The sequence below is a fragment of the Phytophthora cinnamomi genome, assembly GCF_018691715.1.
Source record: "Phytophthora cinnamomi strain GKB4 chromosome Unknown Contig9, whole genome shotgun sequence".
NCBI classification, from domain to species: Eukaryota; Oomycota; class Peronosporomycetes; order Peronosporales; family Peronosporaceae; genus Phytophthora; species Phytophthora cinnamomi.
This window is the reverse complement of record NW_027150942.1, coordinates 789428-858518: the sequence shown is the minus strand read 5'-3', so window position 1 is coordinate 858518 and position 69091 is coordinate 789428. Positions and strand designations below refer to the sequence as shown.

The window sequence follows — 69091 nt, the reverse complement described above, 5'->3', positions numbered from 1 at the left end:
CACCTAACCCTACGGAGATAACCGGGGCCAATAGCCCCGTTCAGACAAAACTGAGATTTGTAACCTGAGAAAAAAGCCCCAGGTTCCAGGATTTGCCGCGTGTTCAGCAACGCGAGCGAGTCTAGCGCACAATCATTCCGACCATTGATTCTGACAGGGAGGGAGGGTAGGCTTTCTTCACAGAAGAGGACTCGTTATGCAAGAAGCAAGCACCACTGGACGACATTGGTCACCCCGGTAACGTTATACAGGTGCGGCTTGACTCGCTGCTTCTCCAATACTGACTCTATGTTACTATATGCACTGACTGCAGGTTGTGGCTGCTGTAAACGATGGACAAGCGGGCTCGGCTAACACTCGCACTGATGCTAGACAAAATGAGAGTTCCTGCCACCTCACCACTGCTGAGCACCTTTGTGTGGTTACAACACTGGCATGAGATTGAGATGCACGGCAGAACTATTAGCACAGCAAGACCGAGAATGGCTTGCAAAGATCCGGAGCAGCCATTGGTCTAAGATGGTGTTCTCATCGCGGCTCTACTTTGCCTGCAGCATGAAGGAGTTATTTCGCATGGACAGTGGGAGTATTGCCGCCCTTGCCAAGGCCGTCTGTCCGCATCTATCTCCGCTAAAAGACTCAGCGGATGTGGTCTTGCCGCCCAAGTGGCTAGCGGTTTTCCTATACTTGTGCGCCCAAGCATCAACTGTGCGAGCAACGGCAGACCGTTTTGCTATCGGCTCATCGACTGTGTCGGGGATTGTGAAAGAGGTTGCTCGAGTGGTTTGCTGCACGCTGCGGCACCTTATTGCTTTCCCCCCGTTTCGTTTGAGTGCATCGCAGTTTGCTGAAGCGTGCGGGATCCCTCAGATAGTTGGTTGTATTGATGGATGCCATATTCCTATTGTCAAACCCAGCAAAAATGGAGCCATGTATTTTAATAGGAAAAGCTGGTACAGTCTAGTACTGCAAGCGGTGGTGGACTGGAGGGGAAGGTTTTGCGACCTTGATTGCAAGTGGCCGGGACGGGTTGATGATAGTCGTGTGTTCCGTAATAGCGCATTGGCACAGGCATTCCCATCAATATCGGCGGCTTCGGAGAGGGTCACGGTCCCGACTGGTGCGAACACTTTTACCAGTATCCCCTACATTCTGCTGGGTGACTCCGGCTACCAGAACAACGAGTACATGGTGACTACTTTTGAAATTGCTGAGACTCAAGAAGTTGTATGTGCGTCGCTCAACAAAAGACTGAGTCATGCGCGCTACAGATTAGAATGTGCATTTGGGCAAACCAAATGTCGTTGGCATATTTTGCTGAAAGGGGTTGGTCAAGACATCAGCACAATTCCCGATATCGTATATGCGTTGTGCATTATTCAATACTTCTTGTTGGATCACAACGATACTCACACTATTAGCCCGGAAGAGCAGCGGCGAGTGTTAGCGCATTACGAGGTACTCTTTCCACCGCCGGACACGGTAGTTGAAGAATTCCCCAGCAGCAACCTACGCAATGAACTCAAAAAGTGGTACGAATTTAAAATGCAGCATAGGGACTAGCTACCACGGCTAATGCAAGACATATCCATTACATTTGTATTGCAATTACTGTTTCGTCATTGCGTCCAGAAATGTCTACATCATGACCATCTGTTCTGCGTGCTGGCGACGGCGCTCTCGCATTTCTTCACGTTGCATCAGCTCGAACGTAGCGAAGAATGCCTCAGACCGCTCTTCTAGTACCTCTCTGACCTTCTCGTACTTGTCGTTACGCTACCGCTTGTTGTTCCTCCTTCCCGTGTTATGTGGGTCTTGGCTCTCGCAAGTGGCGTGAGTATCCTCTTCAAACAGAGAACTAGCATTATCCGGAGACTCTGCTGGTGGGGCATTTTCTTCAGCGAAAGTAGCACGAGCAATATAAGTTGAACGTAGCAGAACAGTGTCCGCCTGGTCGCCGAGGAAGCTGTTAAGCCTATCAAAGACCTCTTTTGTCACATTTGGCTCTTCATTCGGTGCAGGTCTCTGTAATAAATACAAGAACACAGTTATTAGTTTACAGACTCTTCGAACGTGGTGAAAGCTAACGTACTTTAATTCTTTCCTCTCTTTCTTGGATAACTCAAACCAGTCGGGCTTCCCCGTGCTGCCCGAGATACGATTGGCGTTGACATATCTAATGAAGCGAAACATCTCATGCAGGGCTTGTAGTTTGTCTTCGACAGCCTTTTTCGAGCCGGTAGAGCTAGGACGTGCCGCTTTGAACGCGTCAAATATGCGCGTGGTCGTCATGGTTGTCTTTTCGTCCTTAGGAACACCAGCCTTATATACATCACACCATGCCCAAGCAAGGGCCAGCGTGTCTAGCTCAGACCTTTGCGCTTGGGATAATGCACTGCGACTGTCGGCTCCGGCGCGGGAGGTACCGCGGGCGAGCCGCTCCCATGAAGCACCCCGTTGCTTGCGTCCATCGCTTCGGTGAGGGGGGGGGATTCGGCGAGTTTTTGATCTCTGGCTGTGAGGGAGACTATTCGATTGTAGAAGTCCCAGATCCCAGGAGCTTTTGAGGCCCCTGGGAAAAGGGCACTGAAGCGGGGTTATTCCTGGTGTTTTTAGTGGCCTTTCTCAGGTTACAGGGCAAAACGTGGTGACGCTGAACACGTTTTCTCTGGAACATGGCAAAATGTCACTAATTTTTGTCAGGTTCCAGGTTCCTAGCGTTGTCTGAACAGCGCCATTATCCGCTGATTGACGCGTTGGGGCAGTGCTATCACAAAATAGTGATGAATCATCACTATAGCTGTTGAAGCGGCAATTGAGTTTCAGCCGGAAAAGCTGATAAAGTCGGATTGATCTGATCGTCAAAGCGGATTAATCCGCTAAATAAAACGGTGTCTAATCTACTGCTAATTAGTGTTAATCGCGTTGGATTATCGACAGCATTCACTCTTCATCCGACACCCAAAGCGCACTAGCTCTCCGTGCCGTCGTCGTCACTGCGCGGACATCGTCCTTCCCCCTGGAAGTGCACAAGCTCTCGAGCGGACATCTTCACTGCGCGGGCACCGTCCTTCCCCAGCCCCAAGGATAGTCTGGATCTGGTTTGCGAGAAGTATAAGGTCGCCAATACCGGGATGCGAGGAAACTAATCCGTCGCTACGAAACAGCTGCAATGGCAGGTGGTAGACAGCGGTTCATTGTGAGGCAGTATTTCGATGCAGTTGATGGAACCAAGGATGTAACGTGCGAGAAATGCAACCAATTGATCCCCAACGCCAAAGTGGAGAAGCTGGATCGTCATATTTTGAATTATTGTGGGCAGTGGTCACAGAATGGGAAGAAAGCGTTCACCAAGGCCGCAGCCCACGAACGCCAGCCGGCGAGATGTCGTACGAGTGTCGAAGAAGGCACCTCCATCAGTGGTGAAAATAGGGAGATTGTCACCAGTTCGTCCTCCATGACACAAGACGCGTTTAACAAACTGGTTGCCAACTACGTTTACAGTTCTGGAGCTCGGTTTCGCACGGTGGAACGGCCGGATTTTGTCGCAGCGATGTTGGAGGGGCGCCCAGGATTGGCCATGCCTTCTGGTTTCTGGCCGCCATCTGGATAAGGCTTTTGGGGCGGTAAGGCCCTGGTTTCTCCGTCTGGGTCTGGGTCTGGGGATAAATGAAGATGCAATTCCCAGACGCTGTCCCCAGATTGCTGCTGCTGGGAATTATGTTGCTGCTACAAATACCCTGTCAAAATCGTTTTTCTAGCTTGAGTCTCCTCGCACCATTCCGATCTCATACACAACCCCAGGGAGGATGCCTCCTCGCAGTTGGAAAGTTGGACATTTGCGTCGCGCCGGCACGCAAACAAGCGTCATGGATATGCTGTTGTCGCCCGCCCCGCATGCGACGCTCCGCCTGATGACTTCCCCACCCCCTGCGCAACCCGCCACCGTGAGTGCTGCTGGCGGCGGAGAAGATCCCGCCCGCGAAGTAGCTCCGGCTGAGACGAAGCGCGCTCCCCCCGGGGACCCGAGTACGCTCCACAAGCGCTGCAGCGTCGTTACCTTTGTCTTCCATGGCAACCACGCGATAGTCTGCCTCTCCGAATTGATGCCTATCTCGGAATAAAATCCTTAAACAATTCCCACCCCCAAGGGGGTGGGAATTAATGGCTTGTCTGGGGATAAACAGCCAGCCAATCAGAATCGTTGAATTTATTCCGAGACCCAGACACAGACGGAGAAACCAGGGCCTAATGTTGTTGTTGTTGTTGTTGTTGTTGTACTACGTCTTCGCGTCAATCTGTCTTACCGGCAGCTAGGTGTAAAGTAGCTAGTCTCCGGCATAGGGTGATATCCGCATACGTCAAGTCGTCCTCACGTGGCATCCATGCGATTATGTCTCCCACGAGTTTCTTCAACTCGGTCGTGTTTTGTGCTTGGGTACGAAGTGTGAGAAGGTCAGTTTTGGTGCGGAGCCGGCGTCCTCGCTTGGTATTGCGAAGGTCTTGATCCAAGATCGTTGGTAGCGTGGTGCGGGGGCGTCCTCGCCAGCCAACTTCAGTAGAGCTGTCGAAGTAGCGAGCCAATTGCATGAACGCTGGGTTGCGAACCGAGCCGCGAAGAACCTGTCCTAAGAGTACCCATCGTGCCTTGGTGATGCGGTAGCGCAGAGGTCGAGTGTTACAGCGTTGTAGAGCGCTGCGTTGGAGATCCGCCGAGGGTAGCGGACGCCGAGTACTTGGCGAAGTTGTCGGCGATGAAAGCTCTCAAGGCCGAGCACGTCCCCCTTCGTAAGCGCCCACGTACCGCAGTTGTATAGCAAAATCGGCAAAACGTAGCTGTTGTACAGGCGAACTCTGGTGCGCTCGGAAGTCTGCGAGGTTCGCAGCCACAATGTCCACATTCGGTTGAGGGCGGCACGGGCGAGCTGTTTACGGCGCGAGACGTCTTCGGCATCACTCAGAAGCCAACCAAGTTTCTTGGTGTTGCGCCATGCTTCCTCTTGGGCGCGGACGTGACGAGTAGGAGTACTGGTTGATGCGCGAGCAACCGTCGTCAGCTCGGTCTTCGACGAGTTCGTGGCCAGCGACCAGCGAGCCAAGATCGCTGGGGCTTGGTCTTGGATGAAGGCGGTGGCGTCGACGGTGCGGCACACGAAGTCGGCGTCGTCTGTGTAGACGATCATATCGTCGAGGAATGCACGGCCAACGTCGAGGGAGTCGGCGAGATCGCGTAGAGCAGCTTCTAGTTAGACAATGAACAGAACAGGAGAAAGTGAGTCGCCCTGGGGCGTGTCGAGGTTGCTTGTGAACGGGTTCAGCGTGGTCGATCCAGATCGGAGCGACAGCGTTGTGTCCGCGAGCAGGAGCTGGATTAGGCGCACTTCGTCGTCGTCGAGGAAACTGCGGAGCACGTCCATGAGCTTGGCCCGGTCGATGGTGTCGAAGGCCCGCGACAGGTAAATGCCGAGGATATGATATACCTCGCGATAGCGTTGGACACGTGCAGCGATCCAGCGGTGGGCCCAGACGGCATCGGCGGTGCTGCGACCGGGGCGGAAGCCGCTCTGATGTGGCGAGAGATACCCTGCAACGTTGCCGGCAATCCGGCGAAGCACCACGACCGATAGTGCTTTTCGAATGCAATTGAGCAGTACGATTGGGCGGAAGCTGGAGCACTCGCCGCGAGGCTTGTTCGGCTTAGGCAGGCCGATCAGTAGGCCGGCACCAAGCCGGATATGTTGACCTGTGGCGAATCCTTGATTGATGAGCTCAGCGAGCAGTTGGGCGAGAGCATCAGCGCCATACTTGAGTAGTTCTGCTGATACGGCGTCTGGGCCGGCGGCGCGGCCGTTCTTGAGCCGACGGAAGGCGCGTTCGAGTTCGGCTGGGTCAATCGGTAGCTGCAGCGGTCGGTGCTCCGAGTCGGGGATGATTACTTCTCGGGATGGGTCAACAAAGAGAGAGCGAAAGTGCTCTCGCACTAGGTGGTTAGCTTGGTTAGTAGATAGAACTAGTTTACCTTGTTTGTCTCGGATGTGTTGGCGGGGGCTCGGCTTGCGAAAAAGTGCACGTGTAGCTTCGTAGACGCGACTCGATGTGCTGAGTGACTCGATCACTTCTGCTTGGTGGTCGAGGGCTTGGTTCGCTAGTTCGAGGCAGCGGGTTCTGATGGCATGGATGATTTCGTTCCGGGTCTTGCGCAGCTGACGAACGTCGGCACTAGTGTTGTTGTAGATTTCAAGGCGTTGCTGCTGCTGGAGGTAGGAGAGTGTTTTTAACTGCGGGTCGTCGAAGCGGCCTTTGCTGATAGCAGGCTGGTAGCCGACGGAATCTTCGGCGGACGTGTAGGCGTGGCGGAGAATGCGGTCCCAGCGGTCTTGGGGCGAAGCGGTGCTCAGGGTCTCGGCGTCGTCTTGGAGTGCAGCGGCGAGGCGGCGTTGGTAATCGGTGCGGGCGTCTTCATCGTAGTAGAGTCGGCTGCGTGCGAGGCGTGTTTCCTCGTCGCGGGCGACGTGGGTCTGGAAGCGGCGTCGGGGGACGTCGCGAAGATTGAAGTCAGCAGTCACTAGCTTTTGGTCGGAGTTAGTGAGGGTACCGCCCGATGCGTGGGCATTCGTGCAGAGCTTGAGGATGGACGCCGGACTGAGCACGTAGTCGATTTGATTGTAGATGCATTGTCCGACGAGTCGTTGCGTCCACGTTGTAAGATTCTTGGCACGCTTGCGGAAGAAAGTGTTAGTTGCAGTTAGTCCATGTAATTCACAGAAAGCAGCGAGTAAGTGCCCATTGCGGTTGCGATATCCGCGGGCCCAGTTCCCTACGAAGTGCTCGCCGTCGCGAGGTTGGCCCAGTTTGGCGTTGAAGTCGCCGAGAACAAAAGTGAGGTCGCGCCGGGGGAGCTTGTTGTGTGTCGTAGCGAGATCAGCGTAGAAGCGGTCGGCTTCCTCGATGCTGCGGCCCATGTGTGAGGCGTATGCGTTGATGATGTCCATGCGTCCGCTTCGGAGCCGTAGCTGGAGGACACCGATGCGGTCGGAGACGGCCCACGCGCTGGTGACGTAGCGGCGCAGGTGAGGCGCCACCAAAAAGCCGACGCTGTAGTGGGGATTAGTGCATTTCAGGGTGATCAGAGAGTAGTTAGCGATGGACTGCGTGGATTCTGTCGTGAAGGAACACGCGCTAAATTATATATATGGCACACTTTCCCCACCAACAACACCCACCGAGTCACCGAAGACTCAATGGGCTTGTTAGGGTTAGAACCTGAAGGCCCAGGAACTTTCCCTTGCACCGGGTTGATGTTTCCCCTGTGTACCGAGCTTCCGCTAGTCGACCGACGGAAGACTCAGCGTCACTAGCCACGAGCAAAGGCTAGCACGCTCTCACACACAAAATATACCTCGCAGGCCCTCAGAAGGAAGGGTCCCGGCCTTTTACGGCGTGATACGAGGGTGCCGGAGCTATACTCCGGCGGGAAGAAATAAATGGAGTGCGCTCTCGCTCCTCCAGTTCCTGGCGACGACTCGTCGCTACCAATACACCGGCCACTAACTCTTGGCCCTGCCAGGGATGAACACACGCTACACTAGTAGATGTGCCCACCGACAGTCATAATTCTACCTACCAGGTTTACCTTGAGCTGCAGGTCGTTCACTGCAGGCACCGGTGTCGCCCTTGCGTGGTTGGGAGGAAAAGCTGTTCTGTTATTGTTGCCCGAAGGCTTATCTTGTCTTCTCTTAAGTTTCCTATCGATCAATACAAATATCGAGTATAAACGCGTCCGTTTTTGGACCGCCAGTTGTAACTCACGACTCTTCGGCGCTTTCTCTGCGACGTGGCGGCGTTACCGACGACTCAAACGGCCGCTGAAACGCCACCGACGACTGGGGACAGGCGCCGACGACTCATAAGTTCGGATCTTGCCAGTAGGTTCGCACCGTACTTAGCGAGCTGCAACCGCCCGCGCTTGACTTGGAACCGTCGACGAGTCATCGTCACCGGCCTATTTAGGCCAATCAACGATCGGGGAGTTTGGTCCAATGACTGGCGATGGGTTGTGACTTGCCAGTTGGCGCCGGCGCCTCGAGTCTTCTGCGTACCTTGTCTCGGCTGCATTTCTCGACACCACACTTCGGTGCATATCTTCGTCTCTTGGAGGGCAGCAATATCGACGCGGTACGCCGCGAGGTCTGCAGGAAGCGTGTCGAGCTTCTTGCGCTCTGAACCAATGGAGTTCACATTGAACGTACCTAAGCGAAGGAGGCGGGGGGAGAGAGATCTCGGGGAGGGTGTTGTGGGAGTAGATGTGAGGGATAGACTTGTTAGAGACTGGCAAATGCTCGAAAGCACTGCCTTAAAGCCACCGGCGAGCATCAAGCCCGTCAGCGCTCCGGGAGCGCGTCACCCCAACCCACCAAAAACAGGGCCTAATGGAAATATTGATCGAACTGCTTAAGGACCAACCATTCGTTGCTATGGCTCTTGATGGCTGTACGACCGTGCGCCACCAGAAGAAGCTCAATGTTATTCTAGTCGCGCCTAATCTGACGCCAAGACTATGGTCGATTGTAGTGACGGATCCGACACACAGTCAGGAGAATACATCGCGGAGCTTAATCTGGATATTGCGCACGAAGTTGACTGCAGTCGGAAAACCTGGTTTTGTTACGGGTGCTTCGACCGAAACGCGAAGGCAATGGTAGCTGCATGGAAGATCCTGGAGAAGAATGGGATAAGTTGTACAGGATGTAGAGCGCATACACTGAACCTACTGCTTGAAGACGTTGCAAAACTGCTCCCAGTGAAAACCCTCGTGCATAAGGTTACACGCATCGCAGTGTTTTTCCTGACCCGTCCAAAGCTTTTAGCTAGATTCGAGGAAGAACGTGCTGTCATCGTTCAGCGTCACAGCGATAGCGCCTTCAACAACACACTCTCGCTTCCTACCGCGACAAGATGGTATTCAACATGTAACGCCATCGCAAGCGTGATCAAAAATAAAGAAGCGCCATTGGCTGCTTTCCAGAACAGTGCATGCATGGACGAGTAGAAACCAAAACCTAAAAAAGCTTCTCGAGGTAGCACCAAAAAAGACTACGAAGTTGTTGAAGGATTTCTGCTTGATGATGACTTCTGGAAGAACGGGAGGTTCGTTTTGAAACTGTTGGGCCCCAAAATCAAGAAAATAGGTCTTTTGGAAGCGAACAGTTCTTCTGCGGGGATGGTATACTGGTGTTTTGCGGATCTGTTAAAGAAGCCAGTGTACTGCCAACCTTCTTTCATGAGCGACACGGCCGCGACTATCATGAAGTTAATTGTGGAGCGCTGGAACTTTGTCCACACCGACGCCATGGCAGTGGCATTTTTTGATCCGACAAAAGACCCAAATGATTTTGTGGATGATGCTAAAGCGATAGCGCTAGAGCACATCAAAGACATTGGAGCTCGAATGGGATACGACAAAGCCAAACAAGTTCTTGCATACCAAGAAGCATCCAGGTTTGTGAACCAGAAGTTGGATCGGAGGCTGGAAGGGAGACAAATGGAAGGTCACGACATGGCGTCATTAGATTGGTGGGGGTATTACCGCGACAAGTACCCCAAGCTGTTTGATATCGCACGCAGAGTATTTACGATGCCGACGTCATCAGCTGCCGCGGAACGAAGTTAGAGCATGTACAAGTACATACACTCCGAACTCCGGAATGCTTTTTTGACTGAGACTATACAGAAGCTTGTTTCGAGTACTCCGGTTTGCCAATAATGGCCCGAACAGGAACTGCCAGGCCTCTCAACGGCTGCGACTCGGTTCTAGAGAGCAATTCAATTTTCGCCAATACCTCCTGGAACACATCGCTGGTATATTGTTTGTCTGGTTGACAGCATAACGATACTAGATCTTCATTCACCTACAAAAAATCCTTGCTTAGGTCGTTGGACAGCTTTCGGTTAACTTCGAGCTCAATGAACAGAGGCAGCTCGGCCATCTTGACCACGTCATTCCGCACATCTTCTTGAACTCGGCATACATATTTTGTCTTCAAAAGAGACCAGAGCGTCAACGTCGATCCACGCCACTACAGTTGTTCTACTCGTTTAACGGAAGTTACCTTCTTGTCCTCGGGCTGCAATGGTGAACTGGAGAACTGGGTTGTAGTTTGGTCTCCACCTGCCATACCGCCGCGGAGCTTTCCGTAACAGCAAAAGCGCATCGCTCCGCACCATTCGTCCAGGAACTCGTACGTCATTGTTCCGTTGCTGCTTAATTACATCGCGAATGGCTCAGAAACTATCGTTTTCGGTGATATTTTCTCGGACGTTGATACTGTAGATGGGAAACGACAAAAACTCTGGAGTGCCAATTGTATTGTATTTCCCAACTTCATTTTGTTAACTCGCCGTGTTCAAAGGCATTTTGCGCTGCCTATTCTAAAGCTTGCGATTCTCTACACCATCAGGGGGTCAGGGGCGTGACTTCCACGTCCAGAGGGCCCTTGACCGGGATCGTAAGCGAAAACTCGTACGTGAGCTTCCACGGGTCCTCCACCGTCTTGATGTCGAACTTGCTGTACAAAGTGGCCAGCGTCAGCTTCATCTGCATCATGGCGAACTTCTGGCCCATGCACGCGTGCTGGCCCGAGCCGAACGGGCTGAACACGAAGGGCGACAGCACGCGCAGCTTGCCCGTCTCCGGATCAATCATGCGCTCCGGCTTGAACTCGCTCGCGTCTTGTCCCCACGTGTCCGTGTTGCGCGCGTTGCAGTAGGACGAGACCATGATGGTTTGGCCCTTGCCGACGAATGTGCCGTCCACCAATGTCGTGTCCCTCATGGCCTCACGAGCGATGAAGCCCGTAGACGGGATCAACCGGATGTTCTCCTTCAAGACAGCCTCCAGGTACACGAGCTCGCGGACCTGCTCCTGCGTCGGCACCTTGATCTCACCCGTGAGCAGTCCCGGCAGCTTCTCCTTCATCTCGTCACGGATCTTCTTCAAGATCTCCGGGTAGCGGTTCATGTTGACGATGAACCAGCACATGCTGTGCGCAGTCGAGTCTCGGCCGGCAAATGTCATGGTCATGACCATGTCGCGCATGATGGTGGCGTCGTCGTCCTCGATATGCATGTCCTGGCTCTCACGAAGCGTGCCCTCCATGAAGAGCGTGATGAGGTCGCGGGCCACCATCTTCTCGCCCTTGGCGGCGAGCTCCGCCTTCTTCTTCATGGACTTCATGATCACTTCGTCGATGAAGTCGTGCAGAATCTTGGTGTTGTCGCGGAAGACCTTCTCCCAGCCGATGCTGAAGTATCTCTTGAGCTCCCAGAGCCACAGCGGCGACTGCACACGGACAGCGTACGCGATGGCGGTCTGGTCGAAAGCCTTCTGGAATTCGTGCTCCTCTTCACGGTGAGGACCGTCCTTGAGCGTGTCCAGCTCCAGTCCGAAGCCGATCTTGGCGATGACGTCCATAGTGAAGTGGCAGAGTTCCTGCTTGGCACTGAACGATACGCCGCGTTTGTGGTAGATATCCAAGACGTCCAGGAAAACCTCCAGCTTCTCACGCACGGTGGCCTCCATGACGTCCTTCATCATCTGCATGGAGAAGAGGTGGCTCGACGTCTTGCGGTGGTAATACCACGGGTCACCATCCGCGATGATCATGCCGTTGCCGAAGATGTCTTCGCTCATGTACTGGCCCACGGGTCCGCGTAGGAACACGTCGCCTTGGGTTGCAAGGGCGTCCTCAATGGTATCAGGAGACGTAAGCACGATCGTCACGGGGCGTCCAGGGATCGCGTACATCCACGGTCGGTGATCGAACTCGATGGACTGCTCGTTGAGCCAGTCGTGGAAGCGCGCGACGTTACCGCCAGCGTCGAACAAACTCTTGAGAATGGGGAGCGTGGTCTTGGGCATCGGTGGCAGCCTCACCCCTTCAAACTTCTTGTTCTTCTTGGTGCTGTGCAGCAGCAACGAAAGCCCCAAACTCACGGCCACCGCAGCCGCAGCGGTGACTGCAACGTCATTCCTGTCGCCGAAGAGCTCCGAAACGGATTTCATGCCGAGTTACTTGGCGATGCGATTCCGGCGGGCTGGAGTGCGATCGGTGGTTGGGAAGCTCGAATGAGTGTCGTGGAGACGAACCGACAAGACGAGAGGCTGTGAGGCGATGAGAGGAGCAGCTCCTTGCATTTAGGAACGCCACGTACGTGAGCCCGTTGCATGAAGAAAAAGTCCACTACCAATCTCAAATGCAGCCATTCCCTCCACTGGTCTACCGATCGTCTTTTTTCTCGCCGTCCACTTCACGTTCGTGGGTCGATGACCACGGCTGCTTTGTTTGTGCCTAGTATTTACTGTAAAAGAGGTTACGCTAGTAAAAATGCCGGCACTACAGTCTGGTAGCGGCGATGCGTCGCGCGAAGAAACCAATGAAGGAAGTACACGCTGTGTTGGCTTGAATTCGCTGAGCAATTTGAATAAACAACTAGGAGATTCTGAAGCTATGAAATCATACTTCCAAAAAAGACATAGCAGCCAAGGTGGAAAGCGAACTACATTGTGCGGAACGACGTTGTGTATTTGTCTGCAATCGTAACCCGACCTTCTACTCGGCAATTTACCGTCTTTGAAGTACTTGAAGTACTTTACGCATTTGGTGCTTCCTCTCAGATGAATAGTGCTTACGTTCGTTTCACAGCTACCGATGCGAGTTGATCCCCTTTCCAACCACCAGCGTAGCCACGCGTTGGCGCTTCCCGGTGGGCAATTGCCGACGTGAAACTCGGTACGATAAGAATTGGAAGCGTGATATTGTCGAGACAACAATTCCAGCGATGCAGGGTACGTTTGCCAGGATATATGCAGCCAGATTCAAGTGTTGACGAAAAATGCAATGGTGACAAGGAACTTGACAACATTTTGAACCTCGTCCTGGAAATTAACTTGAAAAGTTGATCTCCACCATTGGGAGCCCTCCGTTTGGGCCAGCGCCACAGGATTTGAGATATTAGATGCAGATACTGTCGAGCTTATTTTTCGCACCGTAGGCCTGGGAAGGCAGAGTATCGAGTACCTAATCTAATATCCTAACTCGTCAACCACGACACAAGCAACTCTTATGTTTGTTCCGAGCACGTAAGACCTGATGGTCGTTGCAGCATTCTCTTCGCGCTGCGTACCAGCTACATTCATCCAACCAACAGTATGGTTACGAAACCTGAAAGGGACTCGAGTCAAGCAATTAGTGAACACGACACGTACTCATTAGCAGTCGCCGTGCTTACCACGGTTAGCTGCATTTACCGCGGCTCCGGCTCGTCATGCTGGTAGCTTGGATAGATGGCCATAACTTTGCACGTAATACTAAGATGAAAGCTGCCGCGAAGTCAGAAATATTGTACTTTAAGCTTAGTAGCGATCACACATGGTTCTACTACTTGTACAACGGTACCCAGGCCCGGCAACGATATTTTTTCGTAGCGCTGCCAAAACTCCTCAAATGAAGAGGAATGGTTTCTTATCGATGGGCTTACGAAAGCATTGCCGAGGTCACGAGGAACGCAGAAGCTTGCAATCCTACCGGTGGCACCACAACAAGCCCGTTTGACATCCAGATTCGTGTGTGTACGGTACAGGTATGAACTTTGCAGCTTGCCGCCAGCCTGTACAGTCGCTCTCCAGCAGCAACGCCCCGCACACTAGGGCTCACTCGCCGCTTAACGTTTCCATCTAGGAAAAGTTGTCCTGGACAAGTCATCCCAGCATGAGACAACGAACTTGCTTTCGGTCAAAACTTTCGGCCATCCACCTCGAGCGTTCGCCGCCGCCGCGCCGACCGATCAGGCAGCGACCAAGGCCCCGCGGCAGATCACTCAATCGGACGACTCCCAGCTGGGGAGAGGAGTCGGACAGGTGAATCCCGGAGCTGGTGGAGGGCAAGGGCACCGCTGCCAAGGCGCGGCAGCAACCGCGCAATGTATGGAGAGCAAACTCAGCTCACCTCGCACGTGCGACGGTGTCAGCACCTTCGCAGTGGCGACTGCAGCGCCGCCGTTTCCGCTTCCACTTCTAGCGTCCACGCCACCGAAACCATCCAGCGCTGCACCGAGCCGCTCTCTCTCTTGGGAGGTGGAGACCTCTCTGCCTCTGCCAGCAGCGCCGTCCGACACCAGCGCGGACAAATCGGGCAGGAGCGCCGCAGAAACAATCCAGACCTTGACTTGGCTCATATGGCGCTCAGCTCAGCCCGTCGAGCTCCAGCTCCAGCTCCTGCTCCTGCTCCTGCAACAGCGCCGGCACTCAAAAAAGCCCCGTTGTCGGAGTGTCTCGACCTGGAATCAAGTCGCACACAGCGTCTCTTTGCGCGAAACGACCAGGCAAAGCGACGCCAAAACCAAAGCGGAGCCCCCAGCCCCACGGCCGAAAGCCCCAAGCCCGAAGCACCGCATGTATCTCCCCTCGCCTCACTTCCAAAGCCACTCTACCACCCCCAACGTGTCCGACATGGCGCTCCGACCCCGCACCTCCAAGCGCGCGCGCCCGCAGACGTCGCCCACCGCCGCCAAGTTCGCGAGCGGCGACGAGAACCTGCAGCTGCTGTACTTCCGGCAGCCCTCGGCCGCCACTGCCACTGGCAATGCAACGCCAATGCCAATGCGGCCGGCGGGTGTGACAACCAGCGCGACGACCAGCCGCGCCGCAAACGCGCCATGGTGTCCGCCAACCTGCGCTTCCTGGAGAAGATGCCGCCTCTGCGCGACTACCAGCGCGGGCGCTTCGGGCGCCGCGGGGGCGTGGACGGCGGCGACGGCGGCGCCAGCAACAGCGCGCTCTGGATGCGCGCACTCGAGGAGTCGATGGAGGAGACGAGCTTCGTCACGCGCGAGGCGCCCACCTGCGCCGCGCTGGTGGCGCCCGTGCCCGTGCCCGTCGTGGTCGACAGCAGGAGGAGCGCGCAGTTCGTCCCCGTGCCCGTCGCGGTGCTGGGAGCCGGGCGCGTGGGAGGAATCCACGCACATGCACACGCACCGGCGGCTGCGTCGCTGGCCAGAGGCGCAGACGAGGACGCGGCCCGGAGGCGACGGATCTTCGCGCTGCAGGCGGCGCGCGGCGGCGGCAAGGACGACGAGGCCCGGCCGGCTACGGAGGGGCTGGCGCTGTAGCGGCCAGAGCAACGAGGAGCAGGGGGTTGAGCGCTAGGAATGGACGGTCCTGTCTCCGTTGTTTGACGTTGCGTCGGTCTTCTGGTCTGGTGTCTGGCTAGCTACGAGCTGGCGCTGTCGAGAGGCGCGAGAGGCGCGCGCTGGTGACTGCTACTGGAGGATTCATCCTCGTGCTCGTCGACCTGGCTGCTGCTGGTGTCGAGCTCGTCGCGCAGGATGCGGTCCCATTTCTCCTCGGCCGACACGGCGAACGCCGCCTTGGAAGGCGCCTGCTGGAGGGGGCGACGCTGCTGCTGCGAGCGGCGAGGCGACAGCTTCCACTTCAAGGCGGCGCTGCTGGACGTCGGGCTGGGCGGCTGGCGCGGGCCGCAGCCGAAAGGTGTCGGGCGCACGAGCAGCTTCTGGCTGCTGGCCTCGGACACTCGCGACGACGGGCAGGAAGGCGGCGACGACGGACACCCGAGCAGACGAGGGCGCTTTGCTTGCGGCGGCGGGGCGTTCTCTTCGTCCGTGAGCCGATCGACGTCGCTGCTCGCAGCTGCAACGCCAGTGCCGGTGAGGCTGGACGAGTCGACCTTGCACAGCACCTCGCCTTCAAAGCCGCTGCCTTTACCATCGCGTCGTCGGTTGGCGGGGTTCCGGACACGCTGGACGTGACTGCGAACTGGGCGGCTCTCGAAGTCCTTGAGATCGTGCGCGGTGATGCTGGAGCTACCGATCGATACTGGAGGCTCATGCAACGCCGCTAAAGGCTTGAAATTCTCACTCACTTTCGGGCTTCGGAAGTTCACGATGTGGTCGGAGGAGCCCAAGACGCTGTCGAGGTGCGTCCAGGACGAGTGCGACGACGGCCGAGGCTTTTCGTACTGGACTCGCGACGTCGAAGCTTGCGCTCTTCTCGAACTAGCGATGGGGTCCTCCTGTGACGACTCCGCTTGGCGTTGGTGAGGCAACACCATGCCGCTGCTTTCCGAAGAAGTCGAGGATCGCGTTCTACTCGACTTCGGCCTTGGCTTTGAGGATGCCTGGCGTTCTTCTTCCAGCAAGACAGCGGCGGCAGTATCCTTCCACACGTAGCTTTCGTGTGTGACTGGATTAATCTGGCCCGATGCGATGAACGCAACGACGTCGTCGCGGAGCTCCACGTTGCCTAGGAAGTGGAGACCCTTGTCCACTCGCGGAAGGATGTCTTTCGAAGCGTCGAGAGGGCTCAGCATTTTCAGCTTCTGTTAGATTGTATACATGCAAAACCAAACATTAGAAAACAATAAAAACTATACACTATTCAACCGCACAAAGTTTTGAGAACATACCGCATCACGGGGATCAAACACGAGTTGGTGACGGTATGTGAGGATGGCGGAGCAGTAGTGCTCCGCGAAATTGTCGGGGAGCACTGACCCCTTCTGCTTCTGCAGTGCTGCCAACACCTACACAAACCCGTTGCGTTAGCGAGTTAACCCTCAGCGTTCAACGCAGCAGCTTCTCCTACCTCGGTTGGCGTCTTGTATTGGCTCACGAGCTTGTAGGCAGTGATAATGCCCACACCGCTGACGGACGGGCAGTAGTCGCACCCAGCGAGAACGCAGAGCTGAATAAACTGTTCAAAACACAATCACAAATACAGCAACCAAAGTCAACAATCCCTTCCAGAGCACCTCAATCAACCTCCAACCTCAATGTACCATTTCCTCCGTCCATCCGACGAACGACAGCTCTTCGTTCGCGCCCAGACTCCGCCTCTTGAGCTCGCTACCCCACCCATCCGGACTCAACTTGAAGAGCGCCGTCTTGACGCCGTACGGAACACAGTCCGAGTCGTCTGAGATGACCACGTCCACAATCTTCTGCCTCGACATGAAGGCCAGCTGCGCATCCGCCTCGTAGGGTGCGACGTAGAACGTGATGTTCATGCGTCGCAGCACTGCGATGAGCTTCATGACCATATCATTTGTCACCGACACAGCCCTGGTGCAGGCCGTGAAGATGGCTCGTCCGTCCCTATCCTCGCCCTTGTCCTTCAGCAGCTTCTCGGCCTTGAGCTTCCATTCCTTACGAGACCTATATGGCCCCAAAACCACCACCTAATCTTTAGTACTCTGAAGCTAAATTTTAGTCCCTGCATCGCCTCCCCAACCTGGCGCGAGCAGCGTTCTCCTGGGCTTTGGAGGGCAGTGGAGCTCCGTCGAACACTAAGATGGGCGTGATGTCGTGCTCTTGCAGCAGCTTGATCTGCTGGATGCCGAAGTTCAGATACCTGTTACAGGTGCAGTTGCAGTTTTTAGTGCTAATTATAGGGTTGTGTTGATAAAACGTAGATTAATTCGCTGCGCACGCGTCGGTGGGCCGACCCAGCACCAGGTCCACGGGGCAGCTGTACGCGCCCTTGTACAGCCAGCCAGAGGCGTCCACCCCCACGGTCTTGCCCGCGTACTTGGACACGTGCACCTGGTCCGTGACGCTCTTGAGCACCGGCAGCAGCCCCGTCACGCCCATCACTAACTCGTAGCTTGGCGTCTTGCACTCCGAGTTTGAATCTGGCGCCAACAAGACGACTGATCACTGGTCAAAAAGATGGATTATTTCAGCCAACAGCAATAGTCTGCGACGTGTGACGAATGAGTGTGGATTTCAACCAATTATGAGCGTCTGCGACGTGTGACGAGGTGCTGCTTGGACTTTGCAGCCGGGCATGCGTGTCATTGCAGCAACGTTGCCGTTTTGCCCCCGCGCCCGCCCACTTCTTGTTCGGCCGGACAACGTTTTCTCCTGCTACAGTGTTACATTGCATTGCAGTCATGCCGCTTACGCTCGCTCAAGCTCAGTGCCATTCGCGCAGCCTGTATCGGCGCATTCTGCGCGAGAGCCGCCAGCTGGAGCCCAACACGCGCGAGTTCTACCGCCGTTTTGCGCGATCCGTGCAGGTTGTTGGCAAGAAGATGCACTTATCTTCGGCTTATTGACAGCAACTAGCTTATTTACAGTTGTTTCACTGTGTTATCGGTGCAAGGGATTCCCGAGCCACGCAGGCGACACGGACCCGGATGCTATCGAGGACCACATTCGCCGCGTTGAGCAGGACATCCACTGCGTGCTGCTGGACCACGGACTCCACTCGTCGTAGACGTCTGAGCGAGAGGAGCTAGTCCACTTCATTGTATAAAGCTCAGATTCATACATACTTCTCAATCGCTCATGCTAACTTGATGCATTCGCTGTTGGCTGACCTGCGTCAGTACTGCTTGCAGTCGTAGGAGCAGCAACAGTTACGGCCTTGGGTCGCGAGTGTTTCTTGCTCGGCTTGCCCTTGCCCGAGCGTTCGGGCCACTTCTCCTCACAGAATGAGCGCGCGGCGTCTAAATAGGCCTTCCACGTCTCTCGCCCTTGGGCGTCATAGATGCGAGGAGGCAATTCGTCCCGACGCAGCGCGTTCTTGATGACGATGATGTTGGCGTTGAACTCCCTGTCCAGTATCACTGTATCCTTCTCCAGTAGCGGCATCTCCGAGGGGTAAGTGATTGCACCGACGAAGAACAAGGTCACCATCGGAAGCTCTGCGTTCTCCACTAACAAGCTGCTGTCATCCATGATATGGGAGAGTCGCTGCTGAGCATTCGAGACTTCCAAATAGTACGAGTAAGTTTTGGCTAGCTGCTTGAGCAGCGCGTCAACTGGCCGATCCTCTCCTGCTAGCTGCGTCTGGGTCATCATGTCCAGGGTATCGACGCCTGATTTCCCAGTGGACGCACCCTCGATTGTGTTAAAAAATGCTTGGAGTCGGCTGCGAAGCACTTTGCCTCGCGCGTGAAGCACCATGCCGAGCATAATATCAATCACGTCGTGCTCTTCCTTGCAGGCGAGCACCCAGGAGCCCACCTCCTTCAACCTTGCGTAGGCCTCGTTCTCCTGAAGCAGTGCGATGTAAAATCGCCAGTATTTGAGGCGGTAGTAATCGTACTTCATCTGGCGCTGGTTTAGCTCTTCAAACTTCTTCGCCGACGGAATGTACTCCGAGAACCAGATTGCAACAATTTGAGGACGCCTCTTGTCAAAGATCGGAGCCATCTCCTTCAGCGCCCGTGCAGCCGCGTCAGAAGGACCCTCCACCTTTTCCTCGTTCCGGCGAGCTTGAATAGCACCCAGCAGTGCGCTGACAGTGTCGTCCGTGTATCCGCTCTGCCCGAGGACCGAGTAGAAGGTTGATAGCCAGTATACCAGACGCGCTAGCACGTACCGAGACGGGTGAAAGTATCGATCCTCGTCAGGAATCGACTCAAGCGCCTCGATAATATTCAGCGCAAGCCAACCCCGAGCAAGAGTGACGTTTAGCTCTCGGATGTCATCGTCACTGCCGGTATCGGATAGGAGAGCAAGAATCTCATCTTTTTTGGTGGAGCTTGCGCTTTTGATATCGCTTGTTGTCTTTGAGCTAGCCTTTGTCGCTGAGACTTCAGAGGCGGGTGAAGCAACGTTCTCTTCGCTGCTGCTCTTCTCGTCTGTCGCTTTGGTCAAATCAGAATCGGCACTTTCGTCATCGCCTTCCTCGTCATCGTCTTTTTCCTCCTCTTCCTCTTCGTAGAAGTGGTTGCAGACCAACCGCAGCGCAGCCACTGATGGCGACTCGCTAATTGTCAGATCTATTCGCAAAGCTTGAAGAGAATAAAATGCATGAACGAGAGCGTGCTCCCTGTCACCTTCATCGCGGGCCGCTTCCGCCTTGGCAAAGCAGCTCGCCATTTCTGTTGCAGTTGATAACGCATCTGGGTCGGATAGATCTTGTCGTCGAAGCTCGCACCAGCGTTTCTTCTTTAGAGTTTTGCCGATCATGTATTGCAAGCGGAAGTGATCTTCGTGTGCGTCATCGTTGGACTCGCAAATCGCCAGTCCTTCTCGGAAATACACGAGAGTTTTCTCAAGTAAACGCGAGTAGACCGTGAGAGGAAACAGCGCAGCATTCAACTCCTTCATCAAAGAAAATTCCTGCAAAACATTGTAGAGCAGCAATCCACACTCCTCGTTGCACTCGATAGATTTGCTATGAAGCTCATCTAGTTTCTCATCAAAGTCATCTCCTTCGCCCTCAGCATCTTCACCAGCACTGTCGCTCTGGCTTTGCAGTTTCATCTTGTGAGTTTTAGTAGCCTCCTCAGCCAATCGCGCAGCCATGTCGAAGCATCGTCGAGCGAACTCAATTACTTGCGCAATGTATGTCGTTGCGAACACTTCGATGGGGATACGGCCCGTAGCAGGTTGGCTTTGGTCGGTGTATTTCTTGGTCTCTTCCTTAAAGTCCTTGGAAGTGGAAACCTTACCCGGCTTGTGTCCATCGGTACCTTTGCTTTCCCACCCTTTCATTTTCTTGAATAAGCTCCAATCCAAAACGACATTATCGAACGACAGCTCTTGTTGGCTTGAGTCCTCAACGAATATTTTCGCTGTATACCACCGTAACGCTTGAATCCTGAGCTTTTGTCCCAGTACAGCTGCGAACGCATCAGTAGCCGCATGGTACAGTTCTTTCATCGTTTTCCCCAAACGAATCCATGAGTCAATGCGGTCAGGATGGTAGTACAGCACGTCTTTCATCAAGAACTCCACGCGTTCTCGAACCTGTTGTTCCATGTCCATGAGCTCGCCGAGATTTCCTCGTCGCTTTACTCGCCCGAGAATGAAATTTGCACCCATCAAATACCACAGGTGACCCAAGCAGGCCTCATCTGCCGATGTTGCTGTTGTGCCAGCGTCAAGCGGGAATGGAGGCGGAATTTCTTCCTGCAAAAGACCCTTTGGGGCTAGATACGCTTCCAACGGTGGCGACACGGACGCCGGCTGCGCAGATAGCGCAGCGAAATTAGAATCGGCGAGAGCGTCACGTACGGCATAGAGCAATTTGAGGCGCTCTTTCTTCTGACCGTTGTTTTTTGGTTTTGTCGCCAGAAGAATCGGCACGGCGAAACGAGTGAGCCGCAGTGCATCCTGGTGCCTGACATATTGTTCTGCGTTCTGGAGCGAAGCAAATGTGGCCCCTGTTTTGTGGTCATCGGTTCCAGATAAAATTTGCACATCGTACAAACAACGATAGCATTGACACATCTCCTTCTGGAAACAATATTCAGCTTCTTCCTCATCTTCATCTTCATCCTCGTCATCGTCTTCGGCACTACCATCATCCGAGATTTTGGCAGATTTTTCATCTTCTCGAACGCTCGCTTTTTGATTCACGAATTTGCTCAATAACAACGTACAAGACTCGAGAAAGCACGACGTTTTGCCGGAATCCGGTGAAGACCGCAACTCAGAAAAGTATGCCAAGCCACAAATCCCGTGCTGACCAAGTCGTTCATGCAAAAGATGAATCAATTCGACCAATTGAGGTAGCGAGGCGGTCAGGTCCGGTTGACGGAAACTCTCGAACAGCAACACGAACAAGATGGCACCATTGCCAAAGAGTTGTCTTGGGGTCTTGCCATCGCTGCCAGCCACGGTCTCTTCTTCCTCCTTCATTAATGTGCAACATAGTGTCATTAATGCAGATCTCTTCGGGAGTGGAAGCGACAGAGCGAGTTTTTCATTGCCGTGGAAAGATCGGTTCAGGAAGCGAAGAAGCTCTACGAGGAACACTCGGATACGATCACGGCGTGGCTGCTTTCGTTTAACCGGATGAGGCACCAGCGTGAACAAATTTCTGAAGTTTTCACTGGAGAGCGATCGAATAACGTACAGTAGTCGAGCCATAGCATCCACCCCAATCATTTGAGGATCGTTGTCGCCGTCGCTAGAGGCTTCATTAACTTCTAGCGTAACACGTACCATTGAAAGCACGTCGCTAGGAGAGTCAAAGCGTAGTAATATTGACGGTTTCAGGCACCTTACAGATAATGCACGTAGCAAAATCCAATGGTTGTTGGTAGCTATCCGTCCACAGTGATTTTGCGTAAGTTCTGTCAGCAAGAAGTCCAATGCTGTGAGAGCGTTTGTGCATGCCTCATCTGGCGAGTCGTCAAGGGTGGTTGGCTCTTTCGTTACAGCCAACCCATCCAAAAAATCAATTACATAATAAAGTGCCGTCAACAGGAACAATATGGAGTCTTCATCTGTATACGTTGAGCTCTGTCCCAGCGACTCGAGCACCATTTTAAAACGCTTTTTGTTGTTATCACCGCGAACTGCTGAATCGTCTTCATCAACTTCGAATTCGTTCAGAAAATCCATCATACGGGGCGCTTGATTCGCTGGGAAGAAGTGCCCTAACAAAACAGATACAACCTGATCGTGATATCCAGCTTCAAACAAGCGCTGAGCTTCTGAACATACATCTGAAAAACGCAGACCAGATATCTTCTCATCCAAGATTTCTACTGTGATTTCGTTGTCAGCTTTCTGATTCGGCAGCTCAACTCTGAAATCATCAATTTCACCATCATCTTCATGACTGCTACCCCTTTCACTCAGCTCAAGGAGCTTCTCTCTGCACTTGCTGAAATATTGCTGTGCCATCTGAGGGTTTCCACAACGCTCGTACATACGTGCGATAAGCCAAAGCAAACGTAGAAAATCACTTCCAGTTGGACAGTCTGTCGCCTCCTCCGAGTCTTCGAGCCAACCAAACTCGAAAAGAAGCTTTTGAGCCTGAGCCAGCTGGTTTTCCACTGCCTTTTTCAATTTCCGCCGTCTTTTCCCGCGAACAGGTTGCTGAAGAAGCATATCAAAGTGGAGCTCCAGTAGAAATAGTTGAGCAGCAAGTGTTAGTCCATTTCCTTCGAAGCGACTGCCTTGGACGAGCGAGTGATCAGCAACATTAATGACGCTAGACTGCGTTATCCCTCTTGGCGTTCTCGCGACGTCCAGCTCCCCCTTTAGTACTTTTTCCAGCCAAGTGCAAACTATATGAATATTTTCATCCTCCGTTCCAAGTTTCAAGTGTGCCCATCGGCCACATTGGTTCAGGTAGTGCCGCACCCAGTCCATTACGCCGCGAGATGGTGCGTCTCCACCATCACAGTCGCTTACAAATTCTGAAATCCGCTTCCCGGTTACCAATTCTGCATGGGAAGGTGCTTCCCTCGATGCTGTTCTATCTCTTGACGATTTCTGAGAAGACTGCGAATCCATAGCAATCGCAGATCCTTCAGTTGACGACGGGAACGCAAAAGGCGGTATTTGCGCGATAATCTCCTTGCTGGCGTTCGAAACCCGAAATTTCGCGTCGACGAGCTTAATATCCAACGGCGGCAGCCACTCGATCGAGACGGATTCTGGGGTCGATTCCCTCTCCTCGTCTCCAACAGCATCCGGAAGAAAAGCCCCCAAGCGGTACGCCAAGTCCTTCTCGCGAGCTTTCTTGACTGCAGCCGCGTGCTCTTCCCGCAACCGTTCCTCGTTACGCCGCGACTTCCGCCTCCTGGGTGGGAACTCCAACAAGTCGCTCAGTTGAATCCCGCTGTCTTGCGTGTCGTTATCCGACACACCAGTCGACAGCGACGTCTCCAACGCCGCAGACACTTTCGCCACCTCCTTGTGCTTTGGACGCTTTGCCGGCGGTGGTGGAAGATCCTCCTCAACATGCTTCTCTTCATCAAGCACCTCCTCCTTATCACCAGTCTCCTCCTTCTCTCCTTCTTCTTCTTCTTCCTCTTTCTCCTCCTTCTCCTCCACGCTCTCCTTCTCCACCTGCTCATAGCTGACCTGAATCTGCACCGCCGCGCGCAGCACGTCCACTTCTTCGTCCCTGTTGCCGTCCTCAAAGGCCTCCAGCAGCACCTTCCCCAGCGCGCTCCAGGACGGCTGCGTCAGCTCGTATTTCCTGCTCTGCATGCTCTGCTCCAGCTGCTGGCTGCGGCGCTGCTGCAGCACCTTCCTCCTCTTCTTCTGCCCCTCTGCGATGTCATGCAGGTGGTCCAGCCGCTTGCGCGCGCGGCGCAGCAGCTTGTCGTCCCTGTTTGTGCCCATTTTGCCCATCTTGCCCATAAATTTGGGCTCCTCGTCGAGGACCCGCACCGAGGCGCACAGCGGGTCGTGCGCCCGGATGTGCGCCGCCACGCGCGCGTACGCGTGGGCGTCGCCGAGCTCGTGCAGCACCTCGGCCAGCGCGCGCGCCAGCGGCCAGTACGTGGCGTCCACTCGCAGCCCCTCCTCGAGCGCGCGCCGCGCCAGCCAGAGCTTGCCCGTCTCCACGGCCGCCTGACCCATTTGGCACCAGACCACCACGTCCGTGGCGTCCAGCGCCAGCGCGCGCGCGAAACAGGTCAGCGCCGCCTCGAAGGCGCGCGCCTCCACCTCCATGGACGCCAGGTTCTTGTGGCACAGGTACTCCAGGCGCGCGCTCACGGCCACGGCGCCGCTCAGCAGCTGCTCGTAGAGCTGCCGGGCGCGCGCCGTCTCGCGCCGCTGCTGGCAGCGCAGCGCCTGCTCGTACAGCGCCGCGTTGTCCGCGTCCTGCGCCTCCTCGGTGGCGCGCGCCTGCGCCGCGCTCGCGCGGGCGTCGCCCGCCGACACGTTCAGCGCCGCCCAGGACGCCATTAGTGCTGCTCAGCGGGATTATGGGGCAAAACTGACTAATTGGTACCGGTAATTGGGTATTAACCTGCGGATTTGGGCAACTATTACCCTTTATTAGACAAATAGTAAGCCCAAGTAATTGTTATGAGATGCGGCTACTGCACACGAAACGCAAGTACATCATGTACTCCCTAACACTAGCATGTTAGTTACTGTATATGTTAGCTAACTGTTAGTTAGTGTCTAGTATTTTGAGCTAACATGTCAGTAGAAGTTAGAGGGATAAGCGTGAACTCGACGATTAGAAAACTTGAAAGTGAGCTTGTAGTCTCCTTTGCTGCATCTAATAGCGTATAATATCCTTCTCTGATGTCATTTTAGTAACACGCTAGCTAGTGAACTGTTAGCCAAATTGTCGCTGAAGTATCAATTACAATTGCTTCAACGAATTTTGGTTGGAGTGTTCTCCTATAATGAACCAACTAAGGCTATCTTCACTCGTAGTTGCTATCAGAGTAGCTATCGGTCGTGTGTGATTGGCTGTTGCTATCGTCTTGATGCTTAGCAATAGCAACTCGTCGCCAACTCCAGCCGTCAGAGCGCTATGAAAGACATTGCATACGCAAATATGGCTCACGATGAAGTTGAATCATAGGACGCTCGCAATTTGCCTGCACAGATGTTCGGGAGTACTGTAGAGTATTGGTTCAGACGATTGCGACGACAGCGGCGATGGTGATGGCGCCGACGACACAGCTCTGTCGCCGACACCGACAGCTGGACCGACATAGCAACCGCCACAGCAACCGCCACCTGAGGACCACGTCAACGTTGCCACTGCATAAACTATTGCGTGGGTGCCGCATCAACAGCGACACTGCATAATCAAGCCCCATTGGTTGGAGCTGCAGAACTGGAGGGTGCTGCCATACAGGGCCCTCCCTCCCTTGCTGGGCAGGCAGGAGTAGGAGAGAATCGATAAATGCTTGCCTAAATGAACTCACTTCGCAATCTACTTTGCAGCGCGCAAACGTCATAAGTACACTAAATGCAAGTCATCGGCATTTGGCGTCCAAACACTTTCGCATGCAAGGAACTGCCTCCCTAACCTCAATTTCCTCTCTTCAAAGCGCTCCTAACAGCCACAACACCGCACACTCTTAACATGAAACTTGTTGCATGTTCATACGCACGTATGCTGTGGGGCCACCGCCCAAGCGCGCCTCCGGCACCCGCCACCAAGCCTGCAATTTGGAAAATGAAAGTGAGGACCGGGAGGACCAGAATCAAGAAGATCTAATCCGTCACTTACTTCGGTACCTTCTCGTGAAATTGTTTATGACTGTAACCACTCCGCACATCTAACGGATTTCACCGAATAGTACCCGGGTCACTATTTACTACTTACTGGTAGGTATAATAAGCCTTCTCCGTGCATTAGGAGAAGCTCTGGATTTTATCATGAAGTAAGTTCTGTTTCTTAGCTACACAGCCTCTCTGTTTCTGCCAGTGCCTCTTGAAGTATTGTAGGGAATCCAGTTAGTCGTTCCATTAGATAGAGTTCTTTCATCGTCTTAACTGGGGTCATCGCGATATAAAATGACGTAGTATTGTGTGGGTTAGGATGCGTTGGATGGCGCAAAGGACCAAGAATCATTCGATCAACCGTGGGTCCTCGACATTTATCGTTTGCTGATTGAGTGCTTCGATTGCGAGTAGTGCTGTGACAATAGATTATCTATTTGTAGTGTGGCTTTCTGGTATGTAAATTGAGCCCCCCCCCATCACACACACTACACCACCCCAACGTTACAGCTGACCCGTCTCGTTCAGGAGCACCTGGAATTACTCGTTCGACAGCGTGAGCGAGTCGTTGCTGTACGAGCCGCTGTAGCCCAACGCCTTCTGGCCCGTGCCGTTCGCGTTGTTGGGGTCCGTGCGGCCGCACAATCAGGTCGGCCGTCGACAGCATCGGGATCTATTTGTAGCGCGTCTGTTTTAACGGGGCGGATATCTACTGCCTGGCCTCGTAACTTGACCCCTCCCCATGTTATGCGAAAGTTAGCGCTAAATGACTACAAGCAACATCCAGATTATCTTGTCACGCGAATGTCGCCCCTAAAAGACTCAAACAACACGCAACTGTATATTATAATAATAATATATAAGGTAAAATGCCAAACCTGGCACGGTGCCAATTCGTGGCACGACTTATACTTTTTGCCAATGACATACCCCTATTTCGTCAATCTCGTTGCCTATTGGCTACTCTCTTTTTGGATCAGTTGCTGGCACGCTTTTGAGGGCTGTGATCATTTTTAAGAGGGCTAATTAAAACATAGAGGACATTTGGATTCAGTGCCCACACGCCACACACTTCACGAGCGCCAAGATGGGGGGAGGAGAAGGAGAGCTACAACCAAGAAGACGTGGATCTGGCGCTGGCACATGTCGCCGCCGGGGAGAAGAAGGCTGCGGTGGTGAGGAAATCACCGGTGCCTTTGCGCACACTCTTCCGGCTCGTCAAGAGGGCTGCTGACGGTGGCCGCACTGTACCATCGCGGCCAGGCCCAAAGCCTGTTATGCCGGCGGAGCTGGAGCGCGATTTGGCTGAGTGGATCGCTGCCATGCAGTGGTGCGGCATGCCTGTCGGCCGGCGGGACATCATTGCAAAGGCGAGCGCTATGCTCGCTGTTGCCACTGGGCGGGTCATGCCCACCCGCGCTACACCTACAAGGATACTGACTGGCGGTTGGTAACGCCGTTTTCTCCAGCGCCACCCCTTCCTCAGCAACCGGATTGCGCAGTGTATTGCGCGCGTGCGCAACGCAGTGGACGAGGACGGCGTGGCCACGCTGTTCTACACCTTGGCGAAGCTGTTCATCGAGCTGAAGATCGACGCCGCGCATATCTTTAACATGGACGAGACGTCGTTCATGCTAAAGACCGCGCGGCGGAAATTCGTCGCTGTGCGCGGCTCAGCCAACGTCTGGCGCAAGGAGACGAAGCCAAGCTTCCACGTGACTGTGGTGGGTGCGGTAAGTGCTAATGGCGCTACGGTACCCCCTCTCGTTGTCGTGCCAGGCGTGCGGGTTTTCAAGGAAGACATAGCGGCACTGAATATAAAGGGGGCGACGATTACGGGGGCCCCAAAAGGCTTTAGTAACACGAAGGTCTTTGTGCAATGGCTAGCCTTTTTCGGAGACAGCACCGCCCACCTCCCGAAGCCAGTGGTGTTGATCGTGGACATCAGTGCGACGCATATTGCTCCAGGTAAGCGGCGGTGGTGTATACCTTTGTAATCACCAGCTTCTAGCCATATCGCTTTTAATGGGATATTGTGATACAGAGGCGGCTGAGATCTGTGTCGAGTACGGCAACATGCTCGTTGCGTTGCCAGCAAATGCGACGCACCTCCTCCAGCCCCTGGACGTCGCATTGTTCAAGTCATACAAGGACTGTGTCCATAACCTTATGCTAGAGCGGCTTGCGCCATCAGCAATCCTGTGATCAGGAAGACGACAGCAATTGGGATGGCGTTCACCGCTTACCGGCGTGCCCTCATGGACAAGCCTTCAAGCGCCGTTAATGGCTTTATATAGTGCGGCATATGGCCGCTGTCTATGGTGCAGCTCAAGGCACGCTCGGCCCTATATAAGGGCGGCGGGGTCAAGGGCGAGATTGGCACCGCGGACTGGTTGAAGCACCGAGAGGCTGTCATCGATGAAGTCCGTACTGAGATTCTTTTGCTTCCACCTGTCCCTGTTACAGGAAAGAAGAGGAAGTTCTCGAATGTGGACGTTGCCGGGCGGCTTGCTACGAAAGAGCGGTTGCTAGTGCCTACAACTGAGTAGTCGAAATCGTGCCACTAATTGGTCCGGCCAAAAGTGGTAACAAATAGATGCTTGAGTTGAATACGGCATAATTTCGTTGTCAGCAGTGATAATGAACAGCGAAAATACGCATCATAAAGCTTTTGCATTATAGTTCGCTGTAGTATGAAGCCGGGCGTTATCTTTTGCGGTCTACTGTGCGTTTTCGAGTGATTTCTGGGGTGTATCGAAACCGTGCCACGATTGGCATTTTACCTTACGTATAATATTATTATACAAGCCATCCTTGTATAGACCTAACAGGTTCGTCCCGACATTATTTTTTTGCCATCTTATAAGTGATTCAGGGATCTGCGGCTATGCCTGCACTCGTATCGCCACCAACTACTCTGGATACAATCCAGAGAACTTTTGCCCGCAAAAAGCAATCACATTTGGGAGAGGGGCTTCTAAATTGTGTTGGGTTATTAAAAATGCGGTAAAAGCCTTGATGAGAGGCACTCGTAGACAATTACTCTAACTCGACAAAGAATATTTTTTTCGGATTCACTCAAAATTGTAGGTTCTACTCGAAATTTCCATGGACAATTGGTTCAATGAACCGCCGCGAAATCGCCGCGGTACACTTGCATCGCAGTTACGTGTTTGGTGTATATCCAAACACGTAACTGCGTACAATTGCACACTGGGAAAACAGACGGAGCTGGTGCTTGCACTTGAGGATTACTACAGTACACAGTACTGGTCCATGTGCTGTACTGTTTGGCAGTACCGAGTTGCACTACTGTACCTATCAGCCGAGCTCACTTCAGTTTTTGACACATTCAAGTCCAAGGGATACACAGGAACCGCGGGTTGTCTTCAATTCTCGACTATGAAGCTTACACACTTAGGCGCTTTCGCCGCGATGGTCTTCAACGTGGTGCACGGCTACTCATTTTCCGACGTCACTAAAGCGGCTGCACCGTCGCCGGCTTCCCTCTCTGACAACGACATGACAGCTGACGAAGAAAATCGCATTTTCGGCGGCAAGAACGCGAAGGTGGACAAGTATCCGTACATGGTGGGGCTGCGACCTAACGGTTCGGACGACGTCAGCTACTGCGGTGGAGTGCTGGTCGCGCCCCAATATGTTGCCACGGCTGCACACTGCCTCGGTGGTTTGACCGACACTGTAGTGGGCCTACTTTGGCTCACTACTTTAGCTTACACGTCGCGCTACGTGTATGAGGAAGCGCAAGTACTTATTAATGACTTGAATTCATTATACTTGAGTCCACAAGTATAATATAAATCAAATAAAACACCAAGTAGCCAGTTTAAGGTAAAAATGAGAGCTGTATTGCTTGTAAATTGATCTTCCTCCTAAATCTGCTAAATCTGTTTATCATCTAAAAAAGGGGTTGACAGCGGCTGGCTGTCAGAGCCCCGCCAATATGCACGTCTCTAATTGGTAGAAAGATGCTGCTTTCTACCAATAGGATCTTTGAGTAGGTGTGGACCACTCATTGTGGTGGCCCACTTCAATGTATCCATTGGTGTGACTTACACCAAGGTGAGGAAGTATCTAAAACTTTTAACAGATATCTTATCTGTTAAAATCACAAGTGGCTTGTAGCCACTTGTGCGTGTAACCCCGTTACACACTTGGCTCGTGCTGGAGGTATGGCTTTAACCGCCCGACATAAAATGTCGGGTGGAGCCGCATGCTAGACGGTATATCTAGCGTGTATGCGTTACCGTGGCGTGCCATCACCGTGAATGGCCCGATGAAGCGCGGAGCAAGCTTACTCGCTCCGAAATCCGAAACTGCATGTTTAGGCAGGTTTTGAGTAGATAACAAAACCAATGAATCCACTTTGAATTAATTTGTGTTGCCCCTGCCAAATTTATCGGCATTCAGACAAACCGAATTACGGCTTGTCTGCGATGGATGAAGTCAATCGCATCCGAGCTGAACTCGTTCAGCTCGCTCTCTGCAAGAGGCTCGGCCACGGCGTGGTCCTTGTTCCTTGTGTAGTCTGTGCCCTGCACAGACTCGTTTTCCTTGTTCTGGGGGTCGGCGCCCTGCGCTGACCCTTGATTCTTCCTGCCAAGGTCTGCGCGGGGCGCAGACCTGGTTGTCTTGTTCCTTGTTGTCGCGGCTGACACTGTGCAGGTGTCAGCGGCTTTCTGCGGCTGCTGTATTGCAGTCGTAGATCCTCCCCCACTTAAAGTGGGAGCCATCACTCCGAGTAAACTCGGCAGACGGGGATGCCGCATGGCATTCACATAAAACGGCGTATGCCCGTCGAGGCATGCACCGAGTTGTTGATGGCAAACTCTGCCATCGATAAGCACTCGCTCCAGTATTGGAACGAGTGAGCGTAGCTCTTCAACATATCGACGAGCACGCGATTCACGCGCTCGGTTTGACCGTCCGTCTGCGGATGATCCGCAGTCGACATTGAAAGCTGGCTCCCAAGAAGTGTAAACACTTCTTGTCACAGATTCGCTGTGAAGCGCGTGTCTCTGTCCGACACGATGTCGGTCAGCATGCCATGGTGTTTGAACACCATGTCGACGAACAGACGGGCCGTCTGCTTCGCGGTCACCTGTGCCGGCACCGCAGCAAGATGGTACATCTTGCTGAAGCGGTCGACGTAGACCACAACACCGGTATTCCCTCCGCTGTCCGGGGGAAGACCAAAGATGAAGTCCAATGACATGGACTTCCAACACTCCGACGGAGTCGGTAGTGATTGCAATGGAGCCTGCGCAAACGGCGCAGGCTTTACGCGTTGGCATACCTCGCAAGCACGGATGTACTTGCGCATCCACTTATACTGGTGGTGCCAGTAGAAGTCGCGCGTGAGAAGGACGTATGTCTTCTCATGTCCGAGATATCCCGCAGACGGGGCATCATGATATTCGTGCATGATCCTGAGTCGCAGGTCATGGTCATTCGGCACGACAACGCGATCCGCGTTGTCGCCGACTGCATTACAAAGCAGTATTCCGTCGTGCACTCGAAAGCGGTGTGCACGCGCACGAAGGTGCTTGGACAGCTTCTGACGGGACTTGTCAGAAGGCGCTGTGCCATAGGCCAGCAGGAGTTTCGTGTCCGCGTCGTGCGCGTACGCGGCCTTCACATCATCCAACAGAGATGATGTGGGTTTGCTCGATCGCATGGCGTCAATGGCATTGACGTCAACAGCTTCTGCATAGTCCGGCCGACGTGATAACGCGTCGGCCACCACATTCAATCTTCCGGGTTTGTATTCGACCCGGAAGTTATACTCCGCAAAGAATGAGAGCCATCTCGCCATTCTTTGTGATATGTGTGGCGACTTCACTGCGGTGCGCAGTGATGCATGGTCGGTGTAGACCACAAATGGTCTACTCCCAAGCAAATACACTCGGAACTTTGCGAGTGCATACTTCATGGCAAGGAGTTCCTTGTCATGTACCGGATAGTTGCGCTCAGCTGGCTTCAGCTGACGCGATTGGTAGTAGACGACACGACCACGGCCCTCGTGATCGTGCTGCATCAACGCGCATCCGATCGCGAAGTCGGATGCGTCACATACGACGTGGAATGGACGCTCTTGGTCAGCCACTGCCAAGATCGGCGCCTCAGTCAAGCCCCGCTTGACTGCATCGAATGCCTTTAGGCAATCGGTTGTCCAATTCCACACAGCTTCCTTCTTAAGAAGCTGTGACAGCGGGCGGATCTTGCCCGCGTAATCCTCCACGTACTTGCACAAGTATGTGGCCAAGCCAAGGAACTGTCTCAGTTCCTTGACACTTGAAGGCGTTGGCCATTCATTAATCACTCAGACCTTTTCCGGGTCAGGGCGAACGCCATTTTTCCTACGAGACACCCGAGGACGGGTAGCTAGCTCTTCCCGAAGATAAACTTCTTCAGGTTCGCGTAGAGTTTATGCTTCCGCATAAGCTCAAGTAGCTTCCGGAGATGCACCCTGTGCATCTCTACGTCGGTTTTTCCGTCCACAGCCCGGCTGTGGATGAATACATCATCGAAGTAGCTCGGTGCGAAGTCGCGCACCGAGCGCAACAAGTGCGTCACGCACCTGTTGAAGGTCGCAGGGGCGTTCTTAAGCCCCTGCGGCATTACTAGCCATTCCCAGAGTATGCCGCTTGGCGTGCTCACTGCCGTGAGAGGGATATCGCTCTCACGCATTAGGGTATGATAGAATCCATCTCGCAAGTCGAGAGCACTGTAAACGGTGCTCCCGGCCATCGAATCGATGATAACATCTTTTCGTGGTATCGGCGTCTGCGCCGGTACCGTCGCATCGTTCAGCTTGTTGTAGGCATGAACGATGCGCCATCCGCCCTGTGGCTTCTTGACACAGAACGTCGGAGCAGTGCGCGGGGACTTCGATTCCCGCACTTGTCCTGCTTTGCGACGACTTTCGAAGAAGTCGTCGATTGCTTTTACCTGCTCTCGCGGCAGTGGCCACTGCCGCGTGACACAGTACTTCGTGCCCGGCACGAGATCAATCTCGTGCTGAATGCCCTTATCCTGCGGAAGCTCCGCAGGAATCTCTTCCTGGAGTACGTCTTTGTACTCCCTCAACAATTCGTAATAGGGACTCGACTTCAGCGAGTCCCAACCTTGTTCCTCGAAGCGCTCTCGCTTCGTCTTCGCACTGAGAGTGTCTTCACTCTCAGTGGTACTTCCCATGAAGAGCTGCCTCAGCTCTTCGCTCTCGCTCTTCGTTCTTTCGCTGTCCGAAAGAACGCAGACTTGCTCGATGCGTCCATCATGCAAGTCGCGCGTGAAGCGCTTCCAGTTCATGGCTGGAAGCGAAGTCAACTCCGACGCCCTCGTCGGAGGATTAGCGAGCTCCATTTCCTGATACTGGAATCCAGTATCGGTACGCGTCAAGACGTTCAGCGTCTCAACGCCCGGCGTCACCGCCTCTGTCTGCCCGGCAGACAGTTCTTGTAGCGTCTCGGTCCCGGACCGAGACTTGCGCAGCGTTCTTCGCATGCGCCGTCTTATTGTTGTGCGGAGCCCGGCTCCGCACGGTGGTTCTTCTGGTCCAGGCCCGGCCGTGGACAGTTGTTCGCCGGCGGACCCTGTCCGCGGGCGCGCGGTATCAAGCCCGACTTGACCGCATGTTCCTTCATGCAGCCCGGCTGCACGGTAATGTGTCTCTTCGCCGGCAGACCCTGTCTGCGGGCGCGCGATATCAAGCCCGGCTTGATCGCATGGCGCTTCGTCGTGCAGCCCGGCTGCACGACAGCATGCAAATTGCGTCAGTGCGGTACGTTTGCAACCATCCGTACTGTTTGCAGCGTCAACTCCCGGAGTTGGCACGCCTTTGTCACCTCGACGCCAGTTATTGGCGGAGCCCCTCATGACCGGGGGTGCGTCGGCTCCCGGAGCCGACGCATCGTCGTTGACCTGACCTCTTCGGGTCAGGGACTGTCCCTTACACGCTTGAACGTGGGTGTTGGTTCCCGGAACCAACACATCTTTTTCTTCCGACGCCGGCAGCATTACCGACGTTGGTCTCACTTGTGTGCGCCCTCGCGCACTTCTTGGGCACTCCGGGACAGCAGCATTGAGCGCTGTCTCGACTGGTGAGCCGCGCGCACCAGCAGGTGCGCGCGCTGCGGTAACAGGGCCATCGCTCTCTGTTCCGCTATCGCGTCCGAAGCGCACGAGCGTGCGTTTCTTCCAGTCTATCACCGGATCATGCCGTGCAAGCCACGGCATGCCCATTACTACGTCGAATTTATCGTCCAGGTCCAGGACGATAAAGTGTTCGACAAACACTCGTTGTTTGTACGAGAAGCGCACGTTCACGACGCGCTTCTCGGGCTTCACGATGGCACCTGTTGCCAATCGAACGTCCAGAAGACTTCGGGGTACCTTTACCTCCTCGAAGTCAAGACTTGGTAAACTCCGTAGTCGAACAAAGTTGTTCGACGCGCCGAATATACCAGACCGCGAAGAGAGTCGCTCGCTCTCTTCGACGTTACCTTCAAGATGACCAGATTCGGCCTGTCATCTTGCTTCTTGCAGCGAGAGCTAGTCTCACTGGGGGCTGCAGTCCTCAGTGTCGCGTGCCCGATGTCGGCACGCGTGACTGCATTACCAGTAGGGCGCCCCGCGCCTACTGGATGTTCACGTTTTTTGTTTGTTCACGGCGATGCCCGGCATCGCCACGACGACCACCATTGTAGTGCACGGGAGCCGTGCACTCTCTGGCAAAGTGACCGATCCTTCCGCAACGGAAGCATCGCACATTACTTCCGTGCTGCCGGTGACCAGCAGCCGTTGCATTCGAGAGGTCCATTGGTTCCGGACCTCCCGTGCTCACTACCGGACGCGGTTGCGACCTCGGCACGTTCGCATGCGGTTTAGCCTGCCGCAGGCTAAACTCTTCTTGCATGACAAGGGTAATTGCAGCTTCGAGAGTACTCGGGTACTCTCGGAAGAGATAGGTCTTCACAGGCCCATCTCTCAGTCCCTTCATGAACGTGACGACCTTAGTCGCCACGTCTATCGGGTTGGTCACGATGTTCGAGACCAAGTACCGTGCACGCTGCGCGTAAGCATGGACGTCATGCTTACCCTGCTGCAGGTCGAGGAATTCCGCCCTCGACCGGAACTCATTTTTTTTTTTTTGGGGGGGGGGCTCAAACGCTTGTCTGAGCTCCTCTTTGAATATCTCGTACGTGCTAAAGCACGTAGGATCGGAGAGCCGGCGTCCATACGCCCAACTCCTCGCTCGTCCGCCAAGACATGACATGGCGAACGCAACCGTTGACAACGGGTCGACGATACGTCGAGCCGCAATGGCTGTGTCGAGTTCGACAAGCCATCGGAATAGAGGCTCACCCTCTCTTCCTACGTAATTGCTTCCGCTCAATTTTAGTGATTGAGCACGCGGTGTCGTCCCCGACGACGCCGTCACTGAGGAAGCAGCATCACGCTGCTCCTTCATGATGAATCCTAGAGCAACACCATGTTGCTCTGCCGGCGATAGCGTACGCAGCATTGTAGCTATCGCCGCTTCTCCAATGCCTGTTGACAGTCGTTGAAGGGCTTCCCACTCTGGATCCGACAGGTGGAGGCAGTCAGCGCTTGCAACATGCGTTGCAGGCGTGTTGGAGCTCTCCATGGGCACCTCCGTGCTCATGTGGTTCTCGGCTCCGCGTTCGTACACCCTGTACGAAAGTCACGTAGTCGGTCGTTGGGCGGACTACAAAGTGCTACCAGGTGTAGTGGGTCTACTTTGGCTCACTTCTTTAGCTTACACGTCGCGCTACGTGTATGAGGAAGCGTAGGGGTTTATTAATGACTTGAATTCATTATACTTGAGTCCACAAGTATAATACAAATCAAATAAAACACCAAGTAGCCAGTTTAAGGTAAAATGAGAACTGTATTGCTTGTAAATTGATCTTCCTCTAAAATCTGCTAAAAACTGTTTATCATCTATAAAAGGGTTGACAGCGGCTGGCTGTCAGAGCCCCGCCAATATGCACGTCTCGAATTGGTAGAAAGATGCAGCTTTCTACCAATAGGATCTTTGGGTATGTGTGGACCACTCCATGTGGTGGCCCACTTCAATGTATCCATTGGTGTTACTTACACCAAGGAGAGGAAGTATCTAAAACTTTTAACAGATATCTTATCTGTTAAAATCACAAGTGGCTTGTAGCCACTTGTGCGTGTAACCCCGTTACACACACCACCATCTTGCTGCATTCGCAGCAGGCGACCAGCTCTGAGCTGCAAGTATCTTCCGTCACACGCCGTTGACCATGATTTTTCCACATCCACATGTTGCCATGCAGACGCAATATGTAGCCTGTCACCGAGCGGCTTGTGTCCGGACACGATTGGTGATCAGCGTCACAGAATGCGTCCATTGCTGGGAACCCAGGCGTAAATCGGTACACCAATCCCATCTTCTTCGTCGCCAGTGCATAGCGCACTACTCGCTGTGCGGCACGGTAGTTCTCTACGGTATACGCGCTCGTATAACGTCCAAGGGTTCTCACAGCATTTGCCAAGTCTGGACGAGTGCACACTACCAGGTACTGGAGGGAGCCAACAATCTCCCTGTAGGGCAGCTTCGAATCGTTAATCTTGGCTTCATCCGTCTCAAGTTTGCTCATCCTTTCATGGTGAAACTGCGGCGAACGAACAGGCTTCGCCGATCCCAGGCCAAACTTTTCAGCAATACGTTCAATATACGCTGTCTGTGATAAGCATACATTTCCCCAGGTTTGTAGTTTACTTCCATGCCAAGCAGGTGTCGCACTCGACCGAGGTCCTTCAGCTTGAACTGAGCTACGAGCTCTGCAACAACCTTGTCGATGTCGCTGGTCACTCCAGCGAGCACAATGTCATCAACATATACAGTGAGAAACACTACACGTCCTGCACGGCGTCTCCAGTATACACCTGCATCATAGGTACACTGCACGAAGCCGGGTTTGATCAACACCTTATGCAAGGTGTCGTTCCAGATCTTCGAGGCTTGTTTCAGGCCGCAAAGCCCTCTGCGAAGTCGGCAGACTCGATCGGTTCCGTCTTCATACCCCTCGGGTTACTCCATGTAAACCACGACGTTGACCCGCTCTCCGTTGAGAAACGCCGTCACAAAGTCAACGTGGCGGCACTCAAACATCGAGAACATAGCTATCAGCAATATGAGCCGCACGGACTCAATTCGCGTTACAGAAGAGTAGGTCGCCAAGTAGTCAATGCCAAACTTTTGCAAAAATCCTCGGATAGCAAGTCTCGCCTTCAGTCTTTCCACTTCTCCTTTCTCATTCCGATTAGCTACTAACACCCACACTGAAGTCAATATGTTAGGCTTACGTCGGCCTTTTCTGCATGGAGGGCAAGGCACAAGTTCCCAGGTTTCGTTCATTATCAGTGCTTCATATTCAGCGTCCATAGCCTGTTGCCAGCCTTCGCTCCGACTTCAAAGCTTCCTCCCGTGTCGTTGGATTCAAAATGTCATTGACGACACCGATCAACATGCACTGCATCAACGTCACCGCCATCACCCAAGTGTTTGGGTTGTACCAACTGTTTGCTCGGCGTTGGCGTCCAGATCGGCGTGGGCCAGTCGTTGGAGGTGCAGTAGAGTTTCTACTTGTGCGGTTGGATCCTCCACTTGTCGTGGCACGCACACTAGGACTTGCCCGACGACCCGCACTAGCAATGTTCGCTGCGCTGGGGGCGCTTGGAGCCGCGCTCCCACTGGTTGCAACACTTCGCCCTTGTCCGGAGACTGGTACTGAATTCGAGCCAGCAACTTGTGGCACACTTGTGGTTGTACTCCCACTGCACTTGGCACCTCGCTGGGCTTCCACATTCAAACCTGCTCCAGAAGAAAATTTACACGTTGCTCAGTAGCACCACATGCTCCACCATGACTCTCATCAGCTTCTGACAGTTCAACGACATCCCAGTCACTTTCGTCACTGCTACTTACGCTCTCATCGTCCTCAATGTCACGGATTTCAGATCCCAGGCTTTCAGCTTCCGCTTCGATGTTCGCTTTCAGCATCGTGCTTTCTTCCGTCGGACAATCTGAGATTGCTACACGAGTGACCGGCATGAGCACATACGGGATCTCGCTGGGCACCGTAGTGACTTTCCCGTAATACTGCTTCGCCAACAATCGCTCCACATAATCTCCGCCCACGGCTACATCTTCACGGAAGGTGACCGATCTACGTTGAAGAATCTCCCCAGTTTCAAGATCTAACAAGCGATAACCCAGTGTTGACTCTGCCATACCCAGAAACAAGGCGGGCTTGGCTCGCATTTCCAATTTGATGACTTGTTTTTGCTTCGGCACATGGTATTATGCCACACAGCCACAGACTTTCAAGTCCTTTATGTCAGGCTTCTTGTTCCACAACTTCTCAAATGGCGTCGAGTTCTTCAAGGCCTTCGTCACGCTCATATTATCTACGTGCACGACGTAATGGAGGATCTCACCTGTAACGGGGTTACACGTACAAGTGGCTGCAAGCCACTTGTGAATTTAACAGATAGGTTATCTGTTAAACGTTATGGATACTTCCTCACATTGGTGTAAGACACACCGATGGATACATTGAAGTGGACCACCACAGTGAGTGGTCCACACATACCCAAAAGATCCTATTGGTAGAAAGCAGCATCTTTCTACCAATCAGAGACATGCATATTAGCGGGGCTCTGACAGCCAGCCGCTGCCAACCCTTTTATAGATGATAAACAGTTTTTAGCAGATTTTAGAGGAAGATCAATTTACAAACAATACAGTTCTCATTTTACCTCAAACTAGCTACTTGGAGTCTTGTCTAAAGTTAACTTATATTTGTGTATTCAAATATAATTAACCTAAGTAATTACTAAGTACTTACGCTTCCTCATACACGTTGCGCAACGTGTAAGCTAAAGAAGTGAGCCAAAGTAGACCCACTACACCTGGTAGCACGTTGTAGTCCGTCCAACGACCGACTGCTTGACGTTCGTACGCGGTGTACGAACGCGGAGCCGAGAACCACATGAGCACGGAGGTGCCCATGGAGAGCTCCAACACGCCTGCAACGCATGTTGCACGCGCTGACTGCCCCCACCTGTCTGACCCAGAGTGGGAGGCCCTCCAACGACTGTCAACAGTCATTGGAGAAGCGGCGATAGCTACAATGCTGCGTACGCTATCGCCGACGGAGCAACATGGTGTTGCTCTGGGATTCATCATGAAGGAGCAGCGTGACGCTGCTTCTAGTGACGGCGTCGTCAGGGACGACACCGCGTGCTCAACCATTAAAGTTGAGCGTAAGCAATTACGTGGGAAGAGAGGGCGAGCCTCTCCTCCGATGGCTTGTCGAACTCGACACAGCCATAGCGGCTCGACGCATCGTCGACCCGCTGTCGAAGGTCGCGTTCGCCATGTCCTGCCTTGGCGGACGCGCAAGGAGTTGGGCGTATGGACGCCGACTCTCCGATCCTACGTGCTTCAGCACGTACGAAGTGTTCAAAGAGGAGCTCAAACAAGCGTTTGAGCCCCCGCAAAACGAGTTCCGGTCGAGGGCGGAGTTCCTCGACCTTCAGCAGGGTAAGCATGACGTCCATGCTTACGCGCAGCGCGCACGATATTTGGTATCAAATATCGTGACTAACCCGATTGACGAGGCGACCAAGGTCGTCACGTTCATGAAAGGACTTAGAGATGGGCCTGTGAAGACCTATCTCTTCCGAGAGTACCCGAGTACTCTCGAAGCTGCGATCACTCTTGCCATGCAAGAAGAGTTTAGCCTGCGGCAGGCTAAACTGCATGTGAACGTGCCGAGGCCGCAACCACGCCCGGTAGCGAGGACGGGAGGTCCGGAACCAATGGACCTCTCGAGCGCAACAACTGCTGGTTACCAGCAGCAGGGAGGTAACGTGCGATGCTTCCGTTGCGGAAGGATCGGTCACTTTGCACGGGAGTGCACAGCTCCCATGCCCCCTGGAGGTGGCCGTCGTGGCGATGCTAGGCATCGCCGCGGACCAACAAAAAACGCGAACATCCAGTAGGCGCGGGGCGCCCTACTGGTAATGCAGTCGCGCGTGCCGACATCGGGCACGCGACACTGAGGACTGCAGCCCCCAGTGAGACCAGCTCTCACTGCAAGAAACAAGATGACAGGCCAAACCTAGTCATCTTGAAGGTTTACTCGAAGAGAGCGAGTGACTCTCTTCGAGCATTGGTAGACTCAGGCGCGTCGAGCAACTTTGTTCGACTACGAAGCCTGTCAAGACTTGACTTCGAGGAGGTAGATACACCTCGAAGTCTTGTGGAGGTACGACTGGCAACAGGTGCCATCGTGAAGACCGAGAAGCGCGTCGTGAACGTGCGCTTCTCGTACAAACAACGAGTGTTTGTCGAACACTTTATCGTCCTGGACCTGGACGATAAATTCGACGTAGTAATGGGCATGCCGTGGCTTGCACGGCATGATCCGGTGATAGACTGGAAGAAACGCACGCTCGTGCGCTTCGGACGCGATAGCGGAACAGAGAGCGATGGCCCTGTTACCGCAGCGCGCGCACCTGCTGGTGCGCGCGGCTCACCAGTCGAGACAGCGCTTTATGCTGCTGTCCCGGAGTGCCCAAGAAGTGCGCGAGGGCGCGCACAAGTGAGACCCACGTCGGCAATGCTGCCGACGTCGGAAGAAAAAGATGTGTTGGTTCCGGGAACCAACACCCACGTTCAAGCGTGTAAGGGACAGTCCCTGACCCGAAGCGGTCAGGTCGACAACGACGCGTCGGCTCCGGGAGCCGACGCACCCTCGGTCATGAGGGGCTCCGCCAATGAATGGCGTCGAGGTGACAAAGGCGTGCCAACTCCGGGAGTTGACGCTGCAAACAGTGCGGACGGTTGCAAACGCACCGCACTGACGCAATTTGCATGCTGTCGTGCAGCCGGGCTGCACGACGAAGCGCCATGCGATCAAGCCGGGCTTGATATCGCGCGCCCGCAGACAGGGTCTGCCGGCGAAGGGACACATTACCGTGCAGCCGGGCTGCACGAAGGAAAATGCGGTCAAGCCGGGCTTGATACCGCGCGCCCGCGGACAGGGTCCGCCGGCGAACGACTGTCCACGGCCGGGCCTGGACAAGAAGAACAACTGTGCGGAGCCGGGCTCCGCACAACAAGAAGACGGCGCAAGCGGAAAACGCTGCGCAAGTCTCGGTCCGGGACCGAGACGCGACAAGAGCAGTCTGCTGGGCAGACTGCGGCGGTGACGCCGGGCGTTGAGACGCTGAACGTCTTGACGCGTACCGATACTGGATTCCAGTATCAGGAAATGGAGCTCGCTAATCCTCCGACGAGGGCGTCGGAGTTGACTTCGCTTCCAGCCATGAGCTGGAAGCGCTTCACGCGCGACTTGCACGATGGACGCATCGAGCAAGTCTGCGTTCTTTCGGACAGCGAAAGAACGGCGAGCGAGAGCGAAGAGCTGAGGCAGCTCTTCATGGGAAGTACCGCTGAGAGTGAAGACACTCTCAGTGCGAAGACGAAGCGAGAGCGCTTCGAGGAACAAGGTTGGGACTCGCTGAAGTCGAGTCCCTATTACGAATTGTTGAGGGAGTACAAAGACGTACTCCCGGAAGACATTCCTGCGGAGCTTCCGCAGGATAAGGGCATTCAGCACGAGATTGATCTCGTGCCGGGCACGAAGTACTGTGTCACGCGGCAGTGGCCACTGCCGCGAGAGCAAGTGAAAGCGATCGACGACTTCTTTGAAAGTCGTCGTAAAGCAGGACAAGTGCGGGAATCAAAGTCCCCGCACAGTGCTCCGACGTTCTGTGTCAAGAAGCCACAGGGCGGATGGCGCATCGTTCATGCCTACAACAAGCTGAACGATGCGACGGTACCGGCGCAGACGCCGATACCACGAAAAGATGTTATCATCGATTCGATGGCCGGGAGCACCGTTTACAGTGCTCTCGACTTGCGAGATGGATTTTATCAAATCCTAATGCGTGAGAGCGATATCCCTCTCACGGCAGTGAGCACGCCAAGCGGCATGCTCTGGGAATGGCTAGTAATGCCACAGGGGCTCAAGAACGCCCTGCGACTTTCAACAGGTGCGTGACGCACTTGTTGCGCTCGGTGCGCGACTTCGCACCGAGCTACTTCGATGATGTATTCATCCACAGCCGGGCTGTGGACGGAAGACGACGTAGAGATGCACAGGGTGCATCTCCGGAAGCTACTTGAGCTTATGCGAAAGCATAAGCTCTACGCGAACCTGAAGAAGTGTATCTTCGGGGCGAGCGAGATACCCGTCCTCGGGTGTCTCGTAGGGAAGAATGGTGTTCGCCCTGACCCGGAAAAGGTCAGAGTGATAAATGAATGGCCAACGCCTTCAAGTGTCAAGGAACTGAGGCAGTTCCTTGGCCACGTACTTGTGCAAGTACGTGGAGGATTACGCGGGCAAGATCCGCCCGCTGTCACAACTTCTTAAGAAAGAAGCTGTGTGGAATTGGACACCCGATTGCCAAAAGGCATTCGATGCAGTCAAGCGGGGCTTGACTGAGGCGCCGATCCTGGCAGTGGCCGACCAAGATCGCCCATTTCACGTAGTGTGTGACGCATCCGATTTCGCGATCGGATGCGCGTTAATGCAGCACGATCACGAGAGCCGTGATCGTGTCGTCTACTACCAATCGCGTCAGCTGAAGCCAGCTGAGCGCAACTATCCGGTGCATGACAAGGAACTCCTTGCCATGAAGTATGCACTCGCAAAGTTCCGAGTGTACTTGCTTGGGAGTAGACCATTTGTGGTCTACACCGACCATGCTTCACTGCGCACCGCAGTGAAGTCGCCACACATTTCACAAAGAATGGCGAGATGGCTCTCATTCTTTGCGGAGTATAACTTCCGGGTCGAATACAAACCCGGAAGATTGAACGTGGTGGCCGACGCGTTATCACGTCGGCCGGACTATGCAGAAGCTGTTGACGTCAATGCCATTGACGCCATGCGATCGAGCAAACCCACATCATCTCTGTTGGATGATGTGAAGGCCGCGTACGCGCACGACGCGGACACGAAACTCCTGCTGGCCTATGGCACAGCGCCTTCTGACAAGTCCCGTCAGAAGCTGCCCAAGCACCTTCGAGCGCGTGCACACCGCTTTCGTGTGCACGAAGGACTGCTACTCTACAACGCAGTCGACGACAACGCGGATCGCGTTGTCGTGCCAAATGACCATGACCTGCGACTCAGGATCATGTACGAGTATCATGATGCCCCGACTGCGGGACATCTCGGACGTGAGAAGACTTACGTCCTTCTCACGCGCGACTTCTACTGGCACCACCAGTATAAGTGGGTGCGCAAGTACATCCGTGCTTGCGAGATATGCCAACGCGTAAAGCCTGCGCCATTCGCGCAGGCTCCACTGCAATCACTACCGACTCCGTCGGAGTGCTGGAAGTCCATGTCTTTGGACTTCATCTTTGGTCTTCCCCCGGACAGCGGAGGGAACACCGGTGTTGTGGTCTTTGTAGACCGTTTCAGCAAGATGTACCATCTTGCTGCGGTGCCAGCAGAGGTGACCGCGAAGCAGACGGCCCGTCTGCTCGTCGACATGGTGTTCAAACACCATGGCATGCCGTCCGACATCGTGTCGGACAGAGACCCGCGCTTCACAGCGCACCTGTGGCAAGAAGTGTTTACACTTCTTGGGAGCCAGCTTTCCATGTCGACTGCGGATCATCCGCAGACGGACGGTCAAACCGAGCGCGTGAATCGCGTGCTCGTCGATATGTTGAAGAGCTACGCTCACTCGTTCCAATACTGGAGCGAGTGCTTATCGATGGCAGAGTTTGCCATCAATAACTCAGTGCATGCCTCGACCGGGCATACACCGTTCTACGTGAATGCCATGCGGCATCCACGTCTACCGAGTTTACTCGGAGTGATGGCTCCCACTTTAAGTGGGGGAGGATCTACGACTGCATCACAGCAGTCGCAAAAAGCCGCTGACACCTGCACAGTGTCAGCCGCGACAACAAGGAACACGACAACCAGGTCTGCGCGGGGCGCAGACCTTGGCAGGAAGAACCAAGGGTCAGCGCAGTGCGCTGACCCCCAGAACAAGGAAAACGAGTCTGTGCAGAGCACAGACTCCACAAGGAACAAGGACCACGGGTCTGCGCAGGGCGCAGACACCGCAAAGAACCACGCAGAGGCCGGGCCTCTAGCGGAGAGCGAGCTGAATGACTTCAGCTCGGATGCAATCAGTTTCATCACCAAAAGACAAGCCGTGATTCGGTTTGTCCAAGACACAATAGCAGCTTCTGTTGATCAACAGAAGCTGAACGCAGACAATGCGGGCAGAGGCAACACAAATGAATTTAAAGTTGGTTCATTAGTTTTGTTAGCTACACAAAACCTGCCTAGACATGCAGTTTCGGATTTCGGAGCAAGCAAGCTTGCTCCGCGCTTCATCGGGCCGTTCACTGTGTTGGCACGGCACGGCAACGCATACACGCTAGACATACCGTCTAGCATGCGCCTCCATCCGACCTTTTACGTCGGACGGCTGAAGCCATACCGGCAGCACGAGCCATCTAGCTCGGCTGACCCGAAGCCTCGGCAGGAGCCGAGGCAGAAGCGGAGGACTTGGCCTCGGCGACGAGCAACCTCTCCTCCAGCGCGCGGACGCGCTGGAGCAACCCCTTCATCTGGGTCCCCAACTCGACCTGGATATTCGAGGCGGTCTGCGAGACCGCCGCGACTTGGGCCTTCTGGTTCGCCAGCTCCTGTTTTAGGGCGGCGAACTCAGCGCCCTGCAGACGCTCCACGACGGTCACCCGGTCGTGGAGAGGCGCATACTGATCAACCCGGGGCTGATCATACCCGGGGCGTGTTCCCACCCCGCCACCGCCGATCCGTGACACCCGCGGCTCAACCCGCTGGATTGTTGAGCGGATTGTTGGCCATAGTATCCCGAAAACGAACCCTCAAGGGGCTCGTTTTCGTATTCGTTGGAGAGGATTTCCTCCCCACCGAGATACATTGGAGCCGCGGAACGTCTTGCTGGAGGACGTTCCGGAAATGATGAGGGCGTACGAAGAGCAGTACGCGCTGGCGCAGCGGAGTAACACGAGCGCTGCGATCATCGCTAGCGCCCGAACCCTCACGTGCTAAGAACTTAGCACGGAGCTCTTGAGACTTTCGGGCACACGGAACGACGTGTACCCGTTCAGGTCGCGGTCGCTCAAGCGGACCGCACCTGGGAAGCACTTCGTGCACTGAAAGCCCTCGGGCACAGCGCACGGCACATTTGCCTCCTCAGCAGCAACATGAAGTTGCTCCAGCTTTCCACGCTTCGAGTACGTCTCGAAGCGATCACGCGCTTGCTTAATCCGATCACGGTAGCACTCGGCCTCTTGTTGAAGTTCTCAACAAAGGCGTTCCAGCTTTGACAAAGTGCCTGCCACTCGGGCACTTTGCTGCGAGAAGAGGTCTTCTTGCTTTGAAACCATCGGAGCTCATGAAAGAGTCCGATGTAGTAATCGCGCCTTTGATGCGTTTCCGCATCAAAGTGCAGCTCGGCAGCCACAGCGTCATCTTTGATGGCGCTGCATACGTACAGCGGTACCTCATTCGGAGGTACCGAGTTCCCAAACCGGTCCGCAATCTCGGATGCGGACGGCATCCGGATCGCGCTGCAGGCGCAGCGCGCGGAGAGCCTTGAGCTTTAACATCACGCGCTGCAGCAGCAGCGCGCGGAGTACTGAGAGCCCCAGCTGAAGCGAGTGGGGTATCGCTCTCAGTTCGCGAACGCTTCGAACTCGAAGCGTCCGATTCGTCCCCTTCACGCGGGCGAACGTTCTTGGCGTGAGGGTCGAGCGATTCGCTCGACACTGAGTCTTTACGCTTTGAGGGCGAGTCCTCCTCGCCCTCCATGTCTTCATCGTCGTCGTCGAAGTCGACGACGTCACCGTACTTCGCCTTCTGGCGTTCGAAGTAGTCGTCGATGGAGAGATGACTCCCCATCGACTTAGCGGACTTCTTCTGAGGCGCGCTCATCGTTGAATGAGCGCGGATTTCTTCTCCAAACGCGGAGAATTGACGAATGGTCAATTCCAAAGATTGACGTGCGGGGACCCCGCGCGTCTAACCTTAAGGGGGGATGGTGTAACGGGGTTACACGTACAAGTGGCTGCAAGCCACTTGTGAATTTAACAGATAGGTTATCTGTTAAACGTTATGGATACTTCCTCACATTGGTGTAAGACACACCGATGGATACATTGAAGTGGACCACCACAGTGAGTGGTCCACACATACCCAAAAGATCCTATTGGTAGAAAGCAGCATCTTTCTACCAATCAGAGACATGCATATTAGCGGGGCTCTGACAGCCAGCCGCTGCCAACCCTTTTATAGATGATAAACAGTTTTTAGCAGATTTTAGAGGAAGATCAATTTACAAACAATACAGTTCTCATTTTACCTCAAACTAGCTACTTGGAGTCTTGTCTAAAGTTAACTTATATTTGTGTATTCAAATATAATTAACCTAAGTAATTACTAAGTACTTACGCTTCCTCATACACGTTGCGCAACGTGTAAGCTAAAGTAGTGAGTCAAGTTAGACCCACTACATCACCCCACAGACATGCTGGCAGATTTGCCGCATCACGGATTGCCCGAACCTTGCTAAGCAGCTTGCCATTCAGCTTTTCTACCAAGCAATTTCCTCGGGGGTGTATGCATTGATCGTCAGCAACCGAATCCCATGCTCGCGGAAGAATGTAGCCAGCATATGATTCAAAAACTCGCCTCCTTGATCACACGAAAAGAGGTTTACTTTGTAATCCTTCTCAAGTTGGCGAACCAAAACGATCACATTTTCAGCAGCTTCACTCTTCTTGTTCAGTAAGAAAACCCATTTGTAGCGAGACGCTTCATCTTGAACAAGTTGGAAGTACTTGGCTCTTCCAGGAGTCACGATTCCAACATAACAGACATCAGACATCAGACGTGCTCCACACTCAGAAGCCCGCTTGCCTACTTGCCTCTTGAACGCCATCCGCTTTGCTTTTGCTTCCTCACAGGCCATACACTTGAGGGGTGTCTTCTTGAAGTTGTCCATGGTCATTCCATCCATCCCATCTGCCAACCCATCCCGCACCATTTTCTTCATAGCCTCTTCATTCAGATGCGCAAGTTTCAGATGCCACTTCATCACGATGTTGTCTTCCAGCGTCTCGATAGACCTAGCAACCATCATAGAAGTCTGCAGCACAGGACTAGCCTTCGTCCAGTAGAAACCATCATCCTTCTTCGTAAACACCAGGCGAATACCGTCCTTGTCGAAATACTTGCAGCGCAACTGCTCGTTGTATGTGCCGAAGTACGACGGCTTCCAGCGTGTCTTCTCCAGCAGACGTTGGCTAATCAAGTTCACCGCTCCGTTCGGTGCATAGCGGACACCCTGCAGATCGAGGTACTTGCCAGGTTGGATTTCCAGCCGAACCCATACCGACAGTTCGTTCGTGTCCAAGCCTCCCTGTCAGTCGAGAGTCAGTAGGGTATCTTTCACTAAGCTCACGAACGATCCTCCATTCACGCAGACATGGGCACCAGCACCACCATCTAACATCCAATCGTTCACTGAAGCGGCCACGGGTGGAGTCACATGTTGACTGTTCATCATTCGGATAGGTACCGGTGGGTTCTTTGAGTCTCCGAGCTGTCCGGCCCATACCAACTTCATCGGGGTTGCGACTTTGCCAATATTGCCATCTCCCCTCTTCTCAGATTCACTGCCTTTCTTCTCTTGTAGTGCCTTCCATCCGAAGCAGTCGGCTCGCAGGTGGCCTTTGTTTTTGCAAAAGAAACACTTCCGAGTTTCCTTGCTCACCTTCTTACCACTATTCTTCTTGACCTTCTTCTTTGGATTCTGCGGGACGGGGTGCTGGGCCATCACCTTCGTAACTTTCACAGTTTCCTAGTGCGCTGCCTCGGCGGCGCATGCTTTATCCGCCTCAGCTTCGCCAAGAAGAACATTCACTACCGTAGCCAGGTCCGGGGTAACCCCGCCGTTGCTGTTCCTATTGAACATGCGAACGACATTTCGATGCGAGTCCACAACTCCCTGAAGAATAACATTCACCATATCAGCATCGCTGATGGCCGCATTCATGTTAGCTAGTTGGCGCCTCATATCTTCTAATCGCTCGAGGTATTTCTCCATGTCCTCGCCAACAGTAAACTTAGCTGCATACAGGTCGCGCCGTAGACGAATCTCACTGGCGTAGGCACGTTTTGTCTTGTCTCGTTCAAACGAATTCCACATTTCGCGCGCTGTAGCCATTCTGCATATTTTCTTCGAGTCGTTGGGCAACATGCCAAACAGCAGCGCATAACGAGCAAATTAATTCCGCTCTGTCCATTGAGGGTCATTTGGATTAGCAGCAGCGGTGCCACCAATCCCATCCCAGCACTCGTGCTGGATGAGGTAGCCTTCGATTTGAGCACGATACAGGTCGAAGCCTCCGTCTGCGGTGTACTTCGGCGGCTTCGAACCACACTTGGGCCGGGTCCTCGCTCCACCATTCACTACTTGTTGTTGTTGTTGGTTCGGTGGAGGTTGCCCAGCCGATTGGGTATTCTGGCCAACCACCGGCAGACTCTCCCCACCACCAGATGGGTTCTGACCAGCTAAGTTCGCTACCATCCCCACTAGCGTCGACACGACTTGCCTTGACTACGCGTACAAAAGCTCGCCAAGTCCAGTAGAAGATGCCCGTAAACCACGTGTTGGGCTCATAACCTACGAAAAACCGAACAGATTCGGGTTGTCGAGGCTTTTCGCCATCCGCCCTACAATTCGACGTGGTACACGCATGACGTGGCGATGCTCAAGCTCGAGACACCGGCAAGGCATCAACCAATTAAGCTTTGCGCGGCCGACGGATCGGACAACCAACCCGGCACGATGGCTACAGTGCTTGGGTGGGGACAGGTGTACGAGAACTCGGGTCTCGTCGGCACCAGAGTCGAGCTTGGGGTCTGGACGCAGCAACTTAGAGTAGGAGGTGGTTGGCCACTTGAGCTTCAGGTTGGGAATTCAAAAGTGAGTGAGGTCAAGTTGTGTTGCATCGGGGAAAGCCCGCAGGCGAAAACCCCCTTTCGGTACTCAGTGACTACTTCGGCTCGCTCATCGAGCAAGAGAGGACCAACGATGGCCAGGATCCCTCCCAGAGATCTCCTCAGAGACTTTCTCGGATCCATCCTTCTCTCTCATAGTCACAACCACTCACAACTAGCGCTCCTTTTCATCCATTGGTATCTAACTGGGATGACACTGGCATCAACGGCCCAATCTACTGCTAACATGTAGAACTCCTGCCGTCGATGTCTCGTAAGGTGTGCAATCAAAACTTCAGTGAGACGCTTCGGCAAGTTGACGTCGAGATCATTCCTGATGAGTTGGAGTCAATTACACCATGCCGTCCGATTCTATCATGTGCGCGGGAGTTGGCGACGGCAAAGACGCTTGCGTTGGAGACTCCGGTGGGCCCCTGGAGCGCTAGTTGGAATCGTGAGTTCGGGCGGAGAATTTTGCGGCGAGATACCTGGGTTGTACACTCGCGTGACGCAAGTTTTGGACTTCACTCACGATATCCTGAGCGGCGGCTCCAGTGGCAATGTCACGGAGTTGCTTACTGTGGGAGGTGCCAGTTTCGCCTCACAGGTTTAAGTGACGAAACCTACTGTAGAGAGGCGTATGAAGGCAAAAAAAAAAGTTCTTGGAAATGGATCTAGAAACTGAATTGTATCATTTTATAGAATCATATCCTCTAATAAATCAGTACGCTTCAGTAAATGGGTTGTCAATCCCATAAAATGGGCACTCCCTAATCATGAGCCGGAAGCGCCGAGGACCAGCAGCAGCGGCGCATGGTCGCTCGCACCGCCGCCGCTCCTTCTCCGAGAGCGACGTGGAGGTGCGCGTGAAGCGCGCGAAGACGCGCCGCGACGAGGCGGGCGGCGCCGGCTCGTCGGCCGAGGCGGTGGCCCACTTCCAGGCGCTGCAGAGCCGCGCGGGCGCCACGGTGCTGGCCGACGTGTTCGAGTGGCTGGTCGACGCCGTGGTGGGCGAGCTGGTGGGCCGCTGTCTGCTGTCGCAGTTCCACCGCGCGCCGCTGAGCGCGCGCGTGTTCCGCAACTTAAGGCTGGCGGTGGTGACCAACTGCAACTTGGCGCGAGTGTACGACGCCATGGGCTACGCCGCCGTGCGGCGCACAGAAGACGGCGCTGCGGTCGGCGCCAGACTCAAACAGAAGCAGCGCGCGGACGTGGTGGAGGCCGTGGTGGGCGAGCTGGTGCTTAAGTTGCACGAGCAACCGTCCAAGTTGAAGTTGATATCAGATCCCACCAATTACCGCGCCCATTTGGATACACTGGTGGCCACCATGCTGCACTTGCACTTCGCCGAGAGGACTCGAGCTGCCGAGGAGAAGGGAGAGGCCATGCTGACGGCCAAAGGTCCGTTAACAGTGGCCTTCAATCCGTTCGCGTGTCTGCCGCAGGAGCAGCTGGACGAGGCCACGGGCGAGTTGCTGGTGCGCGACGGCGTCTTCGAGCACGACGTGTTCAACGAGCAGCAGGAGGAGCAACGCGCGGACGCGGACCTCATTGAGGAGTACGAGAGGGCTGCGCAGACGAGAGTGGAGGGGAGGCACCACTACTTTGCAGCTGCCGAGAAGATGACAACCAGAGATCGACTGGACGAGGTGGTGGACGAGGAGAAGACGTTGACGGTTGATCGGCGTGTTCGGCTGGCTATGCTGCAGCTGGACGAGCAGCATGTTCTGCGCACGTCGAGCGAGATCTTCGAGGTGTTCAAGATCTACGGCATGGCCGTGCTCTCGGAGCGGATGAGTCTGTCGCTGGTGCTGCCGCACGTGGAGTTGGGGGCGCACAAGCAGACCAAGAAGGCGGCGATGGCCACGCCGGCGAGACTCACGCGACAGCGGCAGATGGTACTCTCGGTGGCGCACCTCGCGGTGTGTGCTGCGTCGTTGGGGATCGTAGAAGCGATGGTGGATGCAGAGGACGAGGCTGACAGGGAAGAGGAAGTGGCTGCTCGACGAATGCAAGAGGAGCACGGACGTGCGAACACTCTGCGTGCGTTCGTGGGCTTCCACAGCGCCGTTGCTACGACGTCTACCACAGCGAACCGACGCAGCAATATGCTGGTAAACGCCATTTGCACTGCTCTTTATGACGCAGCGTTCGCTAGTCAAAGCGAGTTCGGCGCCTCCGCATTGCGGGCGTTGAAGATTCCCGAGAGGGAGCCACTCGTGGCCATGATGCGGTCTGTGGGGGAGGCGCGGGTCTTCATGAACAGCAAAACGTGTGACGACTTGCACGCGTGTGGGGAGAGACCGGTAACGGAAGCAGCATTGGCGCGTGAGAGGAAACTCAAATCGAGTTTTTTGCTTCGACAGTGCGACTCCAACACGCTGGAGGATCTGTTCGAGACGCTCAACAAGGAACAAGAAGCACAACGCAACCATAGTGAAGCCACTTCGGAGTCGCAGACCCAGCGCAAGCGTAAACCCAAGAAGAAAAAGTCAGCGAAGGGCTTCGCCGCCACGGCTGGCTGCATAACTCGCAACCTGGAGCGCTTCCTCCACCGCCGATTCCTCTTCTGTCTCGAAGAGGTCGTGGTTCTGTTCGCCCAGCGCAAGACAGAAGCGTGTCGCGCGCAAATTGCTGCGTTTTAACAGGATTTGGAGCCGTGTGTGGACGAGCTTCAGTTCCGCAAGTGGGAGGTCTCGACTAGCACGCTGACGTTGGCCATGCGGGACAGCTTCTTCCGAATGCTGCTGCACGACATTTGCCAGTTTCACGCCATTGTGTCGTCCAGTAGGAACGCGCGGGACGGAACTCGGATCACGCAGCTACGGCTACCGCTCCACTACACGTGGTCAAACATCGACACGCGCATCACCACGGAGCAAGAAGCTCGCAGCTGAGCTCTTTGCTGAGTTTTGGTGGCGGTGAAGAAGTAGGTGCTGTCGTTGCTGGGGTTGCTGAGCGGGTTGGTAGCGTTCGTATATGGTGCCTCATTGGGGGTATGCCTCGCGTGGGAGGCTCCGTGATAAAGCCTTGTGGGGCGCATTCGCGAAGCTGGGCTGCCTTTGCTAGCACCACTACTGCGTTATCTACCGTGTGAGGGTCAGGGCGAGCGAGCGGAGACAAGGCAGCGTGCACCGTCAGCTGGCGCATGCCCAGCGCTCGATTCACTCGAGCCTCCATGACATGAGCTTGCGCGGTCGGTGTCCTGGCGTGACGGATGCGTGACGCCCCCTTCTCCTGGAAGACGCGCTCGCGCTGCTTCTGGAGGAAGTCAGCACCTTTGTCCCGGCCGACGTGGAATTCAAGCGGGCTGTCCAGTGCTGCAGCCACACCGCGCAATCGTTTTTGCTTGTTCCACAGACTCTCGGGCTCGAAGGTTAATGTGGCTGGTGCCGACTCGGATCGACAAAGCGGGACATTGATGCGAGAGTCGCTGATTCCAGCCTCGGACTCGCGATTCGTGTTTGTGCGCCGGGTTGGTATTTGCTGCTTACTGGTGCTGCGTGGAATCGACGGCGCTGTCTCGATCTGGGGAAGTGTTTCGAGCGAGGAGGTATCATCAGGGTCTTCGCTGCTTCTGGTTGTGTGTGGTTGTTCAGTGAGAATGAACACAGGAGGAAGCGTTTTCGGTGACTTTATTGGCGAGTCTTGCGCTTGCTGGCTTTCCGGCGATGATATATCACTCAGGTGATCACTAGGAAACAGCAGGAAGGAGGTGTCATCCAGGTCTTGCCACCAGGCCTTCCGCTCGGTTCGTTTTCGAGGGAATGGTTGGTTTGGTCTGGTTCGTTGTAGATGCCGAGTGAGCAGGACAGGTTGATGCGATGGAGGTGTTGCGCTTGGCAGTCGGAGTGGACTGTCAGGGCTTTCGTCGTCATCGGTGTCACTTGATTCGTTGCCTGGGACAACCTCGGTCACGCGTGGTGTGACCACGCGGTCGACGGATCCGTTCACTATCGCCCCGTCAAGCGCGGCTGATAGGCCTTTGAATCCCACGATGAGGTCACAGAAGTCGTCCTTGACTTGTGCGTTGCCCTTAGCAAACCTGCGCACAACAACCACGCGTCAGCATTATTAGGTGTCCTCGAGAATGGAGAAAACATGACACGACATGAACGTACAAATTGGCGAGTAGCTTCATTGCGTTGTCCAGCTCTTCGTGTCTTAGTTGCCACATTCGGTCCAGGCGCTTGAGCGCGAATAAAGCGTCGTCCACATCTAATATGCGGCACATTTCGAAGATGAATTCTGGCTGCTGATACTTCGACAGGACTCGGAAGAGCAAGCTGGAGCGTGCGCACTTCGCAAACTCGCTGCCGTATCGGAGAAACTCAAGGAGGTTTTCTACATCAGGGAACAACGCGAGCACACCAGCAATGTCGCTCAAAGCCAACGCGTCTGCCAGAGCCTCTCGAACCACGTCTCGCAATACTAGGAAGTGCTCGTCGACCGTGAACATACAGACGACTTTCGCTACTCGATTCAACAGCTCATCAACCTCGTCTTGACTGTTGTCACCGACGTCGCAGTACTCGGCCATCAGACGCAAGAAGAACCACTGCGACTCGCTTTTCAATAAGCGGAGAAGTGGTGTATGATACTTATCATCAACCAACCCAATGACGCGGCAGAATGAAGCGCTTACAGGCTCACAGCTCGGGTTGCACATCGCTGTGCAGAATGCGCTCACAGAACTTTTGGGCATCTTCACCAGTCTTGAAAGAGCCAAAGCTCGCTCGCGAACGGTGAGCTTGAGGAAAAGAGTAACTAAGCTCACTCGAATGGTGGTTTGTAGCGGGTTGAACAGCAAAACCAGTAGCCGCAGTGACTCGTTGTCTTCGAGGTTGGTCGCTACGTCTGCAAGATTCTGTACGTCGTTCGGTCCGTCCAAGGCTCGAAGCTGCTCGACGAAAGACGAGCGGATGTCCCACGACATTCGGTGAAACAGCGCTACAAGCTCGTGCATCAATTCTGGAGGAATACGAGCCGAGTAGCTGATGATGCGCAGCAGCACTCCCTTCTCTGGTCGATCCACGAGCATCTCAAAGAAGAGATTTCGGATGTGGACGGGCAATTCAGCAGCGAAGATGACGAGTTCTCGGCTAGAAGCCTGGTTCATCATATCCACTGCCACCGTGATGAATACCTCCAACTGCTCAGCGCTCACGTACTGCGACCCCATTAACTTGGCGAACATTTTGTACTCGACCTTCGCGAGCATCAACAGCACCTGGAAGAAGGCGTCGAGTGCTTCAGTGGGCCACGCTGACATCTTCGCTAAGAGACGACAGTTTGCGTCGCAAGGAATGCTCAGCATGAGTCGAGTCAGAGCGACTTGCTCAGGCATTCTCTGCGTCCGCAGGAAAAAGAGCAAGCGATCATATTCCACGAACGGGATGACACGGAGAAGGCGAAGCACCTTGTGACGCGCGAGTTCACTCTCGCAAAGATACAGCAAGACCTTAGCGTGGACTTCAGTCGAGGACGAAGAGGCTACAGCTCCATCAGTCTGGGTTTCACGACGATTTACGAGGATGTCTCGACAGAGCAGTGCTTTGTCTTTCCTGTCAAGGTTGTTGAGCATTTGGAGCACAGTAGTCACCTTATCATCACCTAAACCGGAGCTGTTGGCGGCATGCAGACTGAGTAACGTGTCGTAGAGGGGCAGCGTTTCCTCGCCCGGCATATCTTCGACTAGTTTCACAAGCGTCTCGCGCCATTCAAGCTGAATCGCAACGAATAAGCGCAGAAAAGGCTGCAAGCACTGCAGCTGGATGAGTTCTAACCCCCGACCAAGCACCACCAAGTCATCAGCAGAGCGAACTTCTACGCCATACATCAGTTGCTGAGCCATCTCGCTCGGTAGTGTTGACAATTTTTGAATCACGAGGTCCGCCGAGTTCAGGCGAGCGTACAGGAAGAGCTTCAGCAGGAAATAGTTCCCGCGCAAGTGCGACGGACTTGCAAACGCGTCGTCAGGGTCTTCGTCTTGCTCTTTCGCCGGCTCTGTGTTCAAAGGAGAATTTGACGTTGCAACCATCAGGTCCAGAAACCGTAGTTGGCTCTGCGTGGAGAACGTCAGGAACATGAGCAAGAAGTCGACCTTCTTGCGACCGAAGCTGAACAACGCTGCCACGAACACTTCAATGGCGTTTGGCTCCGCAGGGGCGAGAGCTTCCAGCATCCTCAGCAGGTCATTTTTCGGGAAGAATGGCAGTCCACGCTTCACGACTAAATGCATCATCTTCTCGCTGTTAAACTTCGCAAAAAGAGTGATCAATATGATAGTCGGGAACTCTTCCAGCAGCAGCGACAGCTCCCGTCGCACTGCAACATCAAGATCCAGCAACTTGGCTGCAGAAATGCCAGTGGTTTCGTAGAATCGACCGAGCTTCTTCAAAGTACTGGTTGTCGTGGACAAGAAGTTGCCGTTATTTGACGCGGCGAGGAGCTTGTGGACTGCATCGATGAGAGCAAGTCTCTTGGCGGTATCCAGGGGCCTCAACAGGCTCAACCACGTGATCATGCAGTGCTCGCGAATCGCTCTACTCACAAAACTTACAGCACTTTCGTAACCCAGGTCATAAATTACCTCGCCGTCCACTTCATCGTCGTCAGCTCGACTGGTAGCGAGGACAGCGTGGTCGAGGTCATCCAGCCAGTTGATCCATTCGCGCAGCTCCGGCAGGTCTTCCGCGAACAAGTCGAGGAACTCTTTCTGGAACTTAAACGACATGGTCTTCGCCACGACGCAGTAGGTGATCGCGCGCGAGAGGCCCAACGTCTGGTAGATCTTAGTGAGAAGGTGGCGGTCTCTGCTGTCGGCGAAGGAGGCGTAAAAGTGCATAAGTTGCTTGGTGACAGTGCTGCCATTGGTACTGGTACCAAAACCGCTGTCTCGTCCTGGAGACTCGAGACTGCCGAGGTGATTACTACGTAGCGGTCGCTGGCGGTCGTGGGATGTGATGTAGTGGTGCATACGGATGAGGTCTTGCAGGTAATGCTCCACGTCGTCTGTGGGGTCGAATTGATGCGAAAACCACGACGCAACATTGACGAGGGCCACCGTGGACTGCATCGCACTCAAAATTTCGGATAGCTGGACTTGTTGTGGCAGTCGGAAGCGGCCACCGACCATGACGCGCAGATCCTCTGCAATCGACGACTTTTCCAGCCCGAGCAACAACAAGATGCGCTCCGAAGGCGGCAAGGCCACGTCATGGCTATCAGGTGCCATGAGCAACGCGAGTCAAACCTGGCGCTCCCCACTCTAGGCTACTCTTGAAATAGCTCCGTACAAAAATCATCAACTATGTCATTGGAAGCCCATGTGCGTCAACGGATCTTGGAAAGACACGATGACGAAATATGACCAAGGGAGCTTGCTTCATTGTTCAATTTTCCACGCAGCAAAGACTGCAGAATTTATTGAGGACAACAATGTTCTTCTCGCGGAAACAGTCGAAAAACTCGCTTCGAGCGGATGCAGCTGAGGCGGAACTTGCCATGCTTCGCGAGAAGCTGCAAGCAATGAAAATTACCAATGCGGCTGTCGCACAGTCAACGGGGAGTGCTGCCAGGCCCAAGTAAGCGAGCTTACTTCGAGCTGACGCAGCGGAAGCAGAGCTGGCGAGCCTGCGGGGACAAATGAATGGAAATCACAAGAAGAAAAGTTTAAAGTTCAGCTGCAAAATTGGCTGGTGCAAGCACGAAGGTAACTACGACTCGGTTGATGCTGACCTTGAAGGTCTTAAGAGAAGACTGACGGCCATGGAACACGAGATGGGACAAATGCAGCGGTTCAGCCAGATCCGAAACGAAATGGAGCGCAAAATCGCCAACGTTGAGAAAGAAATCCGACGGAAGTTTGGGAGACCAATTGCGTTGGACCTCGTGATTGTGGTGGACTGCATGGGGTCAATGGCTCCATGGATTACACAAGCTAAGTCTGCAATCAACTTGACCATTAACAACGTTCAAGTCGACCACCCACGAGCTTACATTCGGGTCGGCTGTGTGGCCTACCGCGATTTTTGTGACGGGGCCAAGCGGATCCAGACTCAAACGTAGACAGCTGATGCCACGGTTGTGGAGAATTTCATTTCTTCACTTGATGCGCTTGGTGGCGGAGATGACCCGGAGGATAGTCCCGGTGGGCTCGCGGCTGCACTTAAAATGCCTTTCCAGGCGGAAGCAAAACGCATTGTGCTCGTTGCTGACGCACCGTGTCACGGCACGAAGTTTCATGACATGATGGACGATATAATGTATTTCCGCGAAATCCAGCAAAGTCCGGACATTTGCGCTCAAATGCGAGAAATGGCGAAGCGCGGCGTCGATTTCACAATCATCGAGGTTGAACCGACCTGCACAGCCAAGATGGTGAAGATACTTCGGGGGAGAATTCAACAGCATAACAAGTCGTGACGCTTTGGTCGGGAGACCAAAGCGTAACCTTCAGCAACGCGAATGATGCAGTTCGCTTTGGGAGTGTTGTCAACTGATCGGCGAGCTCGTCACTTTCGGCGAGCAAGAAGCGAAGCGTTATTGCAGACTGGAGCACCGCGATGTAAGCTTCTAGACGCGATAATGGACCAACTACGCGTTTGCCTCGTCTACTGGAAGGTGACGAGGACGAAGAAAAAGCTACGGAGACCATGGCAATTATTGCTCCTCCTACGATGGAGACGCTGAACTGGACCGACGTTTACAACTCGCCGAATATTACTGCTGTCCGTCATTCGCTCCAGTTTAGCCCAGACGAGCACGTCGACTGGAAGGCATTGAATCTGAAGCACACGCAACAGGTCACGACAATACGCTTGACGCGGAGCTGCTTTGCAAAAGGAGCGATGAGATCTCAACATGTTGGTATGAGATCAAGAACCCTGTCGAGGCAGGTTTGAGCTCGACAATGTCGATGTTCACTGCTGATGGTTTTGATCTATGTGAGACTGCCCAAGCATTCAGCCACTTCACCTGGCAAAAGACGTACAGAGAGTTGATGGTCGTGGACCTTCAAGGCGTCGGATGCATTTTCACGGATCCGCAGATTCATTCGAAGCATGGCGACAGGTTCGGCTGTGACAACTTGTCCGATGATGGCATGACGGCCTTCTTCGCTACCCACAAGTGCAGCTCCGTCTGCAAAGCGCTTAAACTGGAACCAGTGAAGCGCATCGTGTCGAGTGCGAACGATGATCAGCGGCTGAGAAGTCGACGAAGAAGACGGCGATCAAGTCGATGACGTGCAGTTGTCCGCTATGCGGAGAGATCACAGCTGTGCTACACAGTGACTTCATTCAAGCGTATTGGGGAGGACGCGAAGTGTACTGCGCATCTTGCGTCTCCAGAACGAAACAAACGCTGCGACGGAAATGCAGCACGTGCAAGAAGAAGTTCGACTATTTCCCCGTGCTGGTTCTCGATGAAGGGTATCGAGGTGCCAGCTATTTGCAAGTACTGCAAAGCGGTCGCTGCTAATGACAGCACCGAGTGACTCAATTCCAAGCACCTCGCCAAGTCGAGGCATTTCAATGCAGGAGAGACACGGGCGATTTCGTGCAACCACATTTGATTTTATTTTGGTTTAACCAGGTAATTCCTCTTTGCCATTCGACTTGACGCATCGGATGCGATTTGCGCTCGGTGAGTTCTGGTTGGTTGTTTACCACTCGCGATGTTCACGTCAGTTGCTTGGCGACGTCATCTTGCAAATTACGTCTACGGTACCACTGACGCGATCAGGTATATTTGTGAGATCGCGCGCCTTTCGCTAGCTGCCAGTATCGCTTCCGATTTCTAGCACGCAAGCAGTCCCAGACACTACGATGGAGGAGCAGCTCATCGTCAAAAACTCGTTCAACGAGTCTTTCGTGACCGTCGAAGGACTTCAGGTCGATGCGGACCAGCATGCGGAGCCCGACCCACGTCTCATGGAGGAAGTTCGCGAGCTCCTCAAGCTAATTCTCCCAGTGGTAGGTGGGCGAAATGAAATCCACTCGGGCCTACTGTAACTTAACTCGATTCCAATTCAGACGGGAACCACAGTTCTCGAATTCCTCCCGGGATTTGTCTCTGTTCTTTTGGCCGGTAACATGGAAGGACCCAACTCGCAGCACTACGTGGATGCCGCCACAATCTCCGTCATGGTAAACTTAAATTGCTGCTCGATACATGTCTAATGTCTAAGCCGTGGTTAACGCGCTGGCTTTGGTTGTACTGTAGCTGTTGAACGTCACGGCCCAGTCACTAGGCCTGGGTCTTGCATCAGCTCTCGACACGCTTTGCTCCCAGGCCTACGGTGCCAAACGACTCGACAAGATCGGACTCTACTTCCAGACCGGAGTGATCGTCCTCACCACGACCCTCGTCCCCATGCTCCTGGTCAACTCGTTCGCCGAGCCCATTCTCGGTTGGCTTGGCCAAGACGCCGAGATCACCCACTTGTCGCGGGACTTCTCCCGGCTGATACTGCCTGGACTACCGTTCCTCTTCCTCTACGAGCTGGTCCGGAAGGTCATGCAAGCCCAGAACATCGTCAAGCCCCTCGTCGCCATCGCAGTGATCGGGAACCTCGTTAACCTCGCTGCTGGTTATGGACTGGCGTACCACACATCGATGGGATTCAATGGTATCGCAGTCGCTCGTTCGCTTGGTAACATCTCGCTTACGCTCCTCCTTGTGCCATATTTCGCGTGGCGACCGGACCAACTTCGAAAGTGGTGGGGCCACGGATGGAACATCAAGGCGGCTAAGAGCTACGTTGGGCTTTTCTTGCACATCGGATTGCCGGGCATGGTGATGATGGCTGTCGAAGTCTGGGCCTTTGAAATTCTGGCAATCCTGGCCGGTGTGTTGCCGAACAGCGTCGTGGCCCTCGCAACGCACGCCGTGCTGATGAACGTCAACATTATTCTCTACACGGCGTTCTACGGCGTCGCAGTCGCTGCCAGCATCCGGGTCGGCAATTGTCTGGGTGCCAACAAACCCAAGAAAGCCAAGATGGCATGCAACTTGTCGCTAGCTATCACTTTTGGAATCTCTGTAGCCTTCGCAGTGCTGCTCTTCAGCCTCAGTGACTACATTCCAAAGCTGTTCCTGGACGACGACGAGAGCATCGACCTCGCGTCCAAGATCATGGCCATGTGGTCGCCCCTCGAAGTCGCCGATGGCCTCAACGCTGTCATGCAGGGAATCTTCCGTGGTGCAGGCAAGCAGAAGCCAGCAGCCATCGCAAATGTGCTGGGCTACTACGGAGGAGGGATCCCGCTCGGTGCGATTCTTGCTTTCGCGGGCGGTGAGGGGGTCGAAGGACTGTGGTGGGGAATTGGTTTTGGCATCGCAGTAACATGGCTGTCACTAACTTTCATCATGCTGCGCTACTGGAAATGGGATCAGCTCGCAAGTGAAGCACGCCAACGTACGGCGCAGTGATGAAATTGAGCCTACATAATGAAAAAATTCTACCTGGCGGAGAGGAGAGAGAAGAGGAAGACACTAAGTGGGTTTTAAAGCTTTTCGTTATCTTGCAAGGATACCAATCGTCTATCCTTGCCTACACGCTAGTACTCATCAAAGGAAAGTCGCAGACAGAAAACCCCCGCGTCTTCGCAAGTTTATCTTCCGCCCTCACTCTTGCAACACCTTCCCTCTCCACGACGGATTGCTGTTAATGCAGTCGTCGTGGTCGAACGCTCATCGATATGTATTGTGCCTTTCACCTACTTTGGCGGGTGAGCTGTAATTCCGGCGGAATCAAATCCATAAAGGGCAACCAACGCTTATTTAATGCTAATTCTGCCTAAGGTTGTGAGCGATTCCCCTAACTCCTGCGATCAGCATTTGCAGTGGTCGTACTGAGCGAATCTCGCGCTCGCATCCGCTCGCCTTCGCCCGTGATCCGTTCGCTAACAACTGGCAAGTCAAAATCAAAATTGAGCATTCTATTGAAATGCCCGACCCGAATTCACGAGCAGACCGGTATACGACACAGTAGAGAACCTGCCTTATCCGTTCGCATCCAAAGACCCGCAAATGAGAGGGTCCTTGTTGGAGCATACATTCCTGCTACAGGTAGCGGTGCCGGTGGTGGAGCCATCAGCGGAGATGCCGACGAGCACGAGTGAGGCGATTACTGCCACGGCGGCGAGCTTCATGGTGATTTCCGGTGGGTGGGCTAGTGTTGATCGGGAAATTGGACATTGGAAAATGGTCTGGCGTGATCCAGCACGTGAGCTCTCTCGACTCGAGAGTCACGGTACAAGTCGGCTTTTTTTGCTCACCCCTAGTAAATCTTCCCGATAATGCCTATAATAGTATGCACTAACGCGTTTTTCGGCAAAATTTGGTCATACTTGAACACTTCTTGCCTATATGTATGGCCATCCGAGATCGTGAAGTTTAGTTTATACAGATCAAGTAAACATTGGTCAATACGGGTTCAATGCAAGCATTGATGGCGTAACCAGATAGCACCATCACGGAGAAAACAAACGAGCCAAAGCCCCATGTGGTAGAATTTACACGCGGCGAAGAAACAAATATAGCCGCATCAAGCCGCGAACATATCCCTTCGGACGGTATTCACGCGAATGGATTACTTCAAATCACCGTAAGTCACCGATGGTGTTGCACTTCGCCGCCACAAGCAACATTCACCTTGTCGCATCGTTCGCACAACGGTAATAACTCATTGCGGTCTCGTATGATAGCGAACGGGATAGAAATCTATTCTCGATAGTGATTCCTTGTAATATATAGTGGTTTCCGTATGTGCCATATTTTGATGCTCACAATGGATTTCCTTGATTTGAGATAAACCTCCCATAATTGATTGTTCATTGCAGTTGAAATCCATAATATATTTGAAACGCCAAAAGACGGCGGTCAACCAAGGTATCTTTACTGCCAGGTAATCACTTATTTGACTGATATTTCCCCGTGTGTGCGCAGCTATCCGATCGTTCCGTACATCCCCCTGCGTCGAATGTTGTTGAGAGGCTGTTAGCAAGGCGAAGGTGGTGTTGTCCCCTCTTCGTCACCTGTGCAACTCGAGAGGGTGCTCTTTCTCATGGTTAACCGCAGGTTTTGGTCGATCAAAATGTCGTCACTTCGTCTAAGCAGTACCAAGGAAAGATTAATGCATAATGGATTCTTTGTCCTATAGAGTTGCCATAGTGTATGTTCAATCTACACTGATACGAATATCACGAGTGCGCAATACCAAGGAGAATGGGCTGTTGTCGCAGGTATACCCGTCGACGGACCGCACACTTAGTGCGGCTTTGGGAACAGTTAGCCGTCAAAACCGCATTCAAATCAAATCAAACGCAATACCAAGGAGAAAAAACCGCTATATTGGGTTCGAGTTTGCCGTTATTTACCCCCCCCCCCGCGCTAACTCTGGATCTAAAATCCAGAAAAAATCGGGTTGCAACAAGTATTGAGGCTATCATTGATGGCGTAACCAGATAGCAGCATCCTGGGGAAAACATATTGACCAATGTTACTTGATCTTTATAAACTTCACGATCTCGATGATTCATCGACGATGACCATACACGTAGATACATGTATTGTGGTTTGCAGATATTTTGTCGCTCGGATTTAGGGCTTAGATCGATCTCCGAGATAAAATAATTCGAAGACATAAAAATGCGAGACGGTAGTAAATCGACCTCCAGGCGTAGGTAAGTCGCACCACCTCTTCCTACTTAACATAACGGGTGCATCGTTGGTTCTCAGGACACCGAGGTAACGTCGCCGGCTACTGCTACTCCGGTACGGCTCTGTTGGACGTGTTTAACGGCTCGTTAGCTTCGTCTGTGAGTGCACGAGCGGCTCCTGCAACACTGGGCTTTCCGCTTCTCTGTGGCGCGAGCAGCTCCCCGCCATGTAAGACCACATGTAGATACTACGCTACCATTTTACTTTAGGAAAAGCGTTTCGTATGAACCGCTGTAGCTCCACTAAATAAAATGTAGGGTGGGCTTTCACGTAGTTTCGAACACGGGTGACCACGGCACTCGGCCAACGCGACGAGCGGTTAGTTTGACCTCCTTCGTCAACCACACCATCGGTCAAAAACAACTTGTACCAACGTTGCAGTGTTCGCACGCTAGGCCAAAATATATCGCTAACATACTGCATACAGATTTCATACACATGCATAAGAAAAACAGCTCGTCAACGGTAGTCGGGAGAGTGCATGCTGCACTTGTGCACGATGAAGGTTTTCGGAAACTGCGGTGCTTCGACAGATCGGCAGCGCGATCTGCCGACCACTCGTCAAGTGTCCAGATGTAAGTGTCCAATTGCATATTATATATATATATATATATAAAGCACGGCATTATAATGCGTACACAGCCATCGCGATTTAAAATAAATCGGCCCGAATTGCGTTTTTGGATCGGCAATTCGACCACAGATAGCGTAAATCGAGATCGATATCGAGGCTGGTGAAAATAACTTGGTCGAGTTAGTGGCCATCTGTTTTTATATCGGGCGCCAGATATTATAACTCGGGCAAAACACTAGGTGAAAACGACAAACGCATTGCAAAGCATATTACGTAGTACAATAAGAAGTGTACAAGTAATACTTGCCCATACTATGGGTTCGCAAATAGTGTGTGCTGGCCCACACAAATTACAATCGTCAAGCTTTGCCGTAGAAAAGGATAAGCGCATACTATTATAGGCATGATCGGGAAGATTTACCCACTTGACTTAGGGGTGAGCAAAAAAGTAGACTATATCGCGACTCTCTCCAGTCGAGAGACCAACCGCACGTGCTGGATCACGCCAGACCATATTCCAATTTCCAATTTCCCGATCAACACTAACCCACCCGCCGGAAGTCACCATGAAGCTCGCCGCCGTGGCTGTAATCGCCTCACTCGTGCTCGTCGACATCTTCGCCGATGATGGCTCCACCACCTGTGGCAGGGATGAATGCTCCAACAAGGACCCTCTCATTTGCGGAAGTAACGGCGTGACCTACGATAACAAGTGCGAGTTTGACTATTACAACTGCCACAGCGGCGGGAAATGGAGAGTGCTGCACGAGGGTACGTGTAACAGAAGTGAGGGCGAGAAATAAACCCACGTTGGTTGATCACTTTTGCCGCCGATGAAGCACGTCAACTTCGAGCGAGCGGTGCAAGGACTCTAGGAAGAGGACACGCCGGTGAGCTGCCCGGGGTTTGCTTGCTCGCCTCGTGGAGGTCTGTCTGGGACTTTCTCTTCGCAAACGAAATGCAAAGCAATAAATTGCCATTCCACAGTATCAAACCAATACGTTTTGATTTTTTCTCTTAACACAGATGAAACAGTGTTAGCACGAAGTCTAGCAATTGATTTATCAGAGATGCTCGCTTCCGGATTTCACGAAGTACAAGGTTGATCGCGTGCAAGTAACTTACTGGGTAGTACAGACCAAATTTGAGAGGTGAACTAGTATGATTGACCACCTTACACGTTTGCAAACATCATTTACAGTTTTTTTAAATGAAATTTACAAGCAATGTTTGTGATGTCATCGTAATTCTCTGGATTTTTATTTAATCCAGAGTTGTTGGGGGTGATCCCAAAAACCCTCCCAATTTTGAAATGATAGCACCACCACAAATTTATATTTGCATTATACCGGTGCAATCATTTCATACCCAAACTGAATGTTGCTTGTGCTCAATACACATCCACCACAATGATGGTCACGAAACACACTCACAAAAGCAACAACCAGAAATACCTACAATATTGCATACTAGAATATTACATATTACTTAGCTCAAGCTCACAGTCCTGTCGTATTGAAGCTAGTTTGGTGCAACGATAGCACGCGGAGCTATCGGGCGCATGCTTTCGCTCCCATCCAACGGGAACTCGCTCACTTTCGTTTTTGCGGCAAAACGCACACAGGACAAGACCTACTCTCACCGCTGTGGTGATGCTTCAACGCATTCGAGAGCTTCGCTTGATAGTGATGAGATCAGGTGTCGGCTAATTGTGTCAAGCTCTCGATGCTAGTGACAAACAGCAGCGGCTCAGGAGTGCATAGGCCAATGGCCGTGGCAGCGAGATGCCTTTGGCCAGTGGGGACTTCGCAAGTGTGCACTCTAAAGGTCATTCGCCTCGAGGAACGCAGCCCGCGTTGGCAGTGGGCGCTGGCACGCGCCCACAACTTCACGAAGGACTACGACAGAAGAGTGAGCTGAGAACTTCAAGAGTAGTTGTATCGTTTCAATTTCCCTCATTAATCAATTTACCTCTTCGGAAACCCCCCAGATTTCATGACAAAGCTAGCTTTGCGCTCTTCGAACCGTTGAGTGCATTGATCCCGGACATCACTAGTCCGGTACTTCGTCTGCTTGGTGCGCGTGTCGATCGAAGTTGTCGTTGGGTTCAAGACAATACCGAGTCACGTCGACTAAGTATGACCTCGATTAAGTTCGTCTTAAGTTCTGTTGAAGTGCTCTTATTGCAGCATGTCGACGCGCTACGCAGTAAACTCCGATGGGGACGTCGAGATGTCGATTCCCCAGCCCATCTTCGAGGGCATCGATCCACCTGAGCTATCAAGCTGGGAGCACGCTGCCCTGATCGAATGGTATCACGAGTGGGAGCGCTACGTGGAGAAGATTCGTCACCGCTGTACGACAACTGGCGAAACGTTTGAGAACGTTGTGGCCACCGTCAAGGCTCGGTGAAGCCTAATACGCTGCGGAACCTGGCTACATATGTGCTCAAGAAGCTGGTGGCCTCGGTGACTGACGCGGGCATCATGAAGGCCGTGCAGGCGCGTTGTCGTACGCTCAAGAACGAGTTTGTGCCTGATGTCACGTCTCTGTTCCATCAAAAACTTAAGATGGACCTCTCTATTGATGACTGTAATGCGCGGACCTTCCGCTACTATGAGGACTTCAACGGAATTGTGGAAGGCAACGGTCTCCAAGGGCTGATCGGTACTGGTAACGAAACTGAGAATGGCTACAAGAACAGGCTGAAGGCAAGCTGCTGCTTGCTGGTCGACAACCTACAGACCCCAGTGCTCAAGGCTCAAATCGGCCGACTTATCGATTTGGAGAGGCGAGACTGCGAATCTGATGATGTCGCCCTCTTTGACCTGATACTGGAGCATGCAAAGGTCCAACAACGATTTCATCGAATGTCGCAGGATTATGCTGCACGAGGGGATTCCAAACTGGCAAAGCCAGAACGAAAACCCCAGCAGGCCGACACCAGCAAGTGTGGGGCGACGCGCCCAACGCCACCTACCGCCTCGACGCCGCCGGCACCTCCGCGATCCCCGCAGCCTCCGCGAGCCTCGCAAGCTGCCCGCTCCCCGCCGCACAACGGCTGTCTGGTATGCAAGGGGCCGCACTGGCTTAGGGGCTGCCCTGTTGCCACGGAGCAGCAGCGTGAGGAGGCGCGGAGGAAGTTCCGTGAAGCCAAGGAACAGCGCTCGAGTACCCTCCGTTCCAAGGTTGCGCGGTGTGTAACGCCTACAGGGTCTGTTCGGATTAATGGTCTCCTCGAGGTGCCCTACACGCTGGACACTGGCGCTGACAAAAGTGTTGTCCCCGAAGGAATTGTGAAATCACTGCTTGCTGTACAACCTACGCTAGTGGCTACTCCGTTAAGTACGGCTGTGGAGGCGGAAATTGTTGATGGACGGCGCGTGCTGTGCGACATGGAGTTGCTTCTGAATTTGGAGCTATCTACAATTGCTGGGCTAGTTCCTATGCGATCGGTACCTTGCTTATTTCTACCAGGTGAGGGCGACGAGTTCTTGCTGGGTCGCGACGCTCTGAAGGCACTACGCATCGATATCGAGAACCAGTTAGCTCAACTTGTTGGCCAACCAATTCTTGCTGCCGAAGAAGATGAGTTTCCGATGGGCGACGACATTCCAGATGGCCAGCGCGCGCCTGGCACCGATGGTGGTGTCAAGCAGTTAGTGGCGCGCGCGGTAGCCAATGGGATGCCTGCGGAATATGAGGAAGCCGTGCGTGAAATGTTAGCTCAATTTCCTGACGTCTGGCGCGAGACCATTGGACCCGACCCTCCTGCGCGCGTAGAGCCCCTTCCACGTGACCCTGCCGAGCGGCGCGGTGCCGCACCGATACCCCCCGCGCAAGTATGCTCCACTACAGGCACAGTTTATCCGAAAGTACGTCAGGGCTTTGGTTGACAACGGCCTGGTCAAGAAAAATAACTTTTCCCGCTGGGCAAGCGCGGTGGCTCCCGTGCGCAAACCAGGCTCGCGAGATGAGTTTCGCCTGACTACTGACTACAGGCCGGTCAACCGTCTAACTAGGTGTCATGCCTACAGCCGCGGTGACGACGGACGCGTTCGCAGGCAAAAAAGTGTTCGCGACGTTTGACTTTACCCAAGGGTTCTGGCAGCTTCCTCTGTGTGAAGAGTGGCGAGAGATATTCTCATTCATCACTGAGGAGGGAGTATTTATGCCCAATCGAGTGCCACAAGGCGCAACGGACTCAGCACTCCATTTCCAGGAAGAGATGCAGCGTGTACGGGCCCCGATGATCCCCCACTCGGTTCTAGTATGGGTGGATGACGTCATTCTTTTCGCGCCTAGGCTTCATGAGTTTGTTGGTGTGCTCCGACAGTTTTTCTCGCTTGTCGCTGAGGCCATGCTGAAATTAAACATGGCAAAGTGCTCGCTATACACCACGGAAGTGAAGTGGTGTGGTCGCCTTATATCCGGATCGGGTATCCGGCATGATCCTGCTCGCGTGGATGCGCTGTCTACGGTTCCAGTGCCAGCAACAATAGCGGGATTACAGTATTTTGTGTGCGCCACCAATTGGCTGCAGGACTCGCTACCCGACTACGCCCGTATGGTTGCTCCCCTACAAGCGAAATTGGTGGTTGAGAGGAAGCGTGTCGGTGGTCGCAGTCGTAACGCTCTTAGCGCAGCAACAGCGTGGACGGCTGAAGAACAAGATGCGTACAACGCCATGCTGGCGCTGGTCCGCGACTAGGCTCTGTTGACGTCGCCAAGTCCTGACGCGGAGCTCCTTGTCTTCCCAGATGCCAGCACCTCCGGTTACTCTATCGAAGTTACTCAGGTCGTCGGCTGAGATCCCTCTCTTCCCGTCGCCCAACAAAAGCACGAAATGATCATCTGCAAGGGCGGCACCTTCAAGCACAATGAACTGGACCGGACAGTTGTGGAAAAGGAGGCGTATCCCATAGTCAAGGCGTGGCATGACCTAGAATATTTGCTGCTTCGCCCTAAGGAATTTCGTCTATACTGTGTGACCATGCGAATTTAATTTACATTTTTTGCGCAGCACGAGGGGCTCAAGACTCATGTCCGCGATCAACTTCAACGGCGGGCAATGCGGCTATGCGGACTGCATTATGTGATTGAGCACATCGCGGGAGAAGGCAATGCCTGGGCGGACATTGTCTCTCGCTGGCACATGCGGGCCGCAGCCATCGTGCGCTTCCCCAGGTATCCGTATCCCAATTGAGGCCCCTATCAGACGGTAATTTTGTTTCCCCTACGCTAACCGACATATGCGAGGCCCAACAAGCCGCTGGACGCGACCGTGCATGGCTGCGAGTCACTCAGGAGGAGGTGGATGGAGTGGTGATGATTGGTGGACGCCCCTGGATCCCAAATGGAGCGAAAGAGCTTCTCGCACGCCTATTTGTGGTCGCACATGCCGGGGCACAAGGCCACCATGGCCAAGAACCTATGACGATCGTGCTACAGCAGCGCTATTGGATTGCCTGCTTGGCTGAGAAGGTGGTGGCATTTATTCGTGAATACCTGCTTTGCAAGCATGTCAAGGCCCCATCGCTAATTCCTCGACCGTACGGTCCTTTACTTTCAGCAACGCGACGCAATGAAGTCGTGCATTGGGACTTTCAGTACCTTGGCAAAGGTTTCGGCGACTCCGTCTATCTTCTGG

General features: G+C 53.8%; 13 protein-coding genes across 13 annotated transcripts; 5 read left to right on the top strand and 8 right to left on the bottom strand.

Moving 5' to 3' along the window:
• Positions 1 to 5246: 5246 nt before the first annotated feature.
• IUM83_16392 (putative EndonucleaseReverse transcriptase) lies at positions 5247 to 6992 on the bottom strand (the record flags this gene model as incomplete). The annotated part of the gene is made up of 1 exon (XM_067941270.1): positions 5247 to 6992. One exon carries the CDS (start codon positions 6990 to 6992, stop codon positions 5247 to 5249), a length of 1746 nt encoding a protein of 581 aa, XP_067798420.1.
• Positions 6993 to 10453: 3461 nt separating this feature from the next.
• Positions 10454 to 12061, bottom strand: IUM83_16391 (Cytochrome P450 86A2; the record flags this gene model as incomplete). The annotated part of the gene is made up of 1 exon (XM_067941269.1): positions 10454 to 12061. The coding sequence occupies one exon, from the start codon at positions 12059 to 12061 to the stop codon at positions 10454 to 10456; it is 1608 nt and encodes a 535-aa protein (XP_067798418.1).
• A 1491-nt stretch (positions 12062 to 13552) lies between these two features.
• IUM83_16390 (uncharacterized protein) lies at positions 13553 to 14232 on the bottom strand (the record flags this gene model as incomplete). The annotated part of the gene is made up of 3 exons (XM_067941268.1): positions 13553 to 13579; positions 13692 to 13747; positions 14004 to 14232. 3 exons carry the CDS (start codon positions 14230 to 14232, stop codon positions 13553 to 13555), a joined length of 312 nt encoding a protein of 103 aa, XP_067798392.1.
• A 480-nt stretch (positions 14233 to 14712) lies between these two features.
• IUM83_16389 (Mannan polymerase complex subunit mnn9) lies at positions 14713 to 15165 on the top strand (the record flags this gene model as incomplete). The annotated part of the gene is made up of 1 exon (XM_067941267.1): positions 14713 to 15165. The coding sequence occupies one exon, from the start codon at positions 14713 to 14715 to the stop codon at positions 15163 to 15165; it is 453 nt and encodes a 150-aa protein (XP_067798488.1).
• A 101-nt stretch (positions 15166 to 15266) lies between these two features.
• Positions 15267 to 17661, bottom strand: IUM83_16388 (putative exonuclease 1; the record flags this gene model as incomplete). The annotated part of the gene is made up of 6 exons (XM_067941266.1): positions 15267 to 16391; positions 16479 to 16595; positions 16658 to 16765; positions 16851 to 17226; positions 17303 to 17422; positions 17501 to 17661. The coding sequence occupies 6 exons, from the start codon at positions 17659 to 17661 to the stop codon at positions 15267 to 15269; spliced, it is 2007 nt and encodes a 668-aa protein (XP_067798403.1).
• A 302-nt stretch (positions 17662 to 17963) lies between these two features.
• On the top strand, positions 17964 to 18289 carry IUM83_16387 (LYR motif-containing protein 9; the record flags this gene model as incomplete). The annotated part of the gene is made up of 2 exons (XM_067941265.1): positions 17964 to 18089; positions 18176 to 18289. The coding sequence occupies 2 exons, from the start codon at positions 17964 to 17966 to the stop codon at positions 18287 to 18289; spliced, it is 240 nt and encodes a 79-aa protein (XP_067798444.1).
• A 74-nt stretch (positions 18290 to 18363) lies between these two features.
• IUM83_16386 (putative exonuclease 1) lies at positions 18364 to 24684 on the bottom strand (the record flags this gene model as incomplete). The annotated part of the gene is made up of 2 exons (XM_067941264.1): positions 18364 to 20994; positions 23176 to 24684. 2 exons carry the CDS (start codon positions 24682 to 24684, stop codon positions 18364 to 18366), a joined length of 4140 nt encoding a protein of 1379 aa, XP_067798443.1.
• A 2561-nt stretch (positions 24685 to 27245) lies between these two features.
• Positions 27246 to 28173, top strand: IUM83_16385 (uncharacterized protein; the record flags this gene model as incomplete). Its single annotated transcript, XM_067941263.1, has 3 exons — positions 27246 to 27356; positions 27438 to 27936; positions 28013 to 28173. 3 exons carry the CDS (start codon positions 27246 to 27248, stop codon positions 28171 to 28173), a joined length of 771 nt encoding a protein of 256 aa, XP_067798439.1.
• An 18555-nt stretch (positions 28174 to 46728) lies between these two features.
• Positions 46729 to 47973, bottom strand: IUM83_16384 (Integrase, catalytic core protein; the record flags this gene model as incomplete). Its single annotated transcript, XM_067941262.1, has 2 exons — positions 46729 to 47556; positions 47755 to 47973. The coding sequence occupies 2 exons, from the start codon at positions 47971 to 47973 to the stop codon at positions 46729 to 46731; spliced, it is 1047 nt and encodes a 348-aa protein (XP_067798487.1).
• A 24-nt stretch (positions 47974 to 47997) lies between these two features.
• IUM83_16383 (uncharacterized protein) lies at positions 47998 to 48345 on the bottom strand (the record flags this gene model as incomplete). Its single annotated transcript, XM_067941261.1, has 1 exon — positions 47998 to 48345. The coding sequence occupies one exon, from the start codon at positions 48343 to 48345 to the stop codon at positions 47998 to 48000; it is 348 nt and encodes a 115-aa protein (XP_067798440.1).
• Positions 48346 to 49915: 1570 nt separating this feature from the next.
• IUM83_16382 (Ribonuclease III domain) lies at positions 49916 to 52036 on the top strand (the record flags this gene model as incomplete). The annotated part of the gene is made up of 3 exons (XM_067941260.1): positions 49916 to 51445; positions 51506 to 51721; positions 51788 to 52036. 3 exons carry the CDS (start codon positions 49916 to 49918, stop codon positions 52034 to 52036), a joined length of 1995 nt encoding a protein of 664 aa, XP_067798460.1.
• Positions 52037 to 53092: 1056 nt separating this feature from the next.
• Positions 53093 to 56376, bottom strand: IUM83_16381 (uncharacterized protein; the record flags this gene model as incomplete). The annotated part of the gene is made up of 2 exons (XM_067941259.1): positions 53093 to 53174; positions 53261 to 56376. 2 exons carry the CDS (start codon positions 56374 to 56376, stop codon positions 53093 to 53095), a joined length of 3198 nt encoding a protein of 1065 aa, XP_067798442.1.
• Positions 56377 to 58969: 2593 nt separating this feature from the next.
• Positions 58970 to 60575, top strand: IUM83_16380 (Multidrug/Oligosaccharidyl-lipid/polysaccharide (MOP) Flippase Superfamily; the record flags this gene model as incomplete). Its single annotated transcript, XM_067941258.1, has 3 exons — positions 58970 to 59116; positions 59177 to 59290; positions 59367 to 60575. 3 exons carry the CDS (start codon positions 58970 to 58972, stop codon positions 60573 to 60575), a joined length of 1470 nt encoding a protein of 489 aa, XP_067798441.1.
• Positions 60576 to 69091: the final 8516 nt, after the last annotated feature.